This window comes from Triticum aestivum, chromosome 1B, assembly GCF_018294505.1.
Source record: "Triticum aestivum cultivar Chinese Spring chromosome 1B, IWGSC CS RefSeq v2.1, whole genome shotgun sequence".
Classification (NCBI taxonomy): Eukaryota; Viridiplantae; Streptophyta; class Magnoliopsida; order Poales; family Poaceae; genus Triticum; species Triticum aestivum.
Window position 1 is genome coordinate 549,159,525 of NC_057795.1, and position 72,089 is coordinate 549,231,613.

The window sequence follows — 72,089 nt, forward strand, 5'->3', positions numbered from 1 at the left end:
TTTATATTACTTTTGGGACTAACCTATTAACCGGAGGCCCAGCCCATATTGCTGTTTTATTGCCTGTTTCAGTATTTCGAAGGAAAGGAATATCAAAAGGAGTCCAAACGGAATGAAACCTTCGGCAACGTGATTTTTTGGAAGATTATCATCCTGGAGACTTGGAGTTCACGTCAGAAGATACTCGAGGAGCCCAGGAGATAGGGGGCGCGCCCCCCCTACTGGGTGCGCCCCCTGTCTTGTGGACCCCTCGAGCACCTCCCGGCCGACTTCTTTCGCCTATATAAGCCTACGTACCGTAAAAAAATCAGATATCACGATAGATCAGGAGTTTCACTGCCGCAAGCCTCTGTAGCCACCAAAAACCTCTCGGGAGCCCGTTCCGGCACCCTGCCGGAGGAGGAACCCATCACCAGTGGCCATCTTCATCATCCCGGTGCTATCCATTACAAGGAGGGAGTAGTTCACCCTCGGGGCTGAGGGTATGTACCGGTAGCTATGTGTTTGATCTCTCTCTCTCTCTCTCGTGTTCTCTCTCGTGTTCCCTCTGTGGCACGATCTTGATGTATCCTGAGCTTTGCTATTATAGTTGGATCTTATGATGTTTCTCCCCCTCTACTCTCTTGTGATGAATTGAGTTTCCCTCTTGAAGTTATCTTATTGGATTGAGTCTTTATTTGAGAACACTTGATGTATGTCTTGCCGTGTTTATCCGTGGTGACAATGGGATATCACGTGCCACTTGATGTATGTTTTGGTGACCAACTTGCGGGTTCCGCCCATGAACCTATGCTTAGGGGTTGGCACACGTTTTCTTGACTCTCCGGTAGAAACTTTGGGGCACTCTTTGAAGTACTTTGTGTTGGTTGAATAGATGAATCTGAGATTGTGTGATGCATATCGTATAATCATGCCCACGGATACTTGAGGTGACAATGGAGTATCTAGGTGACATTAGGGTTTTGGTTGATTTGTGTCTTAAGGTGTTATTCTAGTACGAACTCTTGAATAGATTGATCCGAAAGAATAACTTTGAGGTGGTTTCTTACCCTACCATAATCTCTTTGTTTGTTCTCCGCTATTAGTGGCTTTGGAGTGACTCTTTGTTGCATGTTGAGGGATTTTTATATGATCTATCTATGTTATTATTGTTGAGAGAACTTGCACTAGTGAAAGTATCAACCCTAGGCCTTGTTTCCTATCATTGGTATACCGTTTACACTCACTTTTACCACTTGTTACCTTGCTGTTTTTATAATTTCAGATTACAAATACCTTTATCTACCATCCGTATTGCACTTGTATCACCATCTCTTCGCCGAACTAGTGCACCTTGCCATTGTATTGGGTGTGTTGGGGACACAAGAGACTCTTTGTTATTTGGTTGTAGGGTTGCTTGAGAGAGACTATCTTCATCCTACGCCTCCCATGGATTGATAAACCTTAGGTCATCCAATTGAGGGAAATTTGCTACTGTCCTACAAACCTATGCACTTGCAGGCCCAACAACGTCTACAAGAAGAAGGTTGTGTAGTAGACATCAATCCATTAGGGATATTTTGGTTCAATGGAAAAACGTCGATCCACTGGTTGTTACCATCACTCTAAATTTCTGCATGCTCTCGTTACATAATCTCACCATATTTTTTTCGTATGCATGTTAGATACTGTACACAGTCATGCTGAACATGTAGAGAAAAAGAGAAGAGTTTTGCGCGGCAGTACAATGTCATGCAGACATCATGGTGGGTTCAATGGAAAACCCTCCCCACCCCTCTCCAGATTGTAATCCAGAGGAAGATATCTATTCTGAGGCGGATTCAGACGCCGCTGACCACTCCTATTTACCCCCCAAGGTGTTTGCTCTACCTTGGTATGATGATGTTAGTCATATCATGCATATGTTGCCTTGCAGTGCCTACTTTTGACATCATATATGTCATCTACTTAGTTTAGACATGTTCTGTAATGCCACCTGTTTAGTTTCTATATCATATATGGGAATTATGCAGTCTCATGTCTTTTAGCCAGCCATAATATATGTGAAATGTCCAATGCCATCCTGTTTAACCAGGCATCATATATTTGAATGATATCTTGCCCATCCTTTTCTTCATTACATTTCCATTTGTCGACAATGTTTGTACATTAAACTACTCTTCCTGTGAATCAACCATTTGGGTGGGAGATGGAAAAACCTGGAGTGAAAACAAGGACTTCAGAGCAGACAGTGCTACCTGTCAAAGCAAATCTCTTGTTGGGTCCCGATAGCTCCTCAGAGATGTATTCAGAGACAGATGACCAGTCCTATTCCCCCACTGAGGTGTATGCTCTAACTTGGCACGGTTATACTGCTCATATCATGCATACAGTGTCTTGCATTGCATAGTTTAGACATCACATACACAATATTCAACACCATGTTCTTAGTTCAAACATCATATAAATCACATATGTGAATTAAATGGCGCGATCCTGATTACTTAGATAACATGTAGGTGAATTATGTCATGCGATCCTGTTTAGTTATTCATCATATCTTTGAATTATGTTATGCTATGCTATCCAGTTTAGATAGACATCATATATGTGAAATTATGTCATGCTATCCGTTTTAGTTAAACAATATACATGTCAATTATTTCATGCCCTCTTTTTTCCACACTATCTATTACATCTGTCTCTCATACAATGTCTGTACATTCAACTATGCTTCCTGTTTATCAGCCATTTGAATTGGAGCGGATGATGCCAGTATCTAGCGGACTAAAACCACGGTCTTCAAATAAAACAGTGCTACCTCTTGGTGGAGATAGCACCCCGGTTGTACATGCACAAGAACCAGCCCTACCACACATATCCCAAACTCTCGCAGATTGTACCCCTACTGCGATGGACAGAGAACCAGCTTCACCCAATCTAACCCCAACCCCAGCTGATAGTAACCCAGTTCCTGTTGACATAGCACCATCTCCACCACAAAGCTCCCAAACAAGAGCAGTTAGTAAGGCAGCTCCAGTGCCCAAAGGGCCAGTACTATCACGGCGAACCCCAACTCCACCAGTTAGTACGCCTATTCCTGTGGAGGAAGCACAACCAGCTAGTCGTAGTTTAGCATCTATCGCATTTGATGTTGTTAAATCGTATGTGCGTATCTTCCCATCTTGGAAATATTATACTGAAGATGAAGGAAAATGCCAGTTGCAGGTGTTTTTCCAGGAGTTATGTGTAAGTAATGTTATTCATGGCAATTACTTTGCTTCGTCCCATACATCCTACCTCCATGATGGTTATAATACAGCAAATTTCCCATTTTTCTCTATAGAGAAGGACCAATTTGGAAATTCAGGATGAGGTAACCTATGCTAATACCTCTGCTATCTTCAAGAATGCTTGGTGGCAGTATCGTAATTACCTGAAGAAAACGTACTTCACCGGCAAAGAAACTCATCAAATTCCCTTACGTTCTCCTGAGACACATTTACTGGACGATGACTGGGAATGCCTTGTTCTGTACTGGTCCCGAACCAAGAATGTGGTAAGGTCTATGAGCTCATTTTCTATTTTTAAGTATTTTATTCTTGCGTCTTACTGTACTCTGTTCATGTAGAACAAGTGCCTAAACCTGAAGAACAACTGTTCTAATTTAAGATTCCATTACTATCATAGTTCAAAAAAGCGCTAGGCGTTAATTGTGCGTTTTGCCACCGCCTTGCGCTTTATTGATCAAAGCGCATGCTTATGCGCAGTTATGCATAGATTATGCGTAGTTATGCGCAATGCATTTTGCCAACGCCTAGAGCCTAGGCGTGCCTTTTTTAACTATGATTGCTTTGCTCTTGTATCACTGTATTTACTCATACAAACTTATTTTTAAATTGAAGGATCCAATCGAAACTCCAATGGCATAGCAGGTATGTTCACGCATGTTTCTTTAACAGGTTTGCTCTTATCAATAGCTTTATTGATTTCAATTTCAATTGTGTATACAGTTGACTTTCATATCATGCACATTACTAGCATCACAACAGAGCCAATAGTGTTGTTGTACATGTAGACCCGTGGTACCCATCTGAAATCTTGTTGTGCCGTGTAGTTTCCCACGCTTTGTATTCTTTCACTGCTGCTTTGTCTTGAACTGATATGATTTGAACCGTGTCTCTATTTTGATTTGGCAAGACAATTCAGTGACCATAGGACATAGATATATGTTTGTTTGATGCTTTTATTATGTACTAGTACTTGGCAATAGAAGACTTGGTAGTTTAATCCTGTCCACCTTACTACTGAACTGGTTCACGGAAATGAGTTTCATATACTAGTACATGCTAAACTTGTTATGTGTCTGCTTGTTTCTTCTTTTAGAATGCTGACAGAATATTAGGGAAGAGTGCCTTATTAAGCAATGGTAAAGGAAGAAATGCAGATAAGGTTCAGGATAGTGACACATCCTTGTTGGTCTCCAACAAAGCTGATAAAACAGCTAAGGAAGACTATCTTGAAGACAGCGAGACAACCCCAAAGTCCTGTCTTGGTTTAGTGTTCGAGTAACTGACCACTACCGCTTGCACAAGCTATTCAAACTCACTGTCTGAATCAGTTCGGTTTCTTGAGTCTCAACTACAAGCTGAAAGACATCGATCAGCTGTGCTGCGACAAGAAGCGGAAGGACTGTGAAAGTCCCTGGAGCATTCAGATGCATACTTTCTGGTGCAACAGAAAGTGTTGGAGGATTTTAGCGCCAAACAGGACAAAGCTAATCAGCTTGCTAAGCTTATTGCCAGCATGGTGGATACCCAGGATAACATTTCTTGAGCTCTTCTGAAGTTGTTTCAGTTATGCTCTTGCTTTGCTACCGTGTTTATTTGCACTAGTGGCCAATTTTGATGGCCAGTGTATGTAATGTGCTGCTTTGTTCCCTATATTTGCACGGGTCACGAACTTTGATGCCCAGTGGATGTAATATGTGTAATAGGGGTAATAGGCTAGCGTTAATTGCTTGCTTATTTATTTCCTTATTGTCTTGTTTAGTTGTTTGCTTGTAGTCACTGTAGTTCTTTTTCTGTTTTTTTCTAGTGGCCACAATAGCCTATTTTTGGTAACTAGGCCAAAATAATCATGGCAACACACGGACTGTTGTAACCATGGGCCTCTGATACGTCTCCAACGTATCTATAATTTTTGATTGTTCCATGCTATTATATTACCCCTTTTGGATGTTTATGGGCTTTATTTTACACATTTATATCATTTTTGGGACTAACCTACTAACCGGAGGCCCAGCCCATATTGCTGTTTGTTTTGCCTATTTTAGTATTTCGAAGAAAAGGAATATCAAACGGAGTCCAAACGGAATGAAACCTTCGGGAGCGTGATTTTTGGAATGAACGTGATCCAGAGGACTTGGAGTGCAAGCCAAGAAGCAGCCAAGGCGGCCACAAGATAGGAGGGCGCCCCCCCTTGTAGGGCGTGCCCCCTGTCTCGTGGGCCCCTCGGGCGGACATCGACGTACTTCTTCCTCCTATATATACCTACGTACCCCGAAAACATCCAGGAGCACCCCGAAACACAATTTCCACTGTCGTAACCTTCTGTATCCGTGAGATCCCATCTTGGAGCCTTTGTCGGTGCTCTGCCAGAGGGGGAATCGACCACGGAGGGCCTCTACATCAACATCCTTGCCCCTCCGATGAGTTGTGAGTAGTTTACCACAGACCTACGGGTCCATAGTTATTAGCTAGATGGCTTCTTCTCTCTTTGGATCTCAATACAATGTTCTCCCCCTCTCTTGTGGAGATCTATTCGATGTAAACTCTTTTTGCGGTGTGTTTGTCGAGATCCGATGAATTGTGGGTTTATGATCAAGTTTATCTATGAATAATATTTGAATCTTCTCTGAATGCTTTTATGTATGATTGAGTTATCTTCGCAAGTCTCTTCGAATTATCGGTTTGGTTTGGCCTACTAGATTGATCTTTCTTGCCATGGGAGAAGTGCTTAGCTTTGGGTTCAATCTTGCGGTGTCCTTACCCAGTGACAGAAAGAGTTGCAAGGCACGTATTGTATTGTTGCCATCGAGGATAACAAGATGGGGTTTATATCATATTGCATGAGTTTATCCCTCTACATCATGTCATCTTGCTTAATGCGTTACTCTGTTCTTTGTGAACTTAATACTCTAGATGCAGGCAGGAATCGGTCGATGTGTGGAGTAATAGTAGTAGATGCAGGCAGGAGTCGGTCTACTTGTTGCGGACGTGATGCCTATATACATGATCATGCCTAGATAATCTCATAATTATTCGCTTTTCTATCAATTGCTCGACAGTAATTTGTTCACCCATCGTAATACTTATGCTATCTTGAGAGAAGCCTCTAGTGAACCTATGGCCCCCGGGTCTATCTCTTATCATATTTGCTTTCAATCTACTTTTATTTGCATCTTTACTTTTTGCATCTATATTATAAAATACCAAAAATATATTTATCTTATCATACTATCTCTATCAGATCTCACTTTCAGAAGTGGCCGTGAAGGGATTAACAACCCCTTTATCGCGTTGGTTGCGAGTTCTCAGTTTGTTTGTGTAGGTGTGTGGGACTTTTGAGGAGCCTCCTACTGGATTGATACCTTGGTTCTCAAAAACTAAGGGAAATACTTACGCTACTATTGCTGCATCACCATCTCCTCTTCGAGGAAAACCAACGCAAGCTCAAGACATAGCAAGAAGGATTTCTGGCGCCATTGCCGGGGAGGTCTTCGCTCAAGTCAAGACATACCAAGTACCCATCACAAACCCATCTCCCACGCATTTACATTATTTGCCATTTGCCTCTCATTTTCCTCTCCCCCACTTCACCCTTGTCGTTTTATTCGCCCTCTCTTTCCCAATCTCCTCTTCTCTTTTCGCTTGCCCTTTTTCTGTTTGCTTGTGTGTTGGATTACTTGTTGCCATGGTGCAAGATAATACCAAATTGTGTGATTTCTCGAATACCAATAATAATGATTTCCTTAGTACTCCGATTGCTCCTCTTAATGATGTTGAGTCTTGTGAAATCAATGTTGCTTTGCTGAATCTTGTTATGAAAGCTCAATTTGCTGGCCTTCCTAGTGAAGATGCCGCTACTCATCTAAACAACTTTGTTGATTTGTGCGATATGCAAAAGAAGAAAGATACGGATAACAATATTGTCAAATTTAAGTTATTTCCGTTTTCTCTTAGAGATCGTGCTAAAGTTTGGTTTTCATCTTTGCCTAAAAATAGTATTGATTCTTGGAACAAGTGCAAAGATGCTTTTATCTCTAAGTATTTTCCTCCAGCTAAGATCATCACTCTTAGGAACGATATTATGAATTTTAAACAAATTGATCATGAGCATGTTGCCCAATCTTGGGAAATAATGAAATTGATGCTTCACAATTGCCCTACTCATGGTTTGAATTTATGGATGATCATACAAAAATTTTATGCCAGTTTGAACTTTGCTTCTATAAACCTCTTAGATTCGGACGCGGGAGGCACGTTTATGGAAATCACGTTAGGAGATGCTACAAAACTTCTTTATAATATCATGGCTAATTATTCTCAATGGCACACCGAAAGATCTTCTAGTAAAAAAGTGCATGCTATAGAAGAAATCAATGTTTTGAGTGGAAAGATGGATGAACTTATGAAATTATTTGCTACTAAAAATACTCCTCTTGATCCCAATGATATGCCTTTGTCTTCTTTGATTGAGAATAATAATGAATCTATGGATGCGAATTTTGTTGGTAGGAATAATTTTTGAAACAATGCTTATAGAGGAAATTTTAATACTAGACCGTTCCCTGGTAATTCCTCTAATAATTATGGAAATTCCTACAATAATTCTTATGGTAATTTTAATAAGATGTGCTCTGATTTTGAGAATAGTGTGAAAGAATTTATGATTTCTCAAAAGAATTTTAATGCTTTGCTTGAACAAAAATTGCTCAAAGTTGATGATTTGGCTAGAAATGTTGATAGACTTTTGCTTGATGTTGATTCTCTTAAAGTTAGATCTTCTTCTCCTAAGCATGATATCAATGAGTCTCTCAATGTAATGAGAATTTCCATTGATGAGTGTAAGGAAAGAACCGCTAGATTGCGTGCTAAGAAAGATAGCTTTATAAAAGCGTGTTCTTCTAGTTTCCATGAAAATAATGATGAAGATCTTAAAGTTATCGATGCATCTCCTATTAGATCTATGTTTTGCAATATGAATTTTGATGATTATGGTACTGATGATGAATCAACTTTGCCTAGAAGGCGTCCCAAGAATTCAGAATCTTTAGATCTTGATGCTAAATTTGGTAAAAGTGAGATTGGGAAGGTCACAACTTCAAATAACACTAAACCTACTATCTCAGATTTCAAGGAATTTGATTATGATAATTGTTCTTTAAAAGGTTGTATTTCCTTGTTGCAATCCGTTATTAATTATCCTCATGCTTATAGTCAAAACAAAGCTTTTACCAAACATATTGTTGATGCCTTGATGCAATCTTTTGATGAAAAACTTAATTTGGAAGTCTATATACCTAGAAAACTTAATGATGAATGGGAACCTACTATAAAGATTAGAATTAAAGATTATGAGTGTTTTGCTTTGTGTGATTTGGGTGCTAGTGGTTCCACAATTCCGAAAACTTTATGTGATATTCTAGATTTCCATGATCTTGATGATTGCTCGTTAAATTTGCACCTTGCGGATTCCACCATTAAAAAGCCTATGGGAAGGATCAATGATGTTCTTATTGTTGCAAATAGAAATTTGGTGCCCGTAGATTTTATCGTTCTTGATATAGATTGCAATCTTTCTTGCCCTATTATTCTTGGTAGACCTTTCCTTAGAACGATTGGTGTGATTATTGATATGAAGGAAGGGAATATTAGATTCCAATTTAGTTTAAAGAAAGGCATGGAGCACTTTCCAAGCAAGAAAGTCAAATTACCTTATGAATCTATCATGCGTGCTACTTATGAATCAAGTGCCAAAGATGGCACTACTTAGATCTATCTTTGCTTTTATGCCTAGCTAGTGGCGTTAAACAATAGCGCTAGTTGGGAAGCAACCCAATTTTTCTTTGTGTTTTTTGTTTTTGCTCATGTTTAGTAATAAATCTTGCATCTACTCTCTGTTTAGATGTGTTTTTATCTTTTAATTAGTGTTTGTGCCAAGTATAACCTATAGGATAAACTATGATGATAGTTGATTTGATTCTGCTGAAAAACAGAAACTTTGCACTCACGAGAAAAAATTCAATAAATCACAGAAACGTGCTTTTGCATTGATTCTTTTTGATTCTGATAAATAAACAAATTTTCCAGTACTTCCTATTTTGGTAAGATTTTTAGAGTACCAGAAGTTTGTGTTAGTTACAGATTGCTACAGACTGTTCTGTTTTTGACAGATTCTGTTTTTTGTTGTGTTGTTTGCTTATTTTGATGCATCTATGGCTAGTAAAATAGTTTATGAACCATAGATAAGTTGGAATACAGTAGTTTTAACACCAAAATAAATAAAGAATGAGTTCATTATAGTACCTTATGTGGTGGTTTTGTTTTCTTTCACTAACGGAGCTTATAAGATTTCCTGTTGAGTTTTGTGTTGTGAAGTTTTCAAGTTTTGGGTAAAGCTTTTATGGACTATGGAATAAGGAGTGGCAAGAGCCTAATCTTGGGGATTCCCAAGACACCCCAAGATATTCAAGGATAGCCAAAAGCCTAAGCTTGGGGATTCCCCGGGAAGGCATCCCCTCTTTCGTCTTCGTTCATTAGTAACTTTACTTGGAGTTATATTTTTATTCGCCGCATGATATGTGTTTTGCTTGGAGCGTCGTGTATTATATTAGTCTTTGATTTTTAGTTTACCACAATCATCCTTGCTGTACACACCTTTTGGGAGAAGCTTATTTGATTAGAATTTTGTTAGAATACTCTATGTGCTTCACTTATATCTTTTGAGCTTGATAGTTTTTGCTCTAGTGCTTCACTTATATCTTTTAGATCACGGTGGTGTCTTAATTTTGAAGAAATTGCTAGTCTCTCATGCTTCACTTATATTTTTTAGAGTATTTTAGAACAGCATGGTATTTGCTATGGTTACAAAATTGGTCCTAGAATGATGAGCATCCAAGTTGGGTATAATAAAAACTATCATAGGAAGTGAATTGGATGCTATGATCAATTTGATACTTGATAATTGTTTTGAGATATGGAGGTAGTGATATTAAAGTCATGCTAGTTGGGTGATTATGAATTTAAAGAATGCTTGTGTTGAAGTTAGCGAGTCCCGTAGCATGCATGTATGGTCAAAGTCATGTAACAAATTTGATACATGAAGTGTACCTGGCTTGTGCATCCTTATGAGTGGCGGTCGGGGACGAGCGATGGTCTTTTCCTATCAATCTATCCCCCTAGGAGCATGCGCGTAGTACTTGATTTTTGATGACTTCTAAATTTTTGCAATAAGTATATGAGTTCTTTTGACTAATGTTGAGTCCATGGATTATACGCACTTTTACTTTCTGCCATTGCTAGCCTCTTTGGTACCGTGCATTGCCCTTTCTCACCTTGAGAGTTGGTGCAAACTTCGCCGGTGCATCCAAACCCCGTGATACGATACGCTCTATCACACATAAACCTCCTTATATCTTCCTCAAAACAGCCACCATACCTACCTATTATGGCATTTCCATAGCCATTCCGAGATATATTGCCATGCAACTTTCCACCGTTCCGTTTATCATCATCATGACATACATTACTTTTGTCATATTGCCATTGCATGATCATGTAGTTGACATCGTATTTGTGGCAAAGCCACCATGCATAATTTTTCATACATGTCACTCTTGATTCATTGCATCATCCCGGTACACCGCCGGAGGCATTCATATAGAGTCATATCTTATTCTAGTTCGAGTTGTAATTCATATGTTGTAATCAATGAAAGTGTGATGATCATCATTATTAGAGCATTGCCCAAAGAAAAAAACGAGAAGAAAAAAAGAAGAAAGTCCAAAAGAAAAAAAACAAAGGCCCAAAAAAGGAAAAAAGAAAAAGAAGAAAAAAAAAGAAAAAGAAAATAAATAAAAAGGGCAATGTTACTATCTCTTTTTCCACACTTGTGCTTCAAAGTAGCACCATGTTTTTCATTTAGTGAGTCTCATAGTTTGTCTTTTTCATACTAGTGTGAATTTTTCATTATAGAACTTGGCTTGTATATTCCTACGATGGGCTTCCTCAAATGCCCTAGGTCTTGTGAGCAAGCAAGTTGGATGCACACCCACTAGTTTTCTTTTGTTGAGCATTCATTTATAGCTCTAGTGCATCTGTTGCATGGCAATCCCTGCTCCTCATGTTGACATCAATTGATGGGCATCTCCATAGCCCGTTGATTATCCTCATCAATGTGAGACTTTCTCCTTTTTTGTCTTCTCCACACAATCCCCATCATCATATTCTAGTCCACCCATAGTGCTAAATCCATGGCTCACGCTCATGTATTGCGTGAAGGTTGAAAAAGTTTGAGCTTATTTAAGTATGAAACAATTTCTTGGCTTGTCATCGGGGGTATAGAAGTTGGGAACATCTTTGTGTGACGAAAATGAAGCATAGCCTAACTATATGATTTTGTAGGGATGAACTTTCTTTTGCCATGTTATTTTGAGAAGACATGATTACTTTGATTAGTATGCTTGAAGTGTTACTATTTATTTTGTCAATATGAACTTTTATTTTGAATCATTTGGATCTGAACATTCATGCCACAATAAAGATTACATTGAGAATTATGCTAGGTAGCATTCCACATCAAAAATTTCTTTTTTATCATTTACATACTCGAGGACGAGCAGGAATTAAGCTTGGGGATGCTTGATACGTCTCCAACGTATCTATAATTTTTGATTGTTCCGTGCTATTATATTACCCCTTTTGGATGTTTATGGGTTTTATTTTACACATTTATATCATTTTTGGGACTAACCTACTAACCGGAGGCCTAGCCCGTATTGCTGTTTTTTTGCCTATTTCAGTATTTCGAAGAAAAGGAATATCAAATGGAGTCCAAACGGAATGAAACATTCGGGAGCGTGATTTTTGGAACGAACGTGATCCACAGGACTTGGAGTGCAAGCCAAGAAGCAACCAAGGCGGCCACGAGATAGGAGGGCGCCCCCCCCTGTAGGGCGTGCCCCTTGTCTCGTGGGCCCCTCGGGCGGCCACCAACGTACTTCTTCCTCCTATATATACCTACGTACCCCGAAAACATCCAGGAGCACCCCAAAACACAATTTCCACCGCCGTAACCTTTTGTATCCGCGAGATCCCATCTTGGAGCCTTTGCCGGTGCTCTGCCGGAGGGGGAATCGACCATGGAGGGCCTCTACATCAACATCCTTGCCCCTCTGATGAGTTGTGAGAAGTTTACCACAGACCTACGTGTCCATAGTTATTAGCTAGATGGCTTCTTCTCTCTTTGGATCTCAATACAATGTTCCCCCCCTCTCTTGTGGAGATCTATTCGATGTAAACTCTTTTTGCGGTGTCTTTGCCGAGATCCGATGAATTGTGGGTATATGATCAAGTTTATCTATGAATAATATTTGAATCTTCTCTGAATTCTTTTATGTATGATTGAGTTATCTTTGCAAGTCTCTTCGAATTATCGGTTTGGTTTGGCCTACTAGATTGATCTTTCTTGCCATGGGAGAAGTGCTTAGCTTTGGGTTCAATCTTGCGGTGTCCTTACCCAGTGACAGAAAGGGTTGCAAGGCATGTATTGTATTGTTGTCATCGAGGATAACAAGATGGGGTTTATATCATATTGCATGAGTTTATCCCTCTACATCATGTCATCTTGCTTAATGTGTTACTCTGTTCTTTGTGAACTTAATACTCTAGATGCAGGCAGGAGTCGGTCGATGTGTGGAGTAATAGTAGTAGATGCAGGTAGGAGTCGGTCTACTTGTTGCGGACATGATGCCTATATACATGATCATGCATAGATAATCTCATAATTATTCGCTTTTCTATCAATTGCTCGACAGTAATTTGTTCACCCACCGTAATACTTATGCTATCTTGAGAGAAGCCTCTAGTGAAACCGATGGCCCCCGGGTCTATCTCTTATCATATTTGCTTTCAATCTACTTTTATTTGCATCTTTACTTTTTGCACCTATATTATAAAATACCAAAAATATATTTATCTTATCATACTATATCTATCAGATCTCACTTTCGCAAGTGGCCATGAAGGGATTGACAACCCCTTTATCACGTTGGTTGCGAGTTCTTAGTTTGTTTGTGTAGGTGCGTGGGACTTTTGAGGAGCCTCCTACTGGATTGATACCTTGGTTCTTAAAAACTAAGGGAAATACTTACGCTACTATTGCTGCATCACCCTCTCCTCTTCGAGGAAAACCAACGCAAGCTTAAGACGTAGCAGCCTCCTGTAGGCCGTATGATCCATGGGCCTTCGTCCGGCCGTAGGATCCATTGGCCTTCTATATGGGTCATAGGATTCATTGGCCTTCTATACGGGCCTTAGGGTCCATGGGACTTCTACGGGCTGTAGGGTCCATGGGCCTTCTAGGGCCGTATGATCCATGGGCCTTCTACGGGCCGTACTATCCATGGGCCTCATACGGGGCGTATCATCATTTCGCCAATCATGGGCCATACTATTTGTGGACCATAATGGGCCGTTAATAGGCCGTATTTGATAACTCTATGAAAACAGCCCAACGGGTTTTTTGACATGAAAACGGCCCAACGTATTAACGGTCCGCAAACAGGCCGACTGTAACGACGGGCTGAATTTGGCCCACAAGCAGAAAATGACAGTAACGGGCCGTATGTAACCGAATGCTGCAAATAAGCCCAAGAATCAATGGGCCCTGAGAAGGCCGAAAGATAACTTGAGCTGTAAACGGCCCAATGGAATAACGGGTCGTTAATGGGTATAAAGTGATACACTGTTCATTACGGGCCAGTTCACCACGGGTCGTTAATGGGCCAAGAGTTACAAAGGTCCTCATATGGGCCGAAAGAAGTCATGGGCCACACATGGGCCGGAAGTTAAAACGGGCTAAATCATATTGGACGGCCCAGATGACGCTACTGGGCCTAATTCGGATAGGGCATAACGGGCCCTGGGTTAGCGGGTTGTAAATGGGCTATATGCGGACAGGCCGTTAATAGGATTTCCGTGGGTCGGCTCGCCACCTTTTGACCAAGTCAAACGGGCCGGCCTTTTCACAGGAATGGGCCTCTATTGGGCCGTGCCACGTGTCGCCGTATCATAGGCGCCTTCGGTCCAATGAGCAGATGACATCTGTCCCGACGGTGAGCCGACACATGTTTCCTCCAGCCAATGATGATTTTACACGTGGAAAATCCCCATTGGTCGGGGTTGTTAACGGGTTATCAGATCCAAAACCCGACCCGATAGCTTAGCGGCATTCCGTTACGGTGGATGCCATGTGTCGGTCACCCTTGACGAAAGCACTTCTGTGACGCGCGATTTATCGTCATGGAAGTGGACACTTCCGTGATGATAATTTTGGTAATGTCATGGAACACTTCTACGACAGCACATGTATGACTATCTTGATTCTGTCATAAAATCATCATGGATGTACATGCATGACAAAGAATGCGACCTACTGTAACAAACACGTATCATCACGGAAGTGTATTTTTTTTGTAGTGTGAGTTGTGGGCGATACAAGTCATACTGCTTACCAGCATGTCATACTTTGGTTCAGCGGTATTGTTGGATGAAGCGGCCCGGACCGACATTACGCGTACGCTTACGCGAGTCTGGTTCTACTGATGTGCTTTGCACATAGGTGGCTGGCGGGTGTCAGTTTCTCCAACTTTAGTTAAACCGAGTGTGGCTACGCCCAGTCCTTGAGAAGGTTAAAACAGCACTAACTTGACGAACTATCGTTGTGGTTTTGATGCGTAGGTAAGAACGGTTCTTGCTCAGCACGTAGCAGCCACGTAAAACTTGCAACAACAAAGTAGAGGACATCTAACTTGTTTTTGCAGGGCATGTTGTGATGTGATATGGTCAAGACATGATGCTAAATTTTATTGTATGAGATGATCATGTTTTGTAACAAAGTTATCGGCAACTGGCAGGAGCCATATGGTTGTCGCTTTATTGTATGCAATGCAATCGCCTTGTAATTGCTTTACTTTATCACTAAGTGGTAGCGATAGTCGTAGAAGCAATAGTTAGCAAGACGGCAACGATGCTACGATGGAGATCAAGGTGTCGCACCGGTGACGATGGTGATCATGATGGTGCTTCGGAGATGGAGATCACAAGCACAAGATGATGATGGCCATATCATATCACTTATATTGATTGCATGTGATGTTTATCCTTTATGCATCTTATTTTGCTTTGATTGACGGTAGCATTATAAGATAATCTCTCACTAAATTTCAAGGTAAAAGTGTTCTCCCTGAGTATGCACCGTTGCCAAAGTTCGTCGTGCCGAGACACCACATGATGATCGGGTGTGATAAGCTCTACGTCCATCTACAATGGGTGCAAGCCAGTTTTGCACACGCAGAATACTCGGGTTAAACTTGACGAGCCTAGCATATGCAGATATGGCCTCGGAACACTAGAGACTGAAAGGTCGAGCGTGAATCATATAGTAGATATGATCAACATAGTGATGTTCACCATTGAAAACTACTCCATCTCACGCGATGATCGGACATGGTTTAGTTGATTTGGATCACGTGATCACTTAGATGATTAGAGTGTCTATCTAAGTGGGAGTTCTTAAGTAATATGATGAATTGAACTTTAATTTATCATGAACTTAGTCCTGATAGTATTTTGCAAATTATGTTGTAGATCAATAGCTCGCGTTGTTGCTTCCCTATGTATATTTTGATATGATCCTAGAGAAAAACTATGTTGAAAGATGTTAGTAGCAATGATGCGGATTGGATCCGTGATCTGAGGATTATCCTCATTGCTGCACGGAAGAATTATGTCCTTGATGCACCGCTAGGTGACATACCTATTGCAGGAGCAGATGCAAAACGTTATGAACGTTTGGCTAGCTAAATATGATGACTACTTGATAGTTTTGTGCACCATGCTTTATGGCTTAGAACCGGGACTTCAAAAATGTTTTTGAAGGAGCATATGAGATGTTCCAAGAGATGAAATTGGTATTTCAGACTCATGCCTGTGTCAAGATGTATGAGACCTCTTACAAGTACTTTGCCTAAAAGATGGAGGAGAATTGCTCAACTAGTGAGCATGCACTCAGAATGTCTGGATACTGCAATCGCTTGAATTTATTCAAGTGGGGCTTAATCTTCCAGATAAGATAGTGATTGACAGAGTTCTCTAGTCACCATCACCAAGTTACTGGAACTCCATGATGAACTATTCCCGAGCTCTTCGTGATGCTGAAATCGACAAAGGTAGAAATCAAAGAAAGAGCATCAAGTGTTGATGATTGACAAGACAACTAGTTTCAAGAAAAGGGAAAAGGGAAAGAAAGGGAACTTCAAGTAGAACGGCAAACAAGTTGACACTCCCGTGAAGAAGCCCAAAGATGGACCAAAGCCTGAAACTGAGTGCCTCTACTGCAAAAGGAAATGGTCACTGGAAGTAGAAATGCCTTGAATATTTGGTGGATAAGAAGGGTGGCAAAGTGAACAAGAGTATATTTGATATACAAGTTATTGATGTGTACCTTACTAGTGTTTATAGTAGCCCCTGGGTATTTGATACTTGTTCAGTTGCTAAGATTAGTAACTCGAAACAGGAGTTCCATAATAAACAGAGACTAGTTGAGGGTGAAGTGATGATGTATGTTGGGAGTGGTTCCAAGATTGATATGATCATCATTGCACACTCCCTATACTTTTGGGATTAGTGTTAAACCTAAATAAATGTTAATTGGCGTTTGCGTTGAGCATGAATATGATTTGATCATGTTCATTGCAATACGGTTATTCATTTAAAGTCAGATTATAATTGTTGTTCTGTTTACATGAATAAAACCATCAATGGTCATACACCCAATGAAAATAGTTTGTTGGATCTCAAGAGTAGTGATACACATATTCATAATATTGATGCCAAAAGATGCAAAGTTGATAATGATAGTGTAACTTATTTGTGGCACTGCCGTTTGGGTCATACCGGTGTAAAGCGCATGAAGAAACTCCATAAAGATGGATTTTTGGAACCACTTGGTTATGAATCAATTGATGCTTGCGAACCGTGCCTTTTGGGCAAGATGACTAAAACTCCGTTCTTCGGAACAAAGGAACGAGCTACTGACTTGTTGGAAATAATACATACCGATGTATGCGGTCCAATGAGTGTTGATGCTCATGGTGGGTATCGTTATTTTCTGACCTTCAGAGATGATTTGAGCAGATATGAGTATATCTACTTAATGAAGCATAAGTCTGAAACATTTGAAATGCATTAGAGATAGCTGCATTCACTTTAAATAGGGCACCATCAAAATCCGTTGAGACGATGTCTTATCACTACAGGAAACAGGTAATTTGCCGTCTGTGGATCATAGACGGCAAAGACCAAATTCCAGACGGCAAAGACTTTGTCGTCAGGAAGCAGACGGCAAAGTCAGACGGCAAAGATAAATCAGCAAAGAATACTTTGTCGTCTGCTGTTTGTCGGGATGACGGAAAAGAGTTTGTCGTCTGTCAATAGGGTTTGCCGTCAGCAAACCAGCCAGACGGCAAAATATGCCAACAGACGGAGCGGTCGCGTTGACGGACGGCGTCAAGTACTTTGCCGTCAGTTACGCTATGTCTTTGCTGTCTTCCTCGTATGCCCAGACGTCAAAGAAAATATTTTTATTTAAAAAAACAAAACAACACTACAAGTGCAGAGGCCGTAGATGGCCGAAGGCATATGGAAAATCTTTCACAGCAATATGAGGAACAAACGGATTTTTACAAGACAGAAGTATTCTGTTTATATACTATATCCATCATCGCAGTATTTACACAATATAATGTTCTCCATTTATAAGAAGAACGAGCAAACCAAACAACAACAAAAAACGATTACAAAACAGACGAACTGGCCCTTGCCAGTGTCCAGATCCGTGCATGGGCGTCCAACTAGAGGAGGCGAATGGTGGTCTTCCAGTGGAGTTGACCATGGCGCCATGGAGCCCCTGGATTGGAGAAGTACATGGCACAGTTAAAGCAATATCGGATCTAGGGTAACTCCAGTTTAAGACGAACTTCTCGCGCCTAGGAAGCCTACCAGATCTCGTCGCCCGCCACCTCAAACCTGATTCGGGTGCCATGAGGAAGGAGAGCAGCCCCTGGGCCTTCTTCTTCAAGCCCGTCGCGTCGCTCATCATCTTTGGGCTACTCATCGACGGCGCCGTCGTTGCCGGCCACGGCGCCCTCTGCATGCCAGAGGACCTGCCATGTTGAAGGGCGGCGGCGGTTGACGAGCACAGTAGGAGACTCCCGCGCCGGCAAGGCGGGGTCGACCAGCGGCGGGTCGCGGGTGGGGAGGATGAGGAAGATCCCGCGTTGGCCTCCGGCTCAGGCGACGAAGAGGAGGGGTCAAGCGGTGGCGGTTGACAAGCAGGGGAGGAGGACGAAGATCCTGCGCTGGCCTCTACTCAGTCGATGGTGAGGCGGGTCGACCGGCGGCGGCTGACGAGCAGGGGACGAGGAGGAGCTCTGGACCGGGCGGAGTTTGTGCGGCAGAGAAGGGATCGAGGAAGTGATAGGGTTGGGCGTGGGAGAGAGATTGTGGTGGGCCTTGGGGATAAGAGAGAGAGGGAATGGTGGGACGGGTGGGTGGGCGTGCGTGGTGAGAGACGGAGGCAGGTGCGGGCGGCCCAGATCGTGCCACCTCATCGATCCGTGGGATCGATCCGTGTGCTGTGCTTTCTCTTTGCCGTCTGCGATTTTTTTTACAGACGGCAAAGAGGTCTCTTTGCCGTCTGTAAAATAAATCGCAGACGACAAAGTCTTTGCTGTCTGTGATTTTTTTTACAGACGGCAAAAAGAGCTCTTTGCCGTCTATAAAAAAAATTCCCCTCTGTGTTTTTTTACAGACAACAAAGTATGGATTTGTTGTCAGTTGTTCTTTGCCGTCAGTCGCTGTCAGCAAAATTTGTCTTTGCTGTCTAGCCCGACGAAATGCTGACGGCAAAGAACGGTACTGGTGGTAAATCTCCTGTTTCCCGTAGTGTATGAACTGTGGTTTGGCAAGAAACCAAAGTTGTCATTTCTTAAAGTTTGGGGTTGCGATGTGAAAAAGTTTCAACCTGATAAGCTTGAACCCAAATCAGAGAAGTGCATCTTCATAGAATACCCAAAGGAAACTGTTGGGTACACCTTCTATCACAGATCCGAAGGCAAGATATTCGTTGCTAAGATGGATCCTTTCTAGAGAAGGAGTTTCTCTTGAAAGAAGTGAGTGGGAGGAAAGTAGAACTTGATGAGGTAATTGTACCTTCTCCCGAATTGGAAAGTAGTTCATCACAGAAATCAGTTCCAGTGATTCCTACACCAATTAGTGATGAAGCTAATGATGATGATCATGAAACTTCAGATCAAGTTACTATAGAACCTCGTAGGTCTTCCAGAGCACATACCGCACCAAAGTGGTACGATAATCCTGTTCTGGAAGTCATGTTACTAGACCATGATGAACCTACAAACTATGAGGAAGCGATGATGAGCCCAGATTCCGCGAAATGGCTTGAGGCCATGAAATCTGAGATGGTATCCATATATGAGAACAAAGTGTGGACTTTGGTTGACTTGCCCAATGATCGGCAAGCCATAGAAAATAAATGCACCTTCAAGAGGAAGATGGACACTGATAGTAGTGTTACTATCTACAAAGCTCGAATTGTCGAAAAAGGTTTTCGACAAGTTCAAGGTGTTGAATACAATGAGATTTTCTCACTCGTATCGATCTTAAAAGTCTGTCTGAATCATGTTAACAATTGCCGCCTTTTATGAAATTTGGCAAATGAATGTCAAAACTACATTCCTTAATGGATTTCTTAAAGAAGAGTTGTATATGATGCAACTAGAAGGTTTTGTCGATCCTAAAGGTGCTAACAAAATGTGCAAGCTCCAGCGATCCATCTATGGACTGGTGCAAGCATCTCGGAGTTGGAATATATGCTTTGATGAGTTGATCAAAGCATATAGTTTTATATAGACTTGCGGTGAAGCCTGTATTTACAAGAAAGTGAGTGGGAGCACTACAAGATTTCTGATAAATTTATGTGAAAGCATAAAGAAGTATTTGAAAGGAGTTTTTGAAAGAAAGACCTCAGTAAAGTTACTTACATATTGAGCATCAAGATCTATTGAGATAGAACAAGACGCGTGATAATATTTTCAATTAGTACATACCTTGACAAGATTTTGAAGTAGTTCAAAATGGAACAGTCAAAGAAAGAGTTCTTGCCCGTGTTGCAAAGGTGTGAAATTGAGTAAGACTCAAATCCCGACCACGGCAGAAAATAGAAAGAGAATGAAATTCATTCCCTATGCCTCAGTCATAGGTTATATAAAAGTATGCCATGCTATGGACCAGACCTATTGTATACCCTACCCTGGTTTGGCAAGGGAGTACAATAGTGATCTAGGAGTAGATCACTGGACATTGGTCAAAATTATCCTTAGTAGAATAAGGATATGTTTCTCGATTATGGAGGTGACAAGAGGTTCGTCATAAAGGGTTACGTCGATGCAAGTTTTGACACTGATCCAGATGACTCTAAGTCTCAATCTAGATACATATTGAAAGTGGGAGCAATTAGCTAAAGTAGCTCCGTGCAGAGCATTGAAGACATAGAATATTTGCAAAATACATATGGCTCTGAATGTGACACACCCGTTGACTAAAATTCTCTCACAAGCAAAACATGATCACACCTTAATACTCTTTGGGTGTTAATCACATAGCGATGTGAACTAGATTATTGACTCTAGTAAACCCTTTGGGTCTTGGTCACATAACGATGTGAACTATTGGTGTTAAATCACATGATGATGTGGACTAGATTATTGACTCTAGTGCAAATGGGAGACTCAAGGAAATATGCCCTAGAGGCAATAATAAAGTTATTATTTATTTCCTTATTTCATGATAAATGTTTATTATTCATACTAGAATTGTATTAACCGGAAACATAATACATGTGTGAATACATAGACAAACATAGTGTCACTAGTATGCCTCTACTTGACTAGCTCATTGATCAAAGATGGTTGAGTTTCCTGACCATAGATATGAGTTATCATTTGATCAATGGGATCACATCATTAGAAGAATGATGTGATTGACTTGACCCATTTTGTTAGCTTAGCACTTGATCGTTTAGTATGTTGCTATTGCTTTCTTCATGACTTATACAAGTTCCTATGACTATGAGATTATGTAACTCCCGCTTACCGGAAGAACACTTTGTGTGCTACCAAACGTCACAACGTAGCTGGGTGATTATAAAGGTGCTCTACAGGTGTCTCCAAAGGTACTTGTTGAGTTGACGTATTTCGAGATTAGGATTTGTCACTCCGATTATCGGAGAGGTATCTCTGGGCCCTCTCGGTAATGCACATCACTATAAGCCTTGCAAGCAATGTGACTAATGAGTTAGTTGCGAGATGATGCATTACATAACGAGTAAAGAGACTTGCCGGTAAAGAGATTGAACTAGGTATTGAGATACCGATGATCGAATCTTAGGCAAGTAACATACCGATGACAAAGGGAACAACGTATGTAGTTATGCGGTTTGACCGATAAAGATCTTCGTAGAATATGTGGGAACCAATATGAGCATCCAGGTTCCACTATTGGTTATTAACTGGAAACGTGTCTCGGTCATGTCTACATAGTTCTCGAACCCATAGGGTTCGCACGCTTAAAGTTCGGTGACGATCGGTATTATGAGTTATTGTGTTTTGATGTCACGAAGGTAGTTCGGAGTCCCGGATATGATCACGGACATGACGAGGAGTCTCGAAATGGTCGAGACATAAAGATCGATATATTGGATGACTATGTTCAGACACCGGAAGTGTTTCGGGAGGTTTCGGACATATACTGGAGTACCGGGGGGTTACCGGAACCCCCCGGGAGGTTTATTGGGCCTCATGGGCCCTAGTGAAGAAGAGGAGGGGCGGCCAGGGCAGGCCGCGCACCCCCTCCCCCTCTAGTCCAAATTGTACAAGGAGGGGGCGGCGCCCCCCCCCCCCCCTTTCCTTCCTCTCCTCTCTCCCTTCATTCCCCTCTCCTACTCCAACAAGGAAAGGAGGAGTCCTACTCCCGGTGGGAGTAGGACTCCCCCCTTGGCGCTCCCTCCTCCTTGGCCGGCCGCCTCCCCCCTTGCTCCTTTATAAACGGTGGCAGGGGCACCTCTAGACACAACAATTGATCATTGATCTCTTAGCCGTGTGCGGTGCCCCCCTCCACCATATTCCACCTCTGTAATATCGTAGCGGTGCTTAGGCGAAGCCCTGCGTCGGTAGAATCATCAACACCATCATCACGCCGTCGTGCTGGGAACTCTCCCGCAAAGCTCTGCTGGATCGGAGTTCATGGGACGTCATCGAGCTGAACGTGTGCTGAACTCGGAGGTGCCGTACGTTCGGTACTTGATCGGTCGGATCATGAAGACGTACGACTACATCAACCGTGTTGTGCTAACGCTTCCGCTTTCGGTCTACAAGGGTACGTGGACAACACTCTCCCCTCTTGTTCCTATGCATCACCATGATCTTGCGTGTGAGTAGGAATTTTTTTGAAATTACTACGTTCCCCAACAGGTCTAGCATGGTTCCTTTGATGTTTTTTTACAATCAATAACATATATATTATAGTAGCAAATAGTACATGGTATAGATACATGAGTTGACTACAGCGACTACAAAATAAAGACTGAAAGAGACAATCAAATCTTTGAGATCTTCAAGTCCTTTCTTCCTCCATGACACAATCTTCTACTTTCTTAAGGCAGCCATAGAACAATGGAAAAGATACCAAACCACAGACCTGTGAATACCGATGAAGGTTCTCCCATAATTTTAATTTTTAGCCGCAATGCCAAGGCTTTGTGCACGCATGCAGCCATTAAAGTAATGAACCAATATCGGCAAGAGTACCAACACTGATATTTCAGGGAAAAACAACCTAACAACTAGGTCGACGTCATTGGGAGCCGAGAGAACGAATCACCATTTGTCGAGGACATAGTAGCCGGGACAGATATTTCGAGGACAATCCGCCTCGCGACAACCATGAGAAAAAAAATCCAAAATCGATCTGGGGAAGCAATATCTAAAGAACCATACCTAGACAAATATAATATTTCAACACCGCCATTAACGCCGGAAAGGAGATCTCGTCATCGAACGAAAGGCCGAAAATTACTTATTGTAGATGAAACTATCTTCATCGAAGAAAAAGACGACTACCAAAACCCTAATCCAATCTATTGAAAAGCACTAATTTTATGGAAAACTCCACTAATAGATCAGGTTCCCCACCCCTCTTGACGCCAGCGAGGCTGGCCAGAGGAGGGGGAACCGACCTATGGTGGTAGAGGCGAAGATGGTGGTGGCGGCTACGTCTCCTTTGATGTTGCTGTATTGTTGGATGACGACTTCGACTATGCTAGATGTGTTTCTTTTCTATCTTTAGAGTGTCGGTTATGTTGTGGCCTTTAGCTATGCATAGACGCTGTGTATTTGTCATTTTAGTTTCTTGCTTGCTGTAAGTGTGGTTGATGTAATTCCTGACCCGTTGATGGCTTTGTTAATTCAAAGTCGGGCTCTACTTGAACCTTTATTCTAGAAAAACATTAGGCAATAAATCAAGTTGGAATTGGTTTAGAGTTTATGGAGCTCCACCCATGGCGAAGCACTTGCCGGATTCGTTGCCACACGATGGAAGCAAACTGCCGAGCGAAGTCGACTAGAGAGAGGAGACACAATGCAAGAAGAATGACAATTACTATGCAAATCACAATGAGGTTGCACCACTGTAGCATAGAGGGGGACCCTTATCCCTCTCGCCTAAGCTCGAAGTTGGTCAACCTCCAAAATATAGAGTAGATGTAGCAAACATCAAGAATCAAAGCCCGACAACACTCGCACAGAGCAAAGTCGATCAAGACAATTGAAGGAGAACCACCAACAGACACTAGAGCCATCTCAACTCGACAACCCCTAGTGTTTCATGGGCGGCGCCTCCAGGAAGGGGAACATCACCGGAGCGTCGCCATCGCCCAAAGCTGAACCATGGTTTTCACCCTAAGAGGGGTGTAGGGTGGGGAAGAGGACCTCGAAAATGACTTCATGAAGGAAAACGACGCACATAACACTGCCGGCGTCGTGGCCGGTGTCAACAACTAAGGGTTTCCCCCGACCCCGAGCTCCCTAGCATCTCCCACTGACCACCAACTGTTGGGAAATGTAGTACAAAAAAATCACCCTACGGTCACCCAGGAACAATATGAGGATGCATATAATGTTCGGATCACGATCGTTACCGACTCCGGAGTGCAACGGAAGTAGACGAGTCGGTGTAGATCGTACCTGGAGTCCCTTGTACTGTTGATGACAATCCGCGAACCGCCCTCGAACGATCCCTCAAAAAGAAGATTGAAAGCATGGCCTCTTTGCAAGCATACGGTCCTCACAATCCGGCAGCGCTTCATTGTCCAGAGCTAATCGTCGCTAGAGAATTAGAGGGAGGAGATTAGAACCACACTAAGCCTCTAATTATGAGGATTAGAGGATCTAGGTCAAGCTCTAATCGATCAACTAGAACTAGAACTAGAGGAACTAGAGGAGGCTGGAAACTTGTATGTTCAAAAGTGCCAATACCTCAAGTATATATAGATTAGAGGGGGAGAGTGGGGCTGCCACCAAGGAGGGAAAGTCTTTTCTTGGGGCGCTGACCAAGGGGAACTCCTTCCGTAGTCCAACTCGACCTCCCCCTTAGGAAAGGGGAGGCGCCACCTCCACTTGGGTCTTGGTGGCCCAAGTTGCCTTCCACCACTAGGCCCTTTAAGACTCGTTGATATTAAATTAAATATAAAGGCCCTCTAACAATTACTAGAGCATTTTATAATTAACTAGCAAAAGGCTCGTGCGTTGCAACGGATTTTTTTTCATAATCTCCAGTGGCCATGACCACATTTTGCTGCATCACCGAGATACACTATCTTTGTAATTTTGGTTTAAACATTGAGTTCCTTATGTTATTGTTTATTGATCGAGTATGATCAAGGTTTAAACTTGGGGAAGTTGATGAGCGAATTTTACACTCATTTTTACCCGTATTTGAACTAGATAATTTTAATTTTTTCTAAGATAATCACTTCAGATTTGCATGCTAATGATTAATAACCGCAAAGCAATGGACTACTTTAGGCACAAAGCCAAATCATAAAAGGAATATAATAGGCTGTAGATCAATGACAATCAACCGAAGGCGCAACCATCTCTAGAGGAGAAGATGGGGCGTGGTACGACCATGGTCGCTCATACTAGCATTCCTACTAGCCTTCACCGACCTCATGATGTTATGCTTGACATCTTTCATAAAGGGACCCAGGGTTGACTCGCATGAGAGACGTTTCGAAACCCTATTCCGCCTGCCTCCACATCTAAAGGAGAGGAAACCCCTTTGGCAAGAGAAGTCACTGCATTCATCAAGTTCACCCTTTTGCAACCGTTGCCACCATTCCCATCTACAACAGCCACCATCATCTCCATAGTCATCTCCGCCACCATAACCTCCATCTCATTTAGCCATTATACTTGTAACTGAGAGCACATCGTGATCAACGACATTGTAAGATTTATAATCACTCATATTCAAGTATCAATTATGAGAATATCTTTTGCTTGTGATTTATTCGTAATGTGTGAGTAGTCCCCTCAGACTAAAGGGCCGAGGCATAGCCTCGCAACATGTCTGTGTGTAAAGGGGGGTTGTTGGTTTACTTTAATAATAACTTTAATTATATGTGTTGCACAACAATCTTGTCTCTTGTCTCTACCTCGATCCAAGGCCTTGCAGGTACCCAAGATACCGAATATCAAACAGGGAAAGGCAGAGAGGAGTGGAAGGCTATGCCGAACGTCGGTGACAGTAAGATTAGTACGACATCTGGAACCGTGTCTCTACGGATAGATACAGTGCAGTCATTAAACGCCCAATGTGTTGGTTTGGTAAATTCTTAATAATTGAGGTAATCCCGCGAGCCAGATAGGGCTTTGGTTGGACAATAGAACATCTATGTGGCAACAGTCAGTCGTGGGTTTATTTGGGTGCATATCATACAACGTTACATTGACAACATAGATGTAACGGTGTTTAGTAGTGCCATGTTTATTATCTAGATAGGATCCCGATCACAAGTACATGGCTGCAGGTAAAACCTTTAGCCCTGGTCCATTTCCTTATTGTTGTCCTTTTATATATTAAAACTATGTGAATTTGATCCGGAAAACTAAAATTCTATGCGATAACAAGTTCTTGCAAAAATCTCCTTACTAAGCATTACTTCCCGTGGGTTTGATAAAGTAGGGTATCTAGGGCAAAGGGAATTATCTACATCCAAAACCGGTTTGAAGGTAATCAGCTACCCGCACACGCGGGTGCCCGGGTTGTGGATCTCCGCCGCGTAGTGGCCAGACGTCTGGGGCCTCACCCCGTGGTATGACGAGGAGCTCGGGGTCGATCGGCTTAGAGGCGACCACGGCTGGGACATCTCCCATGGTGTCGAAGGAGCTCGGTGCAGCGAGGAGGAGCTTGGTGATGGCGATCTCGAGGGTTGTCGGAATCAAGTCGGAGGCGGCACGAATTGACGTGTCGACAAATCTGGCGCGAGAGGCTAGGGTTGGCCAGAACCCTGTCAGCGGTAGCAGCGGCTGACACGGGGGTACGGGCTTGCGGCTTGGCTTGAGGCAACCGAGGGAGTGTCGGCGGCGGCATGGGATGACTCAAAACTCCACACGCCTTCCTCTTGGGTGTTTGTAGGTGCTTTTTCTGAGTTTTGTTAGAGTTTGTGACATACTCAAGAAGACGGCGGCGACGTCTTCTTAAAGATGGAAAAGGTCCTCCCCGTCTAGCCCCCATCTTGGTGATGTTTCAAGCTTCGTCTGAAGGCGTGTGGAGGTTTGTCTCCGACGGATCTCGTGGGAACCGGTCGGCGTTTGTCTTTGGTGAATCCGACTGGATCCGGTCTTCGATCGTCTACGTTTGTGTGTCTACAAGTTGAATCTGTCCGATCTATGCTTCTCTTCATCAGCGGCGGTTGTTGTTCTGATGCGCTGATCCTGTGGGGCCTTAGCACTACGCAGGGACGGAGCTCTGTAGGGGCCGACCCGGGCCATGGCCCGCCCAGGAATTTGGCCAATTTTTTTTTACCTACATGTGGTCTTAGCCCAGCCCACGCACGGCACATCATCCCCATCCTTTCCTCTCGTCTCACGCACGCGTAGGCAGTCACGCTCCTTCCCCAATTCCCAATTTCCTCTCGTCTCAGCATGTAGTCACGCCGCCGACACGGACCGCCGTGGACAGGGAGGGAGCACCGTCCACCAGAGCGCTGCCCGCCGTCTCGCCCCTGCCATGTCCCCTTCCGCCGCTCATCGTCCACCGACCAATGCTGTGCGTGCTGCCGGCCATCTAATCTTGCGGCTGGCTGTTCTCCTCCAACTCAATGGCTGGCGCATGACCTGAGCGAGATCCCCTTCCTGTTCTGTGTTGGCGCACACATGAATTAGCCCCCTGCCGCATCATACTTCACACACGGGCACACAGCCCCGGGTAGCTAGCAGGTAGAAATCTTCCCCCAAATTCTATATTTGATAAGCAATAGGCCTCCATACATCTAGTGATCTGTCTTGCTAGTTATAAATAAAGACTGATGATCTGATCTTATGCAAATTGCAACATAGGTAATCTTGGGCAAGGAAAATCAGACTTAGAGAAGAATCGATTTGGCCTTTAGAGGAAAAGAGATGATATAAGTGAAGTTGAGGAAGACCATGCATTGCCCTTAAGGTGAACCAGGGCATCAGCGCCGCTTCCAGTATAGTTGGTTTGGTGATTTTTCATCATGGCTAGAGTATTTAGAGGACAAAAATTGTGTGTATTGTCTATATTGTTTTGTCTCCAGTAACAAAAGAATACGTGAGGTGGTTCACATGTCTTCACGGTATATGGATTTGATAGTTGGAAGAGGGTTCATCGAAAACATTGTGCATTCTTGACCCACATAGAATCTGAACCATGCTCACCCCACAACAATGCAGTCACTACTGGTCATGCCTTACTGAAATAACCATGCCACACAGAGAATATTATAGTTGTGAACGGCAAGGAGAAAGTGCCAAGAAACCGTTTGTGACTGAAAGTGTAAATTGCGGTTGTTAAGTGGCTTAAATTCCAAGCTTTCTCGACATGGTGAAGCTTCTTGCAGATAACTTAATAGTGCTTGATGGTTGAACTGTACTTTATTACACGTATTGTACATATTATATGCTCCCTCTGTACCAATATACTTGTAGTTGGCGGAACTAATACAAGTTCTCGCGACTCCAAGTATTTCGGCACATAGGGAGAGTATATATATACACATCTGCTAGCCCGGTCTTTTAACATGCCCTGATGATGGCGAATTTGAAAAAAAAATTATGCTCTTCTTTAGTCTGGCCCGCCCAACTTTTTCTTTCAAGCTCTGCCACTGCCACTACGACCTCCCGACTATCTACTACAACAATGTTTGCCCGACACCGGCGAGGGAGGGGCGATGACAGCAGCGCGCCTACGGCTCGCTTCAGTGTTTGTAGTCGTCGCTAGGTGGTCTATGAACCTGGATGTCAATCCTACTTCTTAGGGGCGGACGTACGTTAGAGGTTGTGGGGGCAGCTGCCCCCACTCGATTTTCTCATCCACGTATATACTTGATCCGTGTGTGTACTTGTCTGCCCCCACTTGGGCCAGTACCCTGCCCCCACTCAGCCCATTTTCTCGTGTATTTTTAGGAGCCCACGGATTCTAACTAAACTCTGAGGAATCAGCCCACCAAAGAATAAGAATTGCTACAGCCCACAGCTTGTGCACGTTTCACACATTGCCTTCTCGATCGCAGATTTTCATTAGCCTATTTGACTCATTGCATCCCTAACTTGTATACACACGCACGCCGCCGCCACGCAGGAGGCGGAAGCCCTGGCTGCCGCCCACCTCGCCGCTCATGGGTTGTCAGCTTGCTGCCGATAATTGCGGACTTGTCGTCCTTCATCCTTCCTGGTCTTGCATGAAGACGCCGCAGCACATCTTCCATCTCTAAATCCTGAATATGCAATTTTTCCTAATTTTAATTGACATCAAGGTAAGCCGTATACGTCATGTAGGTTCTTCTCTTTTCATTTTGTTTGTTTGTGCGATTTCTATCTTAGAAATCATGTTAGTCTCACCAATTCATATGTATAATTTACTAATTAGGGTGAATAGCCAGTTGGAACATTTTTCTTGAAACATACAAATTTTGTATAAACAACATTTTAGTGAAGAGTAAAATAGGCTAGTCCAGCCAGAGCAACTGCAATTCAATTGGGATGATCTATTAATATTTCCTAGTCCCTAAGACGATTCAACTTCATGTATGATGTGTGGTAATTTTAGGAATTCATTTAACATTTCACTTTTCGGCACAGCCATAGTGGGTTTTTTTTTCTTTCAAAATCTAACAACTACCAAGATACATGAATTAGTTCATTTGAACAATCTTTCTAGAGTGGCTTTATTTATAAAGTCGGGTATGGCTTTTCTCTAAAAAAAAATCTTTCTAGAGTTCCGTTTAAAAGGAAAAGGATTGCATATTACAATCCCAATCAGCATGATGATATAAGAAGAAAATACTTGATGTAGGGGATCGCCACTCGCGAGCCTCATCCTATAGCGTGATAGGTTGGAAGATCAATCCACATTTTAATGGCGATTAGCATGATCAATACGTGGTAATTGGTTGGGGTACGTACAACGAGGCAGAGGACATTGCATTGTGTTGCATTGTATGATAGGGGTATATGTGGTAGTTCATATGGGTGCTTATTTTGTTGCTATATCGCCATACATTCTTGCCCCCTCTCATGTTTTTTTCTGGGTCCGCCCCTGCTACTTCTAGTGTTCTTTGTACTACCTTAACAGTTGATGAATAGATCGAAATTTTTCTAAAAAAAATATGGTGATGCAAATATGCATCACATGCAGCGATTTTTTGGTAGTAGAACCTATTTTTTTTTTCTTTACATGTAGCTATAAGACTACCGTTGGAGAAACGTTTTTTCGCTCCAGAAAATCCAAAAAAGGCAGTTGTTTTTAACACGGCGTTTTTAGGGTTCCGTTGGAAATGCTCACACGTCCAACACCACAGATGAATACACACACCGAACCGATCGCGCCACGCGTCCTGGAGTCAATCCCGTGGCACCGGTTGTCCCTTGTAGTACTGTAGTAGGAGTAACGATTACTGTCCGTGATAGAGTAGTGTCAGTAGCACAAGCAAGCAGTAGTACTGTACTCACCCAGCTCACTCACTCACACTCGCGTCCCCTGCCTGCTTTCTCCCCCGGCGATGGCTCGCACGAAGCACGCGGTGGCGGCGGCGACGGCGCAGAAGCGGCTCCGCTTCGAGCTCTCCCCTCCATTGAGGCCGCCGCAGGCGCAGCCAGAGAGGAGGGAGAAGAGACCGTACCGGTTCCGGCCAGGGACGGTGGTGCTGCGCGAGATCAGGAGGTACCAGAAATCCACCGCGCTGCTCATCCCCCTCGCGCGCTTCGTCCGCCTGGTGAGTAGTGTGGCTTGGGTATCAGTGATTCAAGATGCGGAGGCTTCCTCGTCTTGTGCTGATGATTAATCTGCAGGTTAGGGAGATCACCCAGGACCTCAGTAAGCCGGGAGAGTTTTTACGCTGGACTCCTCAGGCGCTCGTCGCGCTGCAAGAGGTCGGTCAATGGCCAATGCTGAATCCTGTCGTGTACTAGTATACCTGATGGTTCAAAACAGCAACCTACACTACACTAGTTCTGAGAATCGTGAGACGCCATAATTCATAGTTTCTGAATCTGAATGCTCTAGTATTAATGCAGTTGATACATCTATTTAGCAGCATGATTCTTTTTTGGTGGCTGGTAACTCAAAACCGTAATCAACTGTCTCTGGCGTGTCTCATTGTTTGATCCACGATATAACACTGGATCTTACAAAATAATCACGCCACGCACGCAAAACTGAACTGTTGTTCAGATTACATTTTGCTTAAGGGTGTATTTAACTGAGAGGTGAGGAAGATGTGCTGACCAGCGCTGCCTAAAATTTTGATTCGGGAACAAGATCGTGGGATCCAAAAAAAAAGTGAATTTTATCATGTGATGGTTATGTGTCGGAACGCCCAAGGATTAATCTGTATCCACTATCCAGTACAACAACAGAAGTACTTTAGAACCATTCAAGTTTATTTTGCATCTATACAAGATTATTATTTGCATGATAGACTTAGTTTAATCGCCTCTTGCCAGAAATGCCTTCTTCTGCATAACATAGAGTTGACTATATATATTCAGTCTGGCCTATGAAATAAGCTGAATGTCCTAATTGTACTTTCAGTCACTGTCATGTGCATTTGCTTTGAATTGACACATGCTTTTCTTTTTCTTCCCCTCTGCAGGCTGCAGAATATGAAATGGTCGACCAATTAGAAAGGGCAAATCTCTGTGCCATCCACGCGAAACGTGTTACCATCAGTAAGTTGTCACTGAACGAACATTCCCCTTCTTTTACAATATTATGCAAAAGGAAACATGGCAGTTACAAAAGCATTTCAATTACATGACCATTTTTGCTTTTGTTTGATGTGATATCTAGTTTTGATGCCGTTTCAAGTTGCAAGAATTCTTATGAATGATGATAAGAATCCGCAATTATCAGATCTCAGCAGCTCCTCACTTTTGTTGTCAACGAACATGTCAAACAAAGAGTAGATTTGCTAACAATTATGGCTTCTGAATGGGCCATAATTCTAGTGCTGCATTTTAGATATCTAGCAGGAAATTCAAGGTTGATTATCTGCTTGTTTATTGTCTTGGCGATATAAACATAGTATCAGATCAGAGTTTTTATGTGTAGGTTTGGTTTCTGTTTCCTCATAAATGTTGGGAACTGTTTTACCATGACAAAAAGATGTCATTAGAATCATCATCATCATTCATCAAGGTTGTTTTTTCTATTGTAAGTTGTAACAAATATAAATGTTTTCAACCAGCGTGTTGCTGCTAACCTGACCTTTTTTGCTGCTACAGTGCAGAAGGACATGCAGCTCCTGAGGCGTCTCGGGGGGAGAAGGCCTTGGTGATACATAGGGAGCAAGACTCTGGTGGTACTAATTAGGACATTGACAGTAGTGTTTTAATATATGTCTGTGAGTTTATCGTTAGAAAGTAATGTAGGTATATTTTCTGTTAACATGTGTACATATGTAGTGTATGCGTGCGTGATCGCGCACGCATGTTCCACGTCTTACGGTCGTGGCCTAGCTAGTGCCCGTAGTGGCTCTCACATGATTTTGTCATCGGTTGTGCTCTTATAAATCTATATATATAGCTGCACACGTCCAGTGATAAAGTGAGTTGAGTCCAATCCCTCTATTACATTTTCATCTAGTTTGCTCGTCTTTGAAGTAGATCTGTTTCTTTGCATGTTTTGGTCTCGTCTGACCTCTCAGCCTTTGCTGCATTTGAATTAGTCTAATTCAGACAGAGCTTCTCTCTAAAACTGTCAAATGACTTGAAACTGTTGTGAATTTACATACAAACGCTTGAAACTTTTTGTTGTAACCTAATCATTTCTCTCTTAAAAGCGCCTTCAATTTCCCCAAGACCCATCACTACCAAGAGAAGATGAGATTGAAAATTTTCTCACTGAACTGGCTGAGATCAGCATGAACTTCTGTCACCAGGAAGTTCAGGTTGGTGCTACAGCACAGCCTCGAAGTTCACTCTTCAGATATGGCAAACTATCATACTGACGGTCACCTGAGGTGGCTGGGGTGGGCATGCCTATGGTATCACTGAAGATTGGATGCGCTTTCGAAGCATGGCTCGTGAAGAGATGCTTTCTAGTCCCTCAGAAATTTCCATCACTATTCATGAAAATAGCCTTGGCCTGCTTGAAATGACGCGGGTTGGCAAATGTGTAATGAAATTAATGAACTGGCGGCATATGTGTAATCAACGAAAAGTGAGGGAAGAATCTGAATTGACTTTGAAACTATTGGCTTTCGTGTAAATTTTCCGAGATCTTATATATACATAGCTTGAAAAGAAGAAGAAAACAAAGAGAAACGCCTAAACATACCAAATGATACAATGCCTGAATAGTAGGGATCTTTTCTTAAACAATGGACAGTAGAAAATTATTCCAGATAGAAGAAGATGCACCTTGCAAAGTTGCAACAAGCAAAGTTGTAACTACATGTAAATATTCTTTCTTCGCTCTTAATGGAAAATCGCGTGCAATGTCTGCAGCCATTAGTCTCCTTTTCTCGTGTATTTGAGTCTGAACTTTCTTTTACTTTTGTTATATCTTTTGGTTTACTTTGATTAAATTAGCTGTTTTCTTTCTTTTATTTTCATTTTGCTGGAATGGCTTCACCTAGTGTGAGATAAATTGGTGTTTTAACTTATGTTCGGCTCATATCAATCCGTCCTTTTTTCTGTCATCTTCTACACCGTTATCTTGCAAGTTTTTGCTTCTCTTTGTAAGTTTATCATCATTCTTGTTTGATAAACCAACCAAATAATGTTACATGACTACGAATAATCGTAGAGGCGCAAAAGAAACCAAGCCCTAGTAGCGCTTGTTTCACTGAACCCATGCTCACTCCACACTCCCGTTACCTTGGGGCAATCTCAATTCACATAGCGAACAGGCATCGCCTCATATTCACTTCCCGGGGACGAAGTTGGTGGCGAATGCCCAGGCGTTGTTGTTGACGGGATCGGCGAGGTGGTCGGCAAGGTTCTCAAGGGGCCCCTTGCCGGTGACGATGGCCTGGACGAAGAAGCCAAACATGGAGAACATGGCGAGCCGGCCGTTCTTGATCTCCTTCACCTTGAGCTCTGCAAACGCCTCGGGGTCATCGGCCAACCCCAGGGGGTCGAAGCTACCGCCGGGGTAGAGCGGGTCGACGATCTCACCGAGTGGGCCACCGGCAACGCGGTACCCCTCGACGGCGCCCATGAGCACGACCTGGCAGGCCCAGATAGCGAGAATGCTCTGCGCGTGGACGAGGCTGGGGTTGCCGAGGTAGTCCAACCCACCCTCGCTGAAGATCTGAGAACCAGCTTTGAACCACACAGCCTCACCGAACTTGACGCCGTTGCGAGCGAGGAGCTCCGGGAAGACGCAGCCAAGAGCACCGAGCATGGCCCACCGACAGTGGATCACCTCGAGCTCCCTGTTCTTCGCGAACGTCTCCGGGTCAGCCGAGAGCCCGGCCGTGTCCCAGCCGTAGTCTCCGGGGAATTCACCGGTGAGGTAGGACGGCGCATCACCGGAGAGCGGGCCGAGGTAGAGGACGCGGTCAGGGCCGTACCACGGGCTGCTGGAAGCGGCGGGCTTGGCCTTGGCCGCCGTCTTGCGCATAGTGATGCGGCCCTCGCCGAACACGTTGAAGGAGGCGATCTTGGCCTGCTTGGCGGCAAGGGCCGGAGAGGAGAGTGCCATGGTGGACAACGCCATTGCAGTTGCAGAAAACCCTCAAGAAGATTTGGTTGCTTGTCTTGTGCTTCTAAGCTGTGGTGTGTGGAAAACAGGGAGCTGCATTTGAGTTTAAATAGTGCAGGAGGCTGACTGTGAGGGGCGTTTGCTGGCAGTGACGCTTTGGTTGGATGGATGGGCCTATCCCTTGTTATCCTCTGATTGGACAATTCGTTTCTGTGATTGTGTCTTAGCATGCCACCTGTGCTTGCTGTGCTTACGTGTGAAGTGCAGCCATCAGAGAGGGGCGCAACCAATTGGAAGATGCCATGTGGACATAATATCGATTCTCCATCTTGAAACGTTCGTGCAATCCTTAGATGCTGTGGTGTCAAATGACTGGATTCCATCAGAAATTAAGCCAATTGATCCATGGTAACAAATTAAAGGCGCGCAAAAGGAATTACTCTCAGGCACTTTGTTGAACATAATGGCAAAATGGCATACTTACTACGTATTTGATGGTACAATATACAGTAGGCTGCTAATTTTCTGTTCTACTCCCTCTGTAAACAAATATAAGACGGACGTATATAACATGGGCGAAATTGGATATCTGAAACTTTGCAAGTTCATAAAAACTATATGCTACATCCATAAAATTGTGTCAGAATTTTCAGAACTCAAATCCACTGAACACAAAAATCTTGCCACATTCAGCTTCTGCAGTTCTATTTATATCAACTCCAGTTCTTTATATCAACATGCTGCTGATGCATACACAACATCAAAGGATAGTAGAGAAATAATGATTTGATAAACCGAGTAGCACTTCTCCCCAACTTTCACAGTTCATGTGGGAACAAGGTCAGCAAAACATTCATCAAAAGTTCAGAGGAATTTACCCTTTTTATGCCACCTTACAGATATAAGTGTACCAAAGAATCAGCATTCAATCTTCAAACACTATTATTCAGAAGAATGAAATAACTTAAAATAAATGTAAGACAACAAATAACAATTGCGTGTAAAGAACAACTTCTATGAACCAAAGATGCATTATTCGCTGAAACTAGCAGAAACAAGGTTGCAAACATTCCGTTTGTATGCATTCATGAATTGCAAAGTTAGATACTTAAGACAAAAGGCATGGAGGCCATCCGTTTTAACTAAAGCAAGGTGTATCATACATAAGTATAAATATAATAACTGCTGGTCCAACCAGCTTACAAAAGGCCACAGCAATAGAACATAAAATACATTACACAAGTTTGGATTTGAAGCCTGAGCGTAGACACCACCCCCTTTGTCCTGGTACAATCCTGAGTAGGCCACAAAGCATTCCGTCGCTGCGTCAAGTAGATCCGCATCCTTTCTTACAGCATCAAAAGGCTGGGACAACATATAGGCTAGAAATATAAGCTTGGGTTTCAAAAGGCAAGTCAATTTTCAAGATGGGCATCAACTACACCCGAGAAAGGATTGGAGGCTTACTGACTAGCACCACCCATTGATGATCTTGGCAGCCCAAGTTCTAATTAAATTTGGTACACACCATCTCCTAGACCCTTCTCTTTACACGTATAGCATCCTCCGTAGGGCAAGTCAAAGGGGTCGTCCATTGACAGATCATGGGTATGCTTGTTGTGTGTGAAATCATCTTTAGTGCCACATCTCATCTCAATTCGAGCATCTCGAGAAGCTCTATTTCTGACTCGTAGCAGGCTGGATTGATTAGCAACCCATCCATGCTGGCGGTGGTAAGGCAATATGATTTTCATTTCTTTAGCACTTTTGCATTCAGAACAAAGAACTTGGCGAAGTTGATAGATGAATCTCTGATGCCATCATAATTCTTCAACACCACTTTTTTGAGATGAAGCTCAAGACATTCAAGTGGGTCCAGTGGGTCATACTTCCAGACATTCTTCATACCCTCCCCTGACTGGAACTGGAGATAATGAGGAAAAAAATTACCAACAGGTTAGCAATACAATAGTTGGCTAGATTGCACGTTGATCAAATGCTTATGGTGACATTTAAAGCAAGCAACTATGTTTTATACTCACAATGATATACAGCCTCTCCAAGCAAGGGAAGCACTTGAGAAAGTTAACCACTGCGTCCAGTTTAGGGCTAGAAGGTCTGAGAACCAAAACCCTCATGGTGTGCATTTTGGTTGTTAAACTGACAGCAATCATTTTCTGCAGAACAAAGTGCAAATATAAGTATAGTAGCATGCACATAAGAATGTCGAATGCAATTGATGAAGGTTGCTGCTACCTGAAAAACTGAGCTCCCAAGGTGGAATTCATATGTGTCTTCAGACAGCATACCCAGTATCTCCAGTTTAGGTGCCGAGATTATCCGTATGCTCGCTGTGCCACCCTTTGGATTAAGTGGTAGCAATCTCTCAAGGCATGGAGCATCCTTGATGACTAACTCTTGCAAAAAGAGACCACCATCCCATGAGTCAGCGCAAAAGCCTAAACTCTTAAGAGTTTGGGAGGTGATGCAGAGGCGACCAGTGCCCATGTTTTCCTTCAGCTCAAGGCTTTCCAAGGCAGTGCAGCCAGAGAGCAAGCTCTGGAGAGGGTCCTCCGAGATGGTGACCTTTTGCAGTGTCAGTTGCTTGAGGCACGGAAACTTCAGGGACAGCCGCGCAATTAAGTCGGGGAAATGGCAGCAGTGGAATTTGGCCATGCGGAGCGTGGATGAGAAGCGGTATGTCGACAAGTGCAGCAGGTACAACTCCCCCCGGTAGCCGTATGAGCACGTGGGGGTGAGCTCCAACTCCTCTAGGTTGTCCAGGGCACGGGAACTAAGCCAGCCTTCGATCTTATCATAACAGTCTTCTGTATAGATACTCCGGGTATAGGAACCAAGCCTGCCTTCGACGCAACAGTCCTCGATTGAGAAACGGCGTGCGGGGCCACGATGCTCAGAGAGGATCTTTGGAACCAAGTTAATGATCTTGTAGTCCACTACAAGGTTCAGAGGAGCGGAACGCCAGAGCGGACGCCACCGGCGGGAGATGATCTGCGTGCGGGCGCCTTCTTTGGTGGGGAGAAGAGACACGATGATGCCGAGGACGGCATCCGGGAGGCGGCTGATGTGATCGGCACTCCCCAAATCAAAATAGCTGATGAGATCGACACTCCCCTCGTCAACGCCATCGCTGAGATCGACGCTCCCCCCATCAACATCATCAGTGAGATCGACGACCCCCACATCAACATCATCGCTAAGATCGACGCTCCTCCCAACAACATCATCGCTGAGATCGACGCTCCCCCCATCAACATCATTGCTGAGATCGACGCTCCCCCCATCAACATCATCGCAGCTCCCACTTCCCGTTGGATCTTGGTCGCAGATAAGGTGAAACTTACGCTTCTTGGAAGCCTGCACTGCCGCCGTCGCAGCGGCGGCGGCCGCCGCCGCCACCTCCCCTGTAGTCGCCGCCACCGCCGCTGCCTCCTTCGCATTTGACGCAGCAGCCGAAGCCGCCACGGCCGCCTCCTTCGCAGTCGCCGCTGCCTCCGACGCAGTCACAGCCGCCACCTCCGCCTCGTTCGCGGCAGCCGATGCCGCAGCAGACGCGGCGAACGCCGCCTCCTTAGCAGCCACCGCAGCAGCTGAGGCCGCCGCCGCCTCCTTCGCGGTCGCGGCCGCCACTGCCGCCTCCTTCTCTGCCGCTGATGCCGCGGCCGACGCGGCCAGCACCGCCTCCTTGGCCGCCCCCACAGCAGCTGAGGCCGCCGCCTCCATCTCGATTTGGTAGGGGAATTGGGGAACAAATGGATGTTTGGGAACCGCCGAGGGTTTATTCAGCGCCGTGCTGTTTGGTTACGACTGATCTGCCACCGTCCAAATTAATCAACGGTTCGGATCTGTCTATCTCGTGCGCGAAAAGAGGAATGAAAGTTGTGGTTTGGCGGCAACTCATGGAGTTTTGGCGCCAACTTACTTTTGGCCTAGGTGGCAGATATGGGCAGCGAAAAAATGAAAAAAGGTAGACGATATTTTAATTTTTCTTTGCTATTTTTTGCACCTTGCAAAAAGAAAAATATAACATTGTTTTCTTAACCTAGGACAATCGAGAAAAAAAGGATTTAGTTGATTTATTTGTAGAGAGGAGACATTGTCCAAGCCCTGCACCATGACCTCGTCGAAGGTAGGGACAACGTGGTTCAATACCGCATCTCAGACCGAGGAAAGGCGGGGGGTCGGGGTGTAGGGTCGTTCACGCCGGAGTTGGTGGGTAGTTGAGGGTGAAATCAGGGAGGGGGAGTAGCTCGTCTAGAGGAAGATGAATAGCAGTCGTTGAATTTTAATCAAATGGTCTTGGATTGAAACTAACTTTTTTCAGGCAATTGTAAAAAACAGGTTCTCCCAAAATACAAGGCTTTCACGTTGATGTTGCTATTGATCGGTTGCTTGATTTTTTTTCTAGCATTAGTTGATTCCAACGACGAGGCCAAGACGGGTCATGACGAGGCCTCATCCGGAACAAGTTGGAGCTATTTGGATGGCCCCATCATCTTTGGTGGAGGTGAGGCGAAGACTTGACGGTTATGGGAGCGGGGTGGTTGCAGATGCTATAGATAGGGGGCTTTATAGGGATGGCATGGGCCATTGGCAGCACGATGGATGAGGCGGCGAGAGAGTCGCCTGCCACAGGTGGCGGAATTAGGTGGTTTGGTTGGCGTTGAGTTGGATGGATCGGGAAGAAGAGGAAGAGCAAATCAAATGAAAGTTTCTTTCAGACAAATGTTTATCAGATGGCCCATATTTTTTCCGCTTTTTTTAGTTCATCATACTTTTGCTTTTATCTCATTGTTTTCTTTCTAACTTGTTGGATTCCCGCATTCATTAAGAAGAAAAGAGTTGATCGGTTAATTAGAGAAAACCAAGCAAAAACCGGATTGCCTGGTTAATCATGGGAAATCGGGTGAAAACTCATCACAACCGTTGAGCAACACACACAAAAGATACCTCAGGCACACCACTCCATAGAGGGCCACCGAGACGGCACACAGAAGTCATCGTCTTCACTCCTCCCCTATAAGGCATCATCGCTATCCCTAAAACTGAGCAATCGTTGAGTCAACCCACAGTGTAGAGGTTGTGTGGAGTTGTACAAAGATCCACGCTGGAACTCAGCCACCTACGACAAGACGGCGCAGCTTCGAATATAACGGGGAACTACGAAGGAGAACTAGGCACGGTTGGTGCCACATAAGATCATCGAATAAACCACCCGCTGCCCCTCATCGTACACCACCGGTACCCCGCCGCCTTAGCTTTGACTTCACAGCAACAAACCAGTCGAGGTCATCCCAAGGACACGCCAAAGAAGAGTTGACTACCTCAACCATTGTCACGTCTCTTAACATCACTCCCCTCATCATCGTTGCCACATAAGACTCGGCGAAACACCGCCGCCTTCACTGGTCCCTCTTGCTAGTGCCCAGCTCCAAAGACGAAGCCCCAAGAGGGAATATGACAACAAGATCACACAAGATCAAGGATTTCATCGAAGTTGCAGCGAACGTCGGATCCGCACGGGGGAGGGTACGGCAGCAATGCCTCTAGGAAGGTCAGTGACAGCCATAGTCGCCACCATCGCTGGTCAGGGCCACAGCCGAGACATGGTCTTCACCCAAGCTCCCAACACCACCTCAGCCGCACATCACACTGCCGCCGGCAAGCCCACCAAACATTACTATCGCGGACCAACCGGGCGACCAAAGAGCGTAGAGCAACCACCACAGCCAACCGCAAATCATGGAGACCACCCGCTGCTATTTCGCAACGCCAACCACGGTCGGGTCCACCCACAGTTGAAATAAATGAGGGCAACCGGACATGGAACGAGCCGCCATGCCCTGTTGGGCACCATGCAGGCAAAGGAACATAGGAACATCGCCCGAGGCCAAGAACCATTCCCGGTCGTAGCCCTGCAACAAAACCTTGATGTGCACCATGCACGCCACTGCATGCCTACCAGAGGCCGAGGGGGCTCACCCCACAGCAGCAACATCCTCATCTGCCCGAGCTGCAATCGCCCCAGGCACCTCACAACCGCAGGCCAAGACCAACACACGCATTGGCGATGCTCCGATCCCCTGGCGGTAGATCCGCGCCAGAGCAATGGTCATGCATCTCGCATGGCTGCTGTGAGCGCGCCATGCCAAATCTGCATTGCCCGGTGCAAGAGAGCACCGACACCTCCCCCTCACGCCACTATTGCACTCCTGCGCCGCCCCTAGCTGCTACCCTAAGCCGCCGCAAGCCCGGCATAGAGGTGTCTAAGGCAAAATCTTTGATGGCAGTTTGAAAAAACTTGGTTTACTGCATTTAGTAGCCCCTGTTCACATAGCATGCTAGACTTAGCTGCTGTACTACTGCATCTAGAACATAACATGCTAATGCAGAAGAACATAAAAGCAAGAACATAACAGGAAGATGCATGCATACCTTCTGTCTATCAGACATGATAGTATAAGGCCCAAATTTCCAAATTTCTCCTCCTAGACATATCTTCAGTTGGTGTAGAAACCAACACCAGTTATTTGTGTCCTCTTGTCGAACAAGGCAACAACAACAAATGCAAGTGGGAAAATATTATTATTCCCATCTCTTCCAGTGGCAGCTAGGATTTGAGCATCAGTGGTGAGCTTAATAAAGCATCCATCAACACATGTTGTTGCAACCAAAGAACAATTTAAACTTCTACAAAGCATTACTAAACTATATACTTAAGTCACAAAAAAGAACTATAAAGCACCACTACATTATATATTTAAGTCAGTAGAAAGAACTATAAAGCATTACTAACCAATGAATGGTCCCATTGAGAAATCCCTCCCTTGCTCCATTTATGTAGAAGAACATAACATGAAACCTTGGTCCTGGATGTGGTATTTTTGTAGATGGTTTTGGAGTAACTGTTGCAACTACAACTCTACTATCAGGGTTTGTATCCATGATGGTCTGAGCATAATCCCTAAGTCTGAGATACTGCTTCTTGTGCTCTCCTAGCACAGCTTCTACAATAAGGTTTTTGGCCCTATAGGCCATGTGCCTTGGCACATCAACCCCACACTTCTCATTGCAATTGTCAATCAGAGTGTGTATGCCGGTGGCTGGATCAGACCTGAACAATGACTCATAGGTCTTTGCAAGCCACTTGGCACTAATCCTTGATGTCTCAGTGCTGTTAGGGCAAGTGTGCTCCAGCCTTATTTCTTAATAGCAAAAGTCTTCTCCCCTTTGATAACTGCAGCAATTATGCAAAACTGGCAGTGCTCTTGCTTACAACAGGCAATGATCCTTTGGTCTGAATTTCTGTGATATCTAAAGTCTCTGGCCTGTGTGATGTGCAAGCTCAACAAAGCATCTCTGAATTGCTGCTGATTCTTAAAGCACATGTACAGACATAATTGCTGATGTGGTTGCTCAAGTTTGTCATTGTACCAGATCCTTGGTTTCCTTTTCTTGGCCCTACTATTCCTCCCTTTAGGTAGAACAAATGACAGTGGCTCATGTCCATCATCTTCATCCTCAAATAGCAACCCGTCATCTTCTTCATCTGATGAAGGAATGAAATCAGGTTGCACCTCATCCAACACACTTGAATGCGAACTAGTAGTAGAGCCTCTCCTAACTACCAGCTTCTTCCTCCTTTTTGTAGGGTTTTGCATTGCTGCTTCTTCTATTGCAACAACATTGACCTCATCCTCCTTCTCCTGCTCCTCCTCCTCCTCCTCCATCTCAAACAAATCCTCGACCTCAGTGTCACCCTCATAATGTACTTGTTCCTCTTCTGAATCCTCATCTGAATCTTCATCTTCAACTTCTTGCTCTGCTAGTTTATTCTCCTCAATTATCTCGGTGTCTTCACATATCCTGTACTTCTCCATGCAGAAAGGATTGTTATCACTGTCATATGCAGCAGCCTCAGAGTCATCACTGTTATTATGTCCCTCCTCTAGCAGTGCCTCTTCCTCCATTACATCTTTGAGCTTCCCCTTACTGAAAGTTCTGCTCTCTTGTGTGCACTGACTATGAAAAACAACACCTTCTTTATCTACATCAAGAACTGCAGGCTCACTGAGATCATACACTAAAGGTGGTTCATACAATATAGTTGCTAAATCTTCTTCTCTCCTCTGACAGACGTTGTTGTACTTTGATCTCACTAAATCTTCTTCTATTGGACATACAAAAGGTGCAATTGCCCTCACTAGCAAATTCAGAACTAAACTATGCTCATATTCCTTCTTAAGTTGCTGCAGTTTGATGTTTGTGTCAATCAATTCTAACCCATGCTCTCTTTCCTCTCCTCTGACTAAATTCTTCATGTGGTACAGTTCATCAGAGAAGGAATAACCTTGTGTGTGCATCAGTGCATATAAGTTCAGAAATGTCACATCTGAGCTCAGTGGCAGATCCAGGATTTCCGACTTAGGTGTTCAAAATTTTCTTTTACCCAATGTGATACCCAAAATATTTACTGTGCAACTCTGCAATTTTCATGGTAATAAACAAGTCATGGCGTCTTGCACACAAAATGTAACAAAATATTTACTGTGCAACTCTGCAATTTTCATGGTAATAAACAAGTCATGGCGTCTTGCACATAAAATGTAACAAAATGCATTTTTTTTCTTTCAAATAGGAATAGTAATAAGGCGCCTATGTAATACTCCCTCCGTCCGGAAATACTTGTCATCAAAAGGGATAAATGGGGATGTATCTAGATGTATTTTAGTTCTAAATAATCTCTTTTTATTCATTTTGATGATAAGTATTTTCGGACGGAGGGAGTAGATGAGATGGTTCAGAAATAGAAATGGTAACTGGGAGCCAGGGGATCAAGTTAGTGGTGCTGGGCCAGTCGGGTCGTGTGCAAGAGTGTCAAAACGAGATGGTCTTGTTGGATGAGGTGCAGGAAGCATGTAGTAAATGAACGTGACCTACATATCTTAAACTACAGCATGGTTAAGACACATATCTAATGGACGCGTCTAGTGGGCGCTGGGTGCCCGCTAGCGCTCTTGAGCGTCCTGTTTTTTTCCATATAATGCGCGTAGCGTGTTGCTACTTAATCGTTCCTGTGACTAAAAAGCACACTGCTAATTAATCATCCTCTATGTGGTTTTATCTCACGTGATGGATGTCTACATGCCGCTGCATTAATGTTCCTCATATTCGTTCCTTGTGCATTAATTTTTGGTTTTCAGAATTATAAAAGACATATCTTCTAAACCGCGTGTCAAAATTCAAATCCATTTTCACCGTTGATACCCTCGCGACGCGCTCTTCAAAAATAGATCCCGCATGGGGATGTTTCGACAAACTAGTCTTCCTATCAACTAAACATGAATGTGTGTGCAACTAGACTACATTGCCGTGCCAACTGAGCATATGTGTGTGCCATTAGTCTTGCCAACTAAACATCAATGTGTGTGCAACTATACTATATTGTCGCTCAACTGAGTATATATGTGTGTAATTAGGTCTGCAAACTAAATATCAATGTGTGTGCAACTAGACTCCATTACCGCGTCAATTGCACATATGTGTGTGTAACTAGACTACATTGCCGCTCTTCTGGTCCTTTCTTCGAACCCCCAATTGTCAACGGCCAGCGTGCTCCTTTGGTGGATTAGAAATATGACTATTGCTTTCCAATTAGCTGTTTTTGCATTAATTGCAACTTCCTCAGTCTTAGTAATTAGTGTACCCCTTGTATTTGCTTCTCCTGATGGTTGGTCAAATAATAAAAATGTTGTATTTTCTGGTACATCATTATGGATTGGACTAGTCTTTCTCGTAGCTATTCTGAATTCTCTCATTTCTTAAATTAAATTTGGTTAATATTTATTAATCCCATAAAAAAGAAATAATAAAGGCCATTTCTTCTAAAAAATTAGAATAGTGAGACGTATTAAAACGCAATTTGCGTTCTGAATTGCTAGCTCTTCTCTTTCAGTATTATGAAATTCCATTCCCATTAGAATATTCATTGACAGAGTGCCCTGGGATCTCATGCTCTGCATCGAGCGAAGATGCGGAAAACAGAATCGAGGTGACGAAGACGACAGAGTGGCTAAGGCCTCTTTTTTCTAGCGAGACGGATGGATCGAGCGGTTTCTTCAGCGGTCTGACTGGATGTGTCGCGTAGTGCGGCCGCTCGACACAACCAAATCATGCGCGCACACTTTTTAGATTTTAGGATATCTAATATACACTGTATATAGATTTTTCTTCCCAAAAATTTTGGGTGTACATCTGTACACCCATGACCTCAGGTGGATCCGCCCCTGTCTGAGTTGCATATCTTCCTATCCAGATTATGTTGTGCATCAAAATGAATCTGAACATCCCAAACAGCATCATCCAAACTACAATTGACAGCACAAATTTACACTGTCATAAGCAACTAACCCTAGCCCCCTGTTTTGAAATATACAGAAAGAAGGAGAGAAGAGAGAAACTTACAACACGCCGCCAGTAGCTCCACTGGTCCACTGATGGCTACTGCTAGGGTTGGCCACCCATATCTCTGCCAGCTTCACCCTGTCCTCCATGGACAGCGTGGCCTCCTCCTCCAAATCCTCGCCGTCTGCGCTAGAGTAGTACAAACTGGAGCCGTCGACGTCGTCCAAACCTAAGTGGTAATCGCTCCCGAGGCCAGGAAGGTCTCCGTACCCGCCCGCACTGTCGTGGATCTAAGTCTGACAGTAGAGTGGGGGGTAGGTATGGAGAGGCAAGGTTCTAGCTATGGAGAGGTTGTAAACACAAGAGATGTACGAGTTCAGGCCCTTCTCGGAGGAAGTAAAAGCCCTACGTCTCGGAGCCCGGAGGCGGTCGAGTGGATTATGTGTATATGGATTACAGGGTGCCGAACCCTTCTGCCTGTGGAGGGGGGTGACTTATATAGAGTGCGCCAGGACCCCAGCCAGCCCACGTAATGAAGGGTTTAAGGTACATTAAGTCCGGGGCGTTACTGGTAACGCCCCACATAAAGTGTCTTTACTATCATAAAGTCTACTTAATTACAGACCGTTGCAGTGCAGAGTGCCTCTTGACCTTCTGGTGGTCGAGTGAGTCTTCGTGGTCGAGTCCTTCAAGTCAGTCGAGTGAGTCCCTCGTAGGTCGACTGGAAGGTGATCTCTTCTAAGGGTGTCCTTGGGCAGGGTACTTAGATCAGGTCTGTGACCCTACCCTAGGTACATGACTCCATCATTAGCCCCCGAATGGATTGAGGCTTGAGTGATGAAGGAGTTGATGTTGTTTCCGATTAGCCTTCGCATACTGGTCGTGCGTTGTTTTGAACTAAAAAATCTCTTTGTTGATAGTGAGCAACTTTTCTTCAGTCGACTCGATCCATTCTTTTCCTTCGTCGAGTGATCTTTTGGACTTCGCCGATTTCCGAGCGACGGATCGCAGGAAATCCCGCGTTTGGCAGACCGATCTGCCGTTCGCGGATTCCGCGGGATGCGAAATTTGGGGAAGCGCGCGAAGCGGGGCGGACCGCGGTGTTCGGACGGGACAGGGCATAGACGCCTCGATCCCCGCGCCGCTTTTTTCGCCACGTATCGCGTCCGCGTAACTGTTCAGGATATGATTAGATCGACCGGGCCCACCTGTCATCCACTCGGAAGGGATCTTATAAATGCGCCCGGCGAGGGTTTTTTGAACAGTGCCTCAGCATTCTCTCTCTGCTCCCTTCGTCTCCGCCCAACGCGCTCGCTCTCGCCTCCGCACAACTTCCCCTCGCGCGTCCCGCCGGCAGCCATGGTCAAGGAGAAGACGGCGGCGTTGGAACGCGCGAAGAAGGCGTCGGCGACGGAGAAGGCGAAGGGGAGATCCACCAGTCGTGGCGGGTCTTCGTCTAGATCTCGCCTGCCGAAAGGCTGGGTCCAGGGAGATTGGATCCAGTCGACCATCACGGAGAAGGATCTCCTCGACATGGCCAACGAGGGCCTGATCCCTCATGGAGCTGCGAGGCTTCCGGGGAAAGAGTGGCAGCCCCAGCCGGAAGAGGGTGAGTGCGTGCTTCTGGCTACCCATGTCGACCGCGGATTTTCTTTGCCGCCGAGCATTTTCTTCCGTGGTTTCTTGAACTTCTTTGGAGCGCAACTCCACCACTTCACCCCGAATTCTATCGCCTATCTTGCCGCGTTTGTGTCCATGTGTGAGAGTTTTCTGGGTTGTCGACCGCATTGGGGTTTGTTCAAGCACATATTCACGTGTCGCTCTCAGACCGTGAAGAAGGCGAGCCCAGGCGACGAAAAAACCCGAGTTGTCCAAATGTGTGGGGGTCTGGGGATCCAGGTGAGGAACAAGAGCACCTTCCCAGCCATGACATTTCCCGAGTCAGTCAGAGGCTGGCAGTCGACCTGGTTCTACTGCCAGGATCAGTCGACGCCGGGGCAGTCGAGTGGACTCCCTCAGTTCACCATGGGCCGAGTGAACAAGCCCTCCTCTCTGAAGGTGATTCCGGAGGAGAAAGCTGACGTGAAGATGCTGATGGAGCGTGTAGTTCAGTTGGTTCGGGAGGGAGTGACGGGTATGGATCTCCTGGAGGTTTTTCTTAGGCGTCGTATCCAGCCTCTTCAGTTCCGGAGCCATTGCATGTGGTTGTACTGCGGGACTGAGGATGTGACTCGGGTCAATCCAGAAACAGTCGACGATGCCACTCTGGAAAGGTGGATGGCCGCTGTTACTGGGAACAAGGATAACCCTCGCGGAGCCAGAAGGATTCCTCCACTCGACTGCCACAGTGATCCAAACAAGGTATGTCTGCTCCACTTCCCATTGTATTCTCGTCACATTTATTTCTGTTTTCTCTGCCGATCGGTCGACTGATCTTTGTCTTGATGTCTATCAGGCCCTCACTGAGCTGTACTCGATGCCCAACAGAGCACAGACTCCGACTGAGGAGGGAGAAGCAAGCGGGGGCGAGAGCCAGGAGGAGGAGTGGGACTCGGACACCGCTGAGGATGATGATGATGATGATGACGATGATGACGATGTTGATGATGATGAGGATGAGGAAGAGGAGGAGGAGGAGGTTGCACCACCGCGCTCGGAAAGGCGGTCGAAGCTTGTCCATGACCCTGCGACTGAACGTGGCAAGGGGGTTGCGACTGTCACACAGTCGACCAAGCGCCCTCGGACCACCTCTCCGGCGCCGACTGAAAAGGCGTCGAAGCAGCCCAGGGCGGCCCCGTCAAAGCCGACCAAGCTCCTGCCGAAGATGAAGGTGTCCATCCCCACCATATCAGGGTAATCATGCTGCTTAAGTCTTCTTGTTTTGTATGAACTTTATCTCTGGTTGGCGCTGGAGTTAGTCGACTGATTCTTTGGAGTTGCAGTGCTGCTACTTCTGAGACCTCAGCCCGGGCTGACGACCATGAGATGGAGGACGCAACAACCTCAAAACCTGGTACTATACTCTTAACACCGTTTCTAGTCGACTGACTCATGATCTCTGACTCTGATTCTTTTCTGTAGCTCCATCCAATGTTGTTATCACTCTCCCTGATGATGATGAAGATGAGGAACCGCTGAAGCACAGAAGGAGTAGGAAAGCGTCTGCCGGCAGGGTGCTCCAGGATGTGACGGTGCCTGAGACCCTGGTCGCGGAGGAAGAGAACACCACTCGACACACTGTGTCCTTCGCAGATCCACTGACGAGTGCTCTGCAGCCCTCCCTCTTCACGACGCACCACGTCCCAGAGGACCAAGCTGGCGCCGCGAAGGAGGCGATACGCCAGGCAGGGATCATGATGGAGCAGTTGAAGACCATCCGGGATGCGAGCCAGGCAGCTTACGACGCCAGTTCCGCCCTTCAAAGCAATGTTCAGGTCAGTCGACCACCACTTGTTCTGTTAGGATATGCTATCAAAAACTTTTCTTTCCAGAATTTATAGTAATCACCCACTGGGTGTGTCGATTTAAACTCCGTGTTAGCGGGGGCACGCTGAGTGCACCCGCTGGGTGTAGTCCCCAAGGCTAAGGTCGACTGCTGGCAGTCGGCCTTAGGCTTTATAAGTTCAGTCTTTCCGTCATTCGACTATGGCGAATTGGATTTCGCAAACCGGTGGGGGCACGCTGAGTGCACCCACTGGGTGTAGTCCCCAAGGCTAAGGTCGACTGCTGGCAGTCGGCCTTAGGCTTTATAAGTTCAGTCTTTCCGTCATTCGACTATGGCGAATGGATTTCGCAAACCGGTGGGGGCACGCTGAGTGCACCCACTGGGTGTAGTCCCCGAGACTGTGGTCGACTGCTTGCAGTCGATTACAGTCTTAAAGAATACATCTTGTTTTTTTTTGAGGTCGACTGGTCGACTCTGTCTTCAATAGGATTAGTGGGGGCACGCTGAGTGCACCCACTGGGTGTAGTCCCCGAGACTACGGTCGAATGCTTGTATTCGGCTGTAGTCTTAGAAACGCATGATTTTTCCTGTTCCACTCGGAAGTGAATTATCTTTGACATTTAGTCGATTGATTCTTCGCAGAGATCCTGTGACCTTGCGGCTCGCTACACTGAGCTGGAAAACAAGCACATTCAGCTCGAGCTGGATTTGAAGCTGGCTCAGGAGAATCTGACGAAGGCAAAGGAGGAGACCAAAGGTATGTTTGGTGAGACCTCGACGACTGCTTTTTCCCTTTATTTGTTTCAAAATCTGATCTTGCTGTAACTTGCAGGTAAGGTGAAGGAGGCCCAACAGAAAAAAGACCTTGAACTAGCTGAGAAGATCAAGCTTGCCGACGAGAAGTTAGCTTCAGTCACCAAGCTTGAACAAGAAAATACCAATCTGAAAGCTGCTCTTGGGAAGAAAAATGATCTGGAGGCCTTCCTGAGTGGTCTTGCCAAGAAGCTGTTCCTTATGCTTGAAGGTAAACCTTTATGCTCAACAATCATTTTCAACTGTGATTTTTCCATTCGACCATTGCCTTGACTCGGTGATCGCCCTTGCAGAATTTTGTCAAGACTTTGAAGAAGAGACTAGCCGGCTGGAACCAAACCTTGACCCCGTCAATTCTCCGGTGAACGACGAAGTTGCCATGAATGTTTTCCGACTGGAGTCCCGTGTTGCAGCTGTCGTGGACTATCTTGCAAGGCTGAAGGTCGCCACATCTCGCATCGACTCAACGCTCTGGCCCAGGGAGACACTCCAGCACGACCTCGAGTCGCTGATGGCTCGCTTGAACACGGTCCCTGGTCGAGTGCAGGAGTGGAAAAAGTCCTCGGCTCGGTGCGGTGCAGATGTTGCTCTGTGTCTGGCCCGAGTCCACTGCAAAGATGCGCGAGAAGACAAGCTGGCGGCCCTCCGGGTGGCCAACACCAAGAAACACGACTTCAGGTCCTTTATGGAAACTTTCATTGCTGCTGCCACTCGGATCGCAGATGGAATTGATCTTGATGAGTTTGTTGCACCTTCCAGCCCTCCACAGGAGGGGTAAAAAACTTCTTTTAAGCTCGACGCTTTAAATTTGCCTCGGTATGCCGAGTGGAGTTGTAACCGATAAACCTTAACAGGCTTAGCGCCTGAGCACTTTCGGTTCCTTTAGGTATCGTTCCGAACTTGAATTTGATGTTTGAATATTATTGCTTTTGGCTTGAAATGTCTTTTGCAGGTTCAAAGCAAGACGCTCACTGCAGTCGACTTATTCCTTAATCCACTTAGGCGAGCACTGGGCTGCAGCTAAGCCCCCGAGTGAGAGGTTTGCTCTTCACTCGGTAGGATTTTTATATCTTAGGCGAGCACTGGGCTGCAGCTAAGCCCCCGAGTGAGAGGTTTGCTCTCCACTTGGTAGGATTTTTATATCTTAGGCGAGCACTGGGCTGCAGCTAAGCCCCCGAGTGAGAGGTTTGCTCTTCACTCGGTAGGATTTTTATATCTTAGGCGAGCACTAGGCTGCAGCTAAGCCCCCGAGTGAGAGGTTTGCTCTTCACTCGGTAGGATTTTTATATCTTAGGCGAGCACTGGACTGCAGCTAAGCCCCCGAGTGAGAGGTTTGCTCTTCACTCGGTAGGATTTTATATCTTAGGCGAGCACTTGGGCTGCAGCTAAGCCCCCGAGTGAGAGGTTTGCTCTTCACTCGGTAGGATTTTTATATCTTAGGCGAGCACTGGGCTGCAGCTAAGCCCCCGAGTGAGAGGTTTGCTCTTCACTCGGTAGGATTTTTATATCTTAGGCGAGCACTGGGCTGCAGCTAAGCCCCGAGTGAGAGGTTTGCTCTTCACTCGGTAGGATTTTTATATCTTAGGCGAGCACTGGGGCAAGCCCCGGGGGTTCTCACTCGTAGGATTTATCTAGGGAGCACTGGCCTGGGAGCTCCGAGGAGGTTTTGCTCTTCACTCGGTAGGATTTTGATAACTTAGGCGAGTACTTAGACTGCAGCTAAGCCTCCGAGTGGAAGTATGGCTTACCACTCAGTAGGATTTTGATAACTTAGGCGAGTACTTGGACTGCAGCTAAGCCTCCGAGTGGAAGTCTGGCTTACCACTCGGTAGGATTTTGATAACTTAGGCGAGTACTTGGTCTGCAACTAAGCCTCCGAGTGGAAGTCTGGCTTACCACTCGGTAGGATTTTTATAACTTAGGCGAGTACTTGGACTGCAGCTAAGCCTCAGAGTGGAAGTCTGGCTTACCACTCGGTAGGATTTTTATAACTTAGGCGAGCACTGGGCTGGCAGCTAAGCCCCGAGTGAGAGGTTTGCTCTTCACTCGGTAGGATTTTTATAACTTAGGCGAGTACTTGGACTGCAGCTAAGCCTCCGAGTGGAAGTCTGGCTTACCACTCGGTAGGATTTTTATAACTTAGGCGAGCACTGGGCTGCAGCTAAGCCCCCGAGTGAGAGGTTTGCTCTTCACTCGGTAGGATTTTTATAACTTAGGCGAGTACTTGGACTGCAGCTAAGCCTCCGAGTGAAAGTCTGGCTTACCACTCGGTAGGATTTTTATAACTTAGGCGAGCACTGGGCTGCAGCTAAGCCCCCGAGTGAGAGGTTTGCTCTTCACTCGGTAGGATTTTTATATCTTAGGCGAAACGGATTCGCAGCTAAGCCTCCGAGTGGGAGTCTGGCTCACCACTCGGTAAGGATTTTTACAAACTTAGGCGAAACGGATTCGCGGCTAAGTCACCCACTGAGGGGAAAATTTTATTGGACAAAAATAAAAGTGACAAAAATTATGGAGGAACTATGACACTATTATTTTGAAATCCATGAACTACAGGAGTACTTTATTGCAACTCATCCGAGTGATAAACTTAAGTGTAAAATGGGCGGAGTAGTTCCGCGTTCCAAGCTCGGGGCTCGTCGATATTATGTTCGACGTTGTAAAGACGGTACGCCCCGTTGTGGAGAACTTTGGTGACGATGAAGGGTCCTTCCCAAGAAGGAGCAAGCTTGTGATGTTTCTTCTGATCCACTCGGAGAACTAAATCTCCTTCCTGGAAGGCTCGACCCCTCACATTTCTGGCGTGGAAACGACGCAAATCTTGTTGGTAGATGGTCGATCGGATCAGAGCCATCTCCCTTTCTTCCTCTAAAAGGTCGACTGCGTCCTGCCGCGCTTGTTCAGCTTCTGCTTCGTTGTAGATCTCAACTCGAGGAGCATTGTGGAGAAGATCACTCGGCAAGACTGCTTCAGCTCCGTAGACCAAGAAGAATGGAGTTCTTCCGGTCGATCGATTAGGTGTGGTCCGCAGTCCCCAAAGCACCGAGGGAAGTTCGTCGACCCACGCTCCAGCTGCATGCTTGAGATCACGCATCAGTCGGGGTTTCAATCCCTTGAGAATCAGGCCATTGGCTCGCTCTGCTTGTCCATTCGTCTGCGGATGGGCGACTGAAGCGTAGTCGACTCGTGTGCCTTGAGAGTTGCAGAAATCCCTGAATTCCTCCGAGTCAAAGTTCGACCCATTATCCGTAATGATGCTGTGCGGGACTCCATATCTGAATATCAGTTCCCTGATGAAGCTAACAACAGTACCGGCGTCAAGGTTCTTGATTGGTTTAGCCTCAATCCACTTGGTGAACTTGTCGACTGCCACCAGTACATGCGTGAAGCCACTTCGACCTGTTCTCAAAGGACCGACCATGTCCAACCCCCATACTGCGAAAGGCCAGACGAGTGGAATGGTCTTCAGAGCTGATGCAGGCTTGTGCGACATATTCGAGTAGAACTGACATCCCTCGCACTTATCCACTATTTCCTTTGCCATCTCATTCGCCTTTGGCCAGTAAAATCCGGCTCGGTATGCTTTGGCCACGATGGTCCGAGAGGACGCATGATGACCACAGGTCCCGAGTGGATATCATTAAGGATGATTCGACCTTCTTCTGGTGTTATGCACTTCTGACCAACTCCAGTCGCGCTTTCTCTATATAACTGTCCTTTGATTACGGTGAAGGCTTTAGATCGACGGACGATCTGTCGAGCCTCTTCCTCATCCTCCGGAAGCTCTTTTCTCAGGATATACGCGATATACGGAACTGTCCAGTCGGGAATGACCACCAAGACCTCCATGACCAAGTCGACCACTGCTGGGACTTCAACCTCAGTCGGATCTGTGGCACTCTTGGGCTGTGGAGCTTCTTCGGTGAAAGGATCTTCTTTGACTGACGGAGTGTGTATATGCTCCAAGAACACACCACTCGGAATGGCTCCTCTCTTGGAACCTATCTTTGCTAGATCATCAGCTGCTTGATTTTTCAGTCGGGGTATATGATGGAGCTCCAACCCCTCGAACTTCTTTTCCAGCTTCCTCACTGCACTGCAGTATCCAGTCATGGCTGGGCTTCTCACGTCCCACTCCTTCATCACTTGGTTGACCACTAAATCTGAATCGCCATAGACCATCAGGCGACGGACGCCGAGTGAAATGGCCATGCGCAATCCGTATAAGAGGGCCTCATACTCTGCCTCATTGTTGGAGGAATCAAAGTGAATCTGGAGCACATATCTGAGCTTATCTCCTCTGGGGGAAACCAGGACAACCCCAGCACCGGAACCATTCAACATCTTAGAGCCATCAAAAAACATGGTCCAATGCTCCGAGTGAACTTCAGTCGGCTGCTGCTGTTCAATCCACTCGGCGAGGAAATCTGCTATTGCCTGGGACTTAATGGCTTTCTTTGCCTCAAACTTGATATCAAGGGGAAGAAGTTCAATCGCCCATTTCGCCACTCGACCAGTTGCATCTCTGTTGTGCAAAATCTCTGATAGTGGAGCGTCGCTGACGACTGTGATGGAATGATCAGAGAAATAATGAGCAACCTTCTTTGTGGTCATGTATATTCCATACACAAGCTTCTGATAATGAGGATATCTCTGCTTGGATGGAGTCAAGACTTCAGACAAATAATACACTGGGCGCTGAACTTTGAAAGCTTTTCCTTCCTCTTCCCGCTCGACCGTAAGCACTGTACTGACGACTTGTCCTGTGGCTGCGATATAAAGCAACAGAGGCTCTTTGCTGATTGGAGCAGCAAGCACCGGCTGGGTGGAGAGCAGAGCTTTTAGCTCGGCAAACGCTGCATCAGCTTCTGGAGTCCACTCGAACTTGTCTGCCTTCTTCATCAGTCGGTAAAGAGGCAATGCCTTTTCACCGAGTCGTGAGATGAATCGACTTAATGCGGCCAAGCATCCAGTAAGCTTCTGGACATCGTGCACTCGCACAGGGCGTTTCATTCGGAGAATAGTGCCGATCTTTTCTGGATTAGCGTCGATCCCTCGCTCGGAAACGAGAAAACCGAGTAACTTGCCACCAGGAACTCCGAATGTGCACTTTGATGGATTGAGCTTGATATCATACCTTCTGAGGTTGGCAAATGTTTCGGCGAGGTCAGCGAGCAGGTCGGAACCTTTTCGTGACTTGACGACGATATCATCCATATACGCTTCCACATTCCGACTGATTTGAGTGAGTAGACACTTCTGAATCATTCGCATAAATGTGGCTCCGGCATTCTTGAGGCCGAATGGCATGGTGATATAGCAGAAGCACCCGAATGGAGTGATGAAAGCTGTTTTTACCTCGTCGGGTCCGTACAGACGGATCTGGTGGTACCCGGAGTAGGCGTCTAGAAAAGACAATCTCTCGCATCCCGCGGTCGAGTCAACAATTTGATCTATGCGAGGGAGAGGAAAATGATCTTTCGGGCAGGCCCGGTTGATGTGCTTGAAATCAATGCACATTCGGAGCGATTTGTCCTTCTTAGGAACCATGACGACATTAGCGAGCCACTCGGAGTGGTATATCTCTCGGATAAATCCTGCCGCCAACAGTCGAGCCACTTCCTCACCAATGGCTTTTCTCTTCTGGACGGCGGACCGCCGAAGATGCTCTTTGACTGGTTTTGCTGATGAGTCGACTCTTAGGCGATGCTCAGCCAGTCCCCTGGGAACACCTGGCATGTCAGCGGGCTTCCATGCAAAAATGTCCCAGTTCTCACGGAGGAACTGGATGAGCGCTTCTTCCTATTTCGGGTCGAGTGTTGTGGAGATGTGGGTCGGAGCTGCATCGGGGTCGGTCGGGTGAATGTGAACAGGCTTCGTCTCACCGGACGACTGAAATGCAGATTCTGTGGCGGGTTTCTTGGATCGCAGCAAATCACTCGGATCTGCGTTTTGCTTGTATTCTTCAAACTCGACCGCTGTCACCTGGGAATCAGCAATCTTTGAGCCCTTCTGAAAGCACTCTTCTGCCTTTTTCCGATCACCGGTGACAGTGATCACTCCTTTGGGGCCGGGCATCTTCAATTTGAGGTACACGTAACATGGTCGAGCCATGAACCGTGCATAAGCTGGTCTCCCCAAAATGGCGTGATATGCACTCTGAAAATCCACGACCTCAAACGTCAACTTCTCTTTGCGAAAATGTTTCGAATCACCAAACACCACGTCCAGAGCTATTTGGCCGAGTGACTCGGCTTTCTTCCCTGGTATAACTCCATGAAAGCTCATGTTACTGGTGCTCAGTCGGGACATCGGAATGCCCATTCCTTTCAGTGTGTCTGCATACAGCAAATTCAGCCCGCTACCACCGTCCATCAGCACTTTTGTCAGTCGAGTGCCTTCGACAACTGGATCGACCACCAAAGCTTGCCTCCCAGGGGTGGCAATATGAGTCGGGTGATCAGATTGGTCGAATGTGATGGGTGTTTGGGACCATTTCAGATAATTTGCTTTTGCTGGGGTAACCATGTTCACCTCGCGGTTAATGACTTTCAATCGACTCTTGCTTTCCACATCTGCAAAGATCATCAGAGTGGAGTTGACATGCGGATATCCTTCCTCACTGTCCTCCTTGTCTTCGGCCTTGTCCGACTCCTTTTCCTTGTCTTTAGACTGTTTTCCTTGAAACTGCTGGATCAGGAGTCGACATTGGCGAGTGGTATGCTTTGGGTAAATGATATTCCCCTCTTCGTCTTTCTTCGTGTGGATGTGACACGGCATATCCATCACGTCGTTCCCTTCTTTATCCTTTACCTTCTTAGGGTTCCAGGATCCTTTTGGTTTCCCTTTAAACTTTCCATGAGCCACGGCCAGAGCCTCTCCAGGAGCTGCCGGTTCAGCCTTCCGCTTCTGTTTCCGACTGGTGTTTCCCTTCTCCGACTGGCTCGGCTTGTGCTTGCCGCTTCGGAGTCGGTCTTCTTCTTCACCGTTGGCGTACTTGGTAGCAATTTCCATCATCCGACTCAAGGTCATGTCTCCGGTTCGACCAAATTTCAAACTCAATTCTCTGTTCTTGACACCATCCTTGAAGGCGCAGACTGCCTGATGATCAGACACATTCTCCACAGTATGGTGCAAAGTGATCCATCTCTGAATATACTCCCTGAGAGTCTCATTGGTCTTCTGCACGCAGACTTGCAGCTCCGTCAATCCAGCCGGTCGCTTGCAAGTTCCTTCAAACGTTCTGACGAACACTCGGGACAGATCTTCCCAAGTGTAAATGCTGCTAGGAGGTAACTGATTCAACCACGCTCTGGCAGAACCTTCCAACATGAGGGGCAAATGCTTCATGGCCACCTCGTCATTCCCACCACCAATCTGAACTGCCACTCGGTAGTCCTCAAGCCAAGTTTCAGGCTTAGACTCACCGGTGAACTTGCTGACTCCTGTTGCCAACCTGAAATTGGGAGGAATCACTGCGGCTCTGATAGCTCTGCTGAAACATTCCGGACCAGAAACGTGCACTCGACTGCTCGTAGGCGCATCTCTGTCGAGTCCACCTCGATGGGCTCTGTTCCGGTCGACCAAGCCTTGCACGATAATGGATCGCGCGTCGAAGCCTGGTTCTCTGGGGTCGACTGGAACTCTTCGCCCCGCACTGAGCTGACGTCTGTCATCTTGCTGCCGAGGAGCGTAAGACCCACCCCTCGGAGGGGAAGTGGGCACTCGACGCCTATCATCTCGGTCGTGTCGGTCTCCATATTGGTCTCGCCGATTCTCGCGCCCTTCACGCCGCGGAGGCGATCTGGGACTGTGAGCCGACTGAACCGTATTCGCAGCGACGGATCGACTGTGAATTCTGTTGCGCGACTGCGACACGGCTGAATTCTGATCTCCTGCTGCCCGGAGCAGATCCCTGATCTGCATCAAGCCTCTGCCAGCTTCCGACTGAGAGGGCTGAATGGACTCTGCTATACGGGTCGCAGCTGCTAAATTCTGGATTGGGGTTCGATATACCTGAGTCGGCGGGAAGAGTTGACGTCGATTGGCGTCGGGAACTCGTTGCCGCGCGCGCTCGTCGAGTGCTCGCTGAAGATTCTCCAGGCGAGCGCGTTCGGCCAAATTGGCCAAACGTGCCTCCTCCAAGGCGCGAGCCTCGGGGGTTTCTCCTGCGATGGGAGTATGCAGGGCATCCATGTTCCTGCGGCGAAGTTCTTCTCTTTGCAGAGAGTCGAGTGGCTCGGGCTGGTACTCTTCGTGGTCTCGTGCAGGGTCGCCTCCGTCGCCTGCCCCACCATCACGGGCGAAGCCAGGGGGGCTGCGAGGCCCGTCGACCATCAGGATTTCCGCCGCTGGATCACTGCTATCGCATTCGGATGCAGTCTCTACGGAGCCAGTCGACAGATCGAACAGGCCGTAGAGAGATTCATCGGGCTCGATTGCCGCAACTTGGGTGGTGGCCGTCTGGCGAGCCACCGCGTGTCTCACCCACCGCTGAAGCCTCGACCGACCCGAGCGCTTGCGCTGGCGGGAGACCGGGAGGGTGGTCGATAGGGGAGTCGACCGATATGGGGTCGACGGTTGCCGCAGCAGAACGCCGCGGACACATGCGCGAAAATGCGTCACACCGCGGACGGGGAGCGCATCGACGTCGAGTGGAGCCTCCTGGAGCCAGGCGGAGTCGTCGGCGACGAAGGTGGGAGCACCGAGACGAATCTCTCGACCCTCGACCAAAACTCCAGCAGCTACCATGATGAAAGTACTCGGAAGAATCGCAACTTCTCCACAAAATCGCTAAAACACCTGCCCCACGGTGGGTGCCAACTGTCGTGGATCTAAGTCTGACAGTAGAGTGGGGGGTAGGTATGGAGAGGCAAAGTTCTAGCTATGGAGAGGTTGTAAACACAAGAGATGTACGAGTTCAGGCCCTTCTAGGAGGAAGTAAAAGCCCTACGTCTCGGAGCCCGGAGGCGGTCGAGTGGATTATGTGTATATGGATTACAGGGTGCCGAACCCTTCTGCCTGTGGAGGGGGGTGACTTATATAGAGTATGCCAGGACCCCAGCCAGCCCACGTAATGAAGGGTTTAAGGTACATTAAGTCCGGGGCGTTACTGGTAACGCCCCACATAAAGTGTCTTTACTATCATAAAGTCTACTTAATTACAGACCATTGCAGTGCAGAGTGCCTCTTGTCCTTCTGGTGGTCGAGTGAGTCTTCGTGGTCGAGTCCTTCAAGTCAGTCGAGTGAGTCCCTCGTAGGTCGACTGGAAGGTGATTTCTTCTAAGGGTGTCCTTGGGCAGGGTACTTAGATCAGGTCTGTGACCCTACCCTAGGTACATGACTCCATCACGCACCATCGGCGCTATCGGGAGTCGCCGCCGCCATTGCCTGAGAGGGGAGAGGGAGACGAGGGAGAGGGGAAAGGAAACTAGGGTTCGTCCCGTACGGGTTTGACCCGACCCAGCTACATGGTGCGACCGAGCCGGCTGGGAGGAGTGACCGCGCGTGTGCGCGCGGGTAAGCTACCGTGGCACCTAACACGTGGGCCCGGTCGGTCAGATACGTGGTCAATACGCGCTTATACACATGTCAGACCATTTTGCAACACTTAGGCTTAGAGTTGGTACTGCATGGCAAAAAAATTACTAGTGGTAGTGATTCGTTACGACGTTCCGAAGTTTGGTAGTTCCTTGCAATAAACTCCGGTGCAAGAGAGCACCGGCACCTCCCCCTCGCGCCACTGTTGCGCTCCCGCGCCGCCCCTAGCTGCTACCCTAAGCCGCCGCAAGCCCGACACATCCTCGCCAAGCTACGTGCCTCCATGAGCCGCCTAAGTGCCCCGTGAGGAAGGGGGAGAAGAGCCCCGCCGCGGCACGCGCGGTCTTTGCTCGGCGGCGCCCTCTGGCGGTGACGAGGGAGGGGAAAGGCGAGGTGGGGGTGGTGGCGGCGCCGCCTATGGTTGGGCCTGGACCGCTTGCGGGAGTGGCACTGGGCCTCTCCCAATAGTATAACTTTTTGTTGTGTTTCAGAACTTGTTTGTACATCGCTGAGAAAAAAAGAACTTGTCTGTACAACTACCTGCTTTGTAAATACAGTAGATGGATTTTTTTTGACAAATGCTAGAAAAAGGGACTCCGCAAACAATTTGATCTAAACTCAGAAATCTATCTCATACAGGGTGGCCAAAGGAGGGCCAACTACCTTCACAGGAGGGCCAAAGGCCAATACATATACATGTGTAGGGAAAAGTGCAAGAGACCCCTTATACAATGGGGATAAACCAAAAAGGGCTATACACATCTAACACCCCCCCTCAAACTCATGGTGGATCAACAACACTGAGTTTGGAGAGAAGAAAACTATGCTGCGCGCGAGTCTGAGCCTTCGTGAAGAAGTCCGCCAACTGTAACTCAGAGGGCACATAGTGAAGAGCGAGAGGCTGGTCCTGCACAGCAGCACGCACAAAGTGGGCATCCAGACCAATGTGCTTGGTGAGCTCATGCTTCACCGGGTCACGTGCAATACTGATAGCGCCAGTACTGTTTGACAATAAGGGAGTCGAGGTAGTAGCAGACACACCAAAATCCTCAAGTAGCCACCGTAACCAGATCACCTCAGCCGTTAGCATAGCCATGGCTCGCAACTCAGCCTCTGTACTCGAGCGAGAAACTGCAGTCTGTTTCTTGGTCTTCCAGGCAATAAGAGAGCCACCAAGAAAGACACAATAAGCAGACAGCGAGCGTCGATCAGAGGGATCACTAGCCCAGATAGCATGAGAGTAGGCCTGGAGCTCAAGAGAGCTGGAGCGGGGAAAGAAAAGGCGCTGAGAGATCGTGCCACGAAGATATCATAGGACACGGAGGAGATGACTATAGTGGACTGAGGTGGGGGCTGAAACGAACTGACTCAGAATGTGGACGGGATAGGAGATGTCAGGACGCGTAACATCAAGGTAGACAAGACCGCCAACAAGGTGACGATAGCGAGTGGGATTAGGGAGAGGGTCACCATCAGAGGCACGAAGCTGAACGTTGAGCTCCATGGAAGTCACAACGGTGCGCTCATCACCTAGAGCAGCGCGAGCAAGAAGGTCCTGAATGTATTTTTCTTGGGAGATGTAGAAGCCATCAGAGGTCGAGGAGATCTCAATCCCAAGAAAATAGCGAAGTGCACCAAGATCAGTCATGAGAAACTGGTCGCGAAGGCGAGCCTTAACAAAGGCAATGTAATCAGAGTCGTCACCAGTGATGATCATGTCATCAACATAGAGAAGGAGAAGAGTCCGACCATGAGGAGACGTGTGAATAAACAACGTGGGATCATGATCACTGGGCAAGAAACCAGCGGCGGTCACCACAAAGGCGAAGCGCTCAAACCAGGCGCGAGGGGCCTGTTTGAGACCATATATGGAGCGGTGAAGTCTACAAACCATACCATCAGGAGCATAGTACCTCGGTGGTGGCTGCATGTAAACCTCCTCACGCAACTCGCCATTGAGAAAAGCATTCTGAACATCAAGTTGAGAGATAGACCACTAACGAACAGAAGCCACAGCAAGAAGAGTGCGGACAGTGGTCATGTGGGCCACAGGAGCGAATGTCTCATCATAATCGCGCCCCTACTCCTGCTGAAAACCACGGGCCACAAGACGAGCTTTGTAGCGCTCAAGAGAACCATCAGAGCGAGTCTTAAGCTTGTAGACCCACTTGCAGGTGATGGGACGAACACCGGAAGGGAGGGGAACCAGATCCCATGTGCCAGAGCACTCAAGGGCAGCAAGCTCTTCGGCCATCGCAAGCTGCCATTCAGGCTGAGTCATGGCAGTGCGATAGGAAGTGGGCTCGGTCATAACAGAGAGATCGTACCGATCAGGGGAGTAGCGATCAGGCGGGGGCGAGGCCTAGCATGGAGGTTGTGAACCGGGGGAGGCGTGAGAGGAGATGCACCAGAGGTGGAAGGCTCGTCAGAGGAGACATCCTCAAGACGAGTATAGTGGAAAGGAAACGATGAGAGAGGGTGACGGACATGAGAGGATGGGGGAGAGGTGGAGGAGGAGGATGGAGAAGACGGGGTCGATGGTGAATGAGAAGGAATGAGAGGTGCCGGAGGAAGAGGTGACACATGAGGCACATAGCAGGGTGTATCGGGAAGGAGAAGGAAAGAAAGGTCATCCACAGAGAAACTCGAGGAAGAAGGACGTGGGTAGTAAGAGCGAGACTCGTCAAACGTCACATCACGCGAGATGCGCAAGCGACGACCCACTGGATCCCAACATCGATATCCCTTGTGCTCATCACTGAGCCAAGGAAAACACACTCAACCGACTGAGCAGTCAGTTTGGTGCGTTCTCGGGGAGCAAGAAGAACATAGCAGACGCATCCAAACATACAAGAGCTGAGTAGTCAGGGGAGCGACCAGTGAGACACTCCATAGGAATGCCACCCTGCAGAGCAGTCGATGGCCGAATGTTGATGAGATAGGTGGATGCGGAAACATCCTCAACCCAAAAATGGGGTGGAAGGGAAGCAACAATCATCAGCGCACAAGCCGTCTCAAGCAAATGACGATGCTTTCGCTCGGCAACGCCATTCTGAGCATGAGCACCAGGACAGGAGAACTGGGCAAGAGTACCCTGTTCCGCAAGAAAACCACGCAACAGCTGAGAGATATACTCTCCAGCAGAGTCAGCACGAAAAGTACGAATGGGCGTGGCAAACTGGGTGTGAACCATGGCAGCAAAACGTTTGCATATAGGGAGAACCTCGCTACGAGATTTCATGAAGTAGAGCGAAGTGTAGCGAGAGAAATCATCAATAAACAAAACATAATAGCGATGACCACCTTTCGAATCAAAGGAAGCAGGACCCTAGACATCAGAATGAACTAAGTCAAAAGGACGCTGAGATACAGACTCACTAGTAGGATAAGGTAACTGGGTCTATTTGCCAAGTTTGCAACCATTACAATGTAAGGAGACATCTCCAGATACAGACCCTAAGATGCCCTGACGCACTGAGGAAGACAAGCGAGAGCCACAGACGTGACCAAGTCGATGATGCCACTGCTGGAAGGACACAGACGAAGAGGCAACAAGAGCATGAGAGCTGGCAGAAGTGGTGGCAGCGGTGTTGGAAATATGCCCTAGAGGAAATAATAAATAAGTTATTATTATATTTCTTTGTTCATGATAATAGTCTTTTATTCATGCTATAACTGTATTATCCAGAAATCATAATACACGTGTGAATACATAGACCACAATATGTCCCTAGTGAGCCTCTAGTTGACTAGCTCGTTGTGATCAACAAATAGTCATGGTTTCCTGGCTATGGACATTGGATGTCGTTGATAACGGGATCACATCATTAGGAGAATGATGTGATGGACAAGACCCAATCCTAAGCATAGCACTAAGATCGTGTAGTTCGTTTGCTAGAGCTTTGCCAATGTCAAGTATCTCTTCCTTAGACCATGAGATCGTGTAACTCCCGGATACCGTAGGAATGCTTTGGGTGTATCAAACGTCACAACGTAACTGGGTGATTATAAAGGTGCACTACAGGTATCTCCGAAAGTGTCTGTTGGGTTGGCACGGATCGAGACTGGGATTTGTCACTCCGTGTAAACGGAGAGGTATCTCTGGGCCCACTCGGTAGGACATCATCATAATGTGCACAATGTGACCAAGGGGTTGATCACGGGATGATGTGTTACGGAACGAGTAAAGAGACTTGCCGGTAACGAGATTGAACAAGGTATCGGTATACCGACGATCGAATCTCGGGCAAGTAAATACCGCTAGACAAAGGGAATTGTATACGGGATCGATTGAGTCCTTGACATCGTGGTTCATCCGATGAGATCATCGTGGAACATGTGGGAGCCAACATGGGTATCCAGATCCCGCTGTTGGTTATTGACCGGAGAACGTCTCGGTCATGTCTGCATGTCTCCCGAACCCGTAGGGTCTACACACTTAAGGTTCGATGACGCTAGGGTTATAAAGGAAGTTTATATGTGGTTACCGAATGTTGTTTGGAGTCTCGGATGAGATCCCGGACGTCACGAGGAGTTCCGGAATGGTCCGGAGGTAAAGATTTATATATGGGAAGTCCTGTTTTGGTCACCGGAAAAGTTTCGGGCGATATCGGTAATGTACCGGGACCACCGGGAGGGTCCCGAGGGTCCACCAAGTGGGGCCACCTGCCCCAGAAGGCTGCGTGGGCCAAGTGTGGGAGGGGACCAGCCCCTAGGTGGGCTGGTGCGCCCCCCACAAGGGGTCCAAGGCGCAAGGGAGAGTGGGAGGGGGCAAACCCTAGTCCAGATGGGCCTTAAGGCCCACCTAGTGGGCGCCTCCCCTCTCTCCCCCTCTTGGCCGCCTCCCCAAGTCCCATCTAGGGCTGGCCGCACCCCTTGGGGTGGGAAACCCTAAAGGGGGCGCAGCCCCCTTCTCCCCTATATAAATAGAGGCCTGGGGCTGCCCATAACACATGAGAACTTCTCCCTCTGGGTGCAGCCCTACCTCTCTCCCTACTCCTCCTCTCCCGTGGTGCTTGGCGAAGCCCTGCTGGATTGCCACGCTCCTCCACCACCACCACGCCGTTGTGCTGCTGTTGGATGGAGTCTTCCTCAACCTCTCCCTCTCTCCTTGCTGGATCAAGGCGTGGGAGACGTCACCGGGCTGTACGTGTTGAACGCGAAGGTGCCGTCCGTTCGGCACTAAGATCTCCGGTGATTTGAATCACGACGAGTATGACTCCTTCAACCCCGTTCTCTTGAACGCTTCCGCTTAGCGATCTACAAGGGTATGTAGATGCACTCTCCTTCCCCTCGTTGCTGGTTTCTCCATAGATAGATCTTGGTGACACGTAGGAAAATTTTGAATTTCTGCTACGTTCCCCAACAGTGGTATCAGAGCTAGGTCTATTGCGTAGATTCTTTGCACGAGTAGAACACAAAGTAGTTGTGGGCGTTGATGTTGTTCAATATGCTTACCGTTACTAGTCCAATCTTGTTTCGACGGTATTGTGGGATGAAGCGGCCCGGACCGACCTTACACGTACTCTTACGTGAGACAGGTTCCACCGATTGACATGCACTTGGTGCATAAGGTGGCTAGCGGGTGCCAGTCTCTCCCACTTTAGTCGGAACGGATTGGATGAAAAGGGTCCTTATGAAGGGTAAATAGCAATTGGCATATCACGTTGTGGTTTTGCGTAGGTAAGAAACGTTCTTGCTAGAAACCCATAGCAGCCACGTAAAACATGCAAACAACAATTAGAGGACGTCTAACTTGTTTTTGCAGGGTATGCTATGTGATGTGATATGGCCAAGAAGAATGTGATGAATGATATGTGATGTATGAGATTGATCATGTTCTTGTAATAGGATTCACGACTTGCATGTCGATGAGTATGACAACCGGCAGGAGCCATAGGAGTTGTCTTAATTTATTGTATGACTTGCGTGTCATTGAACAACGCCATGTAACTTACTTTACTTTATTGCTAAACGCGTTAGCCATAGAAGTAGAAGTAGTCGTTGGCGTGACAACTTCATGAAGACACGATGATGGAGATCATGATGATGGAGATCATGGTGTCAAGCCGGTGACAAGATGATCATGGAGCCCCGAAGATGAAGATCAATGGAGCTATATGATATTGGCCATATCATGTCACAACTATATAATTGCATGTGATGTTTATTATGATTATGCATCTTGTTTACTTAGGACGACGGTAGTAAATAAGATGATCCCTTACAAAATTTCAAGAAGTGTTCTCCCCTAATTGTGCACCGTTGCTACAGTTCGTCGCTTCTAAGCACCACGTGATGATCGGGTGTGATGGATTCTTACGTTCACATACAACGGGTGTAAGACAGTTTTACACAGCGAAAACACTTAGGGTTAACTTGACGAGCCTAGCATGTACAGACATGGCCTCGGAACACGGAGACCGAAAGGTCGAGCATGAGTCGTATAGTAGATACGATCAACATGAAGATGTTCACCGATGATGACTAGTCCGTCTCACGCGATGATCGGACACGGCCTAGTTGACTCGGATCATGTAATCACTTAGATGACCAGAGGGATGTCTATCTGAGTGGGAGTCATAAGATGAACTTAATTATCCTGAACATAGTCAAAAGACCTTTTGCAAATTACGTCGTAAGCTCGCGCTTTAGTTCCACTGTTTAGATATGTTCCTAGAGAAAATATAGTTGAAAGTTGAAAGTAGCGATTATGCGGACAATAGAAAGCTTATGTCCTTAATGCACCGCTCAGTGTGCTGAACCCCAAACGTCGTTTGTGGATGTTACAAACATCGGACATACACGTTTTGATAACTACGTGATAGTTCAGTTAAATGGTTTAGAGTTGAGGCACTAAAGACGTTTTTGAAACATCGCGGAACATATGAGATGTTTCAAGGGCTGAAATTGGGATTTCAGGCTCGTGCCCACGTCAAGAGGTATGAGACCTCCGACGATTTTCTTAGCCTGCAAACTAAGGGAGCAAAGCTCAATCGTTGAGCTTGTGCTCAGATTGTCTGAGTGCAACAATCACTTGAATCGAGTGGGAGTTGATCTTCCAGATGAGATAGTGATGTTTCCCCAAAGTCATTGCCACCAAGCTGCTAGAGCTTCATGATGAACTATAACATATCAGGGATAGATATGATGATCCTTGAGGTATTCTTGATGTTTGACACCGCGAAAGTAGAAATCAAGAAGGAGCATCAATTGTTGATGGTTGGTGAAACCACTAGTTTCAAGAAGGGCAAGGGCAAGAAGGGATACTTCATGAAACGGCAAATCAGCTGCTGCTCTAGTGAAGAAACCCAAGGTTGAACCCAAACCCGAGACTAAGTGCTTCTGTAATAAGGGGAACAACCACTGGAGCAGGATTACCCTAGATACTTGGTAGATGAGAAGGCTGGCAAGGTCGATAGAAGTATATAGGATATACATTATGTTAATGTGTACTTTACTAGTACTCCTAGTAGCACCAGGGTATTGGATACCAGTTCGGTTGCTAAGTGTTAGTAACTCGAAATAAAAGTTACGGAATAAACGGAGACTAGCTGAAGGTGAGCTGACGATAAGTGTTGGAAGTGTTTCCAAGTTTGATGTGATCAAACATCGCACGCTCCCTCTACCATCAAGATTAGTGTTAAACCTGAATAATTGTCATTTGGTGTTTGCGTTGAACATAGACATAATTGGATTATGTCTATCGCAATACGGTTATTCATTTAAAGAGAATAATGGTTACTCTATTTATTTGAATAATACCTTCAATGGTCTTGCACCTAAAGGAATGGTTTATTGAATCTCGATCGTAGTGATACACATTTTCATGCCAAAAGATATAAGATAGTAATGATAGTACCACTTACTTGTGGCACTGCCATGTAAGTCATAATGGTATAAAATGCATGAAGAAGCTCCATGTTGATGGATCTTTGGACTCACTCGTTTTTGAAAAGTTTGAGACATGCGAACCATGTCTATTGGTGTATATGCATGAAGAAACTCCATGCAGATGGATCATTTGGAGTCACTTGATTTTGAATCACTTGAGATATGCCACATAGGCAAGATGACTGAAAAACCTCGGTTTCAGTAAAATGGAACAAGATAGCAACTTGTTGGAAGCAACACATTTTTGATGTGTGCAGTCCAATGAGTGCTGAGGCATGCAGTGAATATCGTTATGTTCTTACTTCACAGATGATTCGAGTAGATGTTGAGAATATTTTCTTGATGAAACACAAGTCTGAATTATTGAATGGTTCAAGTAATTTCAGAGTGAAGTAGAAGATCATTGTGACAAGAGGATAAAATGTCTATCTGAGTTACGAGTTTTGGCACACAATTAAGACATTGTGGAAATTGTTTCGCAATTAATACCGCCTGGAACACCATAGTGTGATGATGTGTCCGAACATCATAGTTGCACCCTATTGGATATGGTGCGTACCATGATGTCTCTTATCGAATTACCACTATTGTTCATGGGTTAGGCATTAGAGACAACCACATTCACTTTAAATAGGGCACCACGTAATTCCGTTGAGATGACACCATATGAATTATGGTTTAGAGAAACCTAAGTTGTCGTTTCTTAAAGGTTTGGGGCTGCGACGCTTATGTGAAAAAGTTTCAGGATTGATAAGCTCGAACCCAAAGCGGATAAAATGCATCTTCATAGGACACCCAAAACAGTTGGGTATACCTCCTAATTCAGATCCGAAAGCAATATGGATTGTTTCTTGAATCGGGTCCTTTCTCGAGGAAAAGTTTGTCTCGGAAAGTTGAGTGGGAGGATGGTGGAGACTTGATGAGGTTATTGAACCGTCACTACAACTAGTGTGTAGCAGGGCACAGGAAGTTGTTCTTGTGGCACCTACACCAATTGAAGTGGAATCTTATGATAGTGATCATGAAGCTTCGGATCAAGTCACTAACGAACCTCGTAGGATGACAAGGATACGTACTACTTCAGAATGGTACAGTAATCCTGTCTTGAAGGTCATGTTGCTAGACAACAATGAACCTACGAGCTATGGAGAAGCGATGGTGGGCCCAAATTCCGACAAATGGTTAGAAACCATGAAATCCGAGATAGGATCCATGTATCAGAACAAAGCATGGACTTTGGTGGACTTGCCCAATGATCGGCAAGCCATTGAGATAAATGGATCTTTAAGAAGAAGACGGACGTGGATGGTAATGTCACCATCTATGAAGCTCGACTTGTGGAGAAGAGTTTTTCACATGTTCAAGGAGTTGACTACGATGAGATTTTCTCATCCGTAGCGATGCTTAAGTCCGTCGGAATCACGTTAGCACAAGCTGCATTTATGAAATCTGGCAGATGGATGTCAAAACGAGTTTCCTTACCAGTCGTAAGGAAAGGTTGTATGTGATACAATCAGAAAGGTTTTGTCGATCCTAAGGATGCTAAAAGGTATGCAAAGCTCCAGCAATCCTTCTAAGGACTGGAGTAAGCATCTTGGAGTTGGAATGTGCACTTTGATAAGATGATCAAAGATTTTGGGTTTATACAAAGTTTATGAGAAACTTGTATTTCCAAAGAAGTGAGTGGGAGCACTATAGAATTTCTGATGAATATATGTTGTCAACATATCATAGATCAGAGATGACGTAGATTTTCTAGAAAGCATATAGGGTTATTTGAAAGGTGTTTTTCAATAGAAAACCTGGATTAAGCTACCTGAACATTGAACATCAAGATCTATAAGGATAGATCAAAATGCTTAATAATACTTTCAAATGAGCACATACCTTGACATGATCTTGAAGGTGTTCAAGATGGATCAGTCAAAGAAGAAGTTCTTGCCTGAGTTGTAAGGTACGAAGTTAAGACTTAAAGCTCGACCTCGGCAGAAAAGAGAGAAAGGACGAAGGTCGTCCCCTATGCTTTAGACGTAGGCTCTACAGTATGCTATGCTGTGTACCACACCTGAAGTGTGCCTTGCCATGAGTTAGTCAAGGGGTACAAGAGTGATCCAAGAATGGATCACAGACAGCGGTCAAAGTTATCCTTAGTAACTAGTGGACTAAGGAATTTTCTCGATTATGGAGGTGGTAAAAGAGTTCGTCGTAAAGGTTACGTCGATGCAAGCTTAACACCTATCCGGATAGCTCTAAGTAGAGATACCGGATACGTATAATGGGGCAACAATTTAGAATAGCTCCAAGTGGAACAGTTATTTGGAATGGCTCCAAATAGAACGTGGTAGCTACATCTAGGAGATGACATAGAGATTTGTAAAGCACACACGAATCTGAAAGGTTCAGACCCGTTGACTAAAAACCTCTCTCACAAGCAACATGATCAAACCCAAGACTCTTTGGATGTTGGTCACATGGTGATGTGACCTGTCAGTGTTAATCACATGGTGATGTGAACTATATTATTGACTCTAGTGCAAGTGGGAGACTGTTGGAAATATGCCCTAGAGGCAATAATAAATAAGTTATTATTATATTTCTTTGTTCATGATAATAGTCTTTTATTCATGCTATAACTGTATTATCCGGAAATCATAATACACGTGTGAATACATAGACCACAATATGTCCCTAGTGAGCCTCTAGTTGACTAGCTCGTTGTGATCAACAGATAGTCATGGTTTCCTGGCTATGGACATTGGATGTCGTTGATAACGGGATCACATCATTAGGAGAATGATGTGATGGACAAGACCCAATCCTAAGCATAGCACTAAGATCGTGTAGTTCGTTTGCTAGAGCTTTGCCAATGTCAAGTATCTCTTCCTTAGACCATGAGATCGTGTAACTCCCGGATACCGTAGGAATGCTTTGGGTGTATCAAACGTCACAACGTAACTGGGTGATTATAAAGGTGCACTACAGGTATCTCCGAAAGTGTCTGTTGGGTTGACACGGATCGAGACTGGGATTTGTCACTCCGTGTAAACGGAGAGGTATCTCTGGGCCCACTCGGTAGGACATCATCATAATGTGCACAATGTGACCAAGGGGTTGATCACGGGATGATGTGTTACGGAACGAGTAAAGAAACTTGCCGGTAACGAGATTGAACAAGGTATCGGTATACCGACGATCGAATCTCGGGCAAGTACAATACCGTTAGACAAAGGGAATTGTATACGGGATCGATTGAGTCCTTGACATCGTGGTTCATCCGATGAGATCATCATGGAACATGTGGGAGCCAACATGGGTATCCAGATCCCGCTGTTGGTTATTGACCAAGAGAACATCTCGGTCATGTCTGCATGTCTCCCGAACCCGTAGGGTCTACACACTTAAGGTTCGATGACGCTAGGGTTATAAAGGAAGTTTGTATGTGGTTACCGAATGTTGTTTGGAGTCTCGGATGAGATCCCGGACGTCACGAGGAGTTCCGGAATGGTCCGGAGGTAAAGATTTATATATGGGAAGTCCTGTTTTGGTCACCGGAAAAGTTTCGGGCGATATCGGTAATGTACCGGGACCACCGGGAGGGTCCCGGGGGTCCACCAAGTGGGGCCACCTGCCCCAGAAGGCTGCGTGGGCCAAGTGTGGGAGGGGACCAGCCCCTAGGTGGGCTGGTGCGCCCCCCACAAGGGGTCCAAGGCGCAAGGGAGAGTGGGAGGGGGCAAACCCTAGTCCAGATGGGCCTTAAGGCCCACCTAGTGGGCGCCTCCCCTCTCTCCCCCTCTTGGCCGCCTCCCCAAGTCCCATCTAGGGCTGGCCGCACCCCTTGGGGTGGGAAACCCTAAAGGGGGCGCAGCCCCCTTCTCCCCTATATAAATAGAGGCCTGGGGCTGCCCATAACACATGAGAACTTCTCCCTCTGGGTGCAGCCCTACCTCTCTCCCTACTCCTCCTCTCCCGTGGTGCTTGGCGAAGCCCTGCTGGATTGCCACGCTCCTCCACCACCACCACGCCGTTGTGCTGCTGTTGGATGGAGTCTTCCTCAACCTCTCCCTCTCTCCTTGCTGGATCAAGGCGTGGGAGACGTCACCGGGCTGTACGTGTTGAACGCGAAGGTGCCGTCCGTTCGGCACTAAGATCTCCGGTGATTTGAATCACGACAAGTATGACTCCTTCAACCCCGTTCTCTTGAACGCTTCCGCTTAGCGATCTACAAGGGTATGTAGATGCACTCTCCTTCCCCTCGTTGCTGGTTTCTCCATAGATAGATCTTGGTGACACGTAGGAAAATTTTGAATTTCTGCTACGTTCCCCAACAGTGGTATCAGAGCTAGGTCTATTGCGTAGATTCTTTGCACGAGTAGAACACAAAGTAGTTGTGGGCGTTGATGTTGTTCAATATGCTTACCGTTACTAGTCCAATCTTGTTTCGACGGTATTGTGGGATGAAGCGGCCCGGACCGACCTTACACGTACTCTTACGTGAGACAGGTTCCACCGATTGACATGCACTTGGTGCATAAGGTGGCTAGCGGGTGCCAGTCTCTCCCACTTTAGTCGGAACGGATTCGATGAAAAGGGTCCTTATGAAGGGTAAATAGCAATTGGCATATCACGTTGTGGTTTTGCGTAGGTAAGAAACGTTCTTGCTAGAAACCCATAGCAGCCACGTAAAACATGCAAACAACAATTAGAGGACGTCTAACTTGCTTTTGCAGGGTATGTTATGTGATGTGATATGGCCAAGAAGAATGTGATGAATGATATGTGATGTATGAGATTGATCATGTTCTTGTAATAGGATTCACGACTTGCATGTCGATGAGTATGACAACCGGCAGGAGCCATAGGAGTTGTCTTAATTTATTGTATGACTTGCGTGTCATTGAACAACGCCATGTAACTTACTTTACTTTATTGCTAAACGCGTTAGCCATAGAAGTAGAAGTAGTCGTTGGCATGACAACTTCATGAAGACACGATGATGGAGATCATGATGATGGAGATCATGGTGTCAAGCCGGTGACAAGATGATCATGGAGCCCCGAAGATGAAGATCAATGGAGCTATATGATATTGGCCATATCATGTCACAACTATATAATTGCATG

General features: G+C 46.0%; 2 protein-coding genes and 1 pseudogene across 2 annotated transcripts; 1 reads left to right on the forward strand and 2 right to left on the reverse strand.

The window, feature by feature from the left end:
• Nucleotides 1-30,029: 30,029 nt before the first annotated feature.
• On the forward strand, nucleotides 30,030-32,867 carry LOC123137526 (histone H3). Its single transcript, XM_044557315.1, has 4 exons — nucleotides 30,030-30,918; nucleotides 30,995-31,075; nucleotides 31,798-31,873; nucleotides 32,429-32,867. Exons 1-4 carry the CDS (start codon nucleotides 30,706-30,708, stop codon nucleotides 32,479-32,481), a joined length of 423 nt encoding a protein of 140 aa, XP_044413250.1. The 5' UTR covers nucleotides 30,030-30,705; the 3' UTR covers nucleotides 32,482-32,867.
• Nucleotides 32,868-33,877: 1,010 nt separating this feature from the next.
• On the reverse strand, nucleotides 33,878-34,946 carry LOC123137523 (chlorophyll a-b binding protein of LHCII type 1). The gene has a single exon (XM_044557311.1). It carries the CDS (start codon nucleotides 34,866-34,868, stop codon nucleotides 34,071-34,073), a length of 798 nt encoding a protein of 265 aa, XP_044413246.1. The 5' UTR covers nucleotides 34,869-34,946; the 3' UTR covers nucleotides 33,878-34,070.
• A 1,032-nt stretch (nucleotides 34,947-35,978) lies between these two features.
• Nucleotides 35,979-38,637, reverse strand: LOC123137533 (F-box/FBD/LRR-repeat protein At3g26920-like; annotated as a pseudogene).
• Between the last annotated feature and the right edge of the window lie 33,452 nt (nucleotides 38,638-72,089).

What these genes read in the sequence shown, in the direction of transcription:
- LOC123137523 (XM_044557311.1), bottom strand. Translation starts at nt 34,868, where the DNA reads ATGGCGTTGTCCACCATGGCACTCTCCTCTCCGGCCCTTGCCGCCAAG.
- LOC123137526 (XM_044557315.1), top strand. Translation starts at nt 30,706, where the DNA reads ATGGCTCGCACGAAGCACGCGGTGGCGGCGGCGACGGCGCAGAAGCGG. An exon ending in TCGCGCGCTTCGTCCGCCTG is followed by an intron (nt 30,919 to 30,994) that starts GTGAGTAGTGTG and finishes ATTAATCTGCAG; the next exon opens with GTTAGGGAGATCACCCAGGA. An exon ending in CGCGAAACGTGTTACCATCA is followed by an intron (nt 31,874 to 32,428) that starts GTAAGTTGTCAC and finishes TTGCTGCTACAG; the next exon opens with TGCAGAAGGACATGCAGCTC.